Here is a 72,089-nt window from a genome sequence, read left to right as displayed (position 1 = left end):
GGGGGAAATCATCGCCGGAGGCATCTACATCACCATGCCTGCCTCCGAAGTGATGTGTGAGTAGTTCGTCCCTGGACTATGGGTCCATAGCAGTAGCTAGATGGTTGTTTTCTCCACTGTGTGCTTCATGTATCGATCTTGTGAGCTGCTGAAAGGATCGTATGCCGCACCTAGAGGGGGGGTGAATAGGTGCTAACCAATTTTTAGTTCTTTTCAATTTAGGCTTGACACAAAAGGTAAATTCTCTAGATATGCAACTAAGTGAATTTACCTATATGACAAGGTTATCAACTAAGCAAGATATAGCTACGCAATATATAGGAGATAGAATGGGATAGAGGTAACCGAGAGTGGAGCACGCGATGACACGGAGATGATTCCCGTAGTTCCCTTCCTTTGCAAGAAGGTACGTCTACGTTTGGAGGAGTGTGGTTGCTACGCAAGCCAAACCAACAGCCACGAAGGCTTCACTCAGATCTCCTGTGAGCAACGCCACGAAGGCCTAGCCCACTTCCACTAAGGGATTTCCTCGAGGCAGAAACCGGGCCTTTACAAGGTTCTTGGGGCACACATCCACAACCGAATTGGAGGCTCCCAAATCTGTAACAATACAACAATCAACAACAACACCTCAACACAAATCAACTAGGGAACCAAATATGAACACTAGCATGAGATCCCTCAAACAAATGAGGGGGAAATGAAAATCGCTTCGGTGAGGATGTAGATCGGTGGCTTCTCCTTCGAATCTCCAAAGATCAAAAGCTTTGGTTGGGGGAGGAAGGAGATCTTGCAAATCTTGTGTTTCTTGAGGTGGCTCTAATGGAGGTGAAGCTTGGCAGATTTCTTGTGCAATGATTGAGCAAAGGGGGAAGGAAGAAGAAGAGGGGTATAAATACCCCTCCCCAAAATCCAGCCGTTGTGCCTTCCGGGGGGCCGGATAATCCGGCCTAAGTTAGGGCCGGATAATCCGCCCCCCCCCCCCCCGGATAATCCGGCCTCCTAGTACAAAACCAGGACAATGTCCGGGCAAAAGTCCGGCCCCTATACTGAGCTGCTTTTCCTGAAGTCCTTAGCCGTTTTCGAGGGGGGGGCGGATATTCTTGAAATGTCCGGCCCGGATTATCCGGCCCTGGGACAAAACCGGGACAAAATCCGGGCAAATGTCCGGCCCCTATACTAAGCCTCATTTCCCCAAGTCCTTAGCCGAAATTCTGGGGGCCGGATATTTTGGAAATATCCGGCCCGGATTATCCGGCCTGATGAACATTTCTGCAAATGCTTTTTGATAGCACTGACCACATCCAACACACATACAAATGTATCTATGTAATCCCTGTACCACTTAAACAACCATTAGTGTATCACATATATTGACATCAAACACTCAAAACATAATACGAGAGATGTTCTTTCAATCTCCCCCTTTTTGGTGTTTGATGACAATATACGGATTTGCAAAAGAATAACTATAGAGGCAAACATGATGGCAAAAACATAGAGGCACTCCCCCTACATGTGTGCATATAAGTAATTTGCATTTGAATACAAATACACAACACATAGGATTGAGGTGCCTCAACACAAGAGGTATCCATCATGAGTTCTAACACGAGACATATACAAATATGAAGTTGAGATAGGATGCAAGAAATCATACCCATGTGTAGATATAAGATACGGAGATATAGCATCACACATAATATAGTATCCTTGATCTCAACATATAGAAATCCGAAAACCATAACAATGTCTCACACCACATAGCACATAGTTTTAAACGGGACACAACCAAAGCAAATAGTTCAAATAAGAGGGAACACAAGCAATAAAGGAATGATAAATGCATATGCTTGTGCCCAAACCATGCAAATCCCTGAGAGAGTTCCTAATAGAACGCTTCTCCCCCTTTGGCATCGAGACGCCAAAAAGGGGACAAGCGCGATGCTACTCGCCCCATGGGGATCACTCGGAGGCATCATCATCATCGGACTCTTGCGCCTCTTCTTCTTCTTCTTCTTCTTCTTCTTCTGCTTCTTCATCAGTGTCAGGTGCATCCGGAGAACGGCGAGTGAGACTGGACCTCTGAATGCAACTATCAAGATCACTCCACGGAACCTGTGCAGAATGCCACCCACTGTAACCTGGGTGAGCTGGAGGCTGAGGAGGGGGTCCTTGCTCACCACTGAGCTTGTGCAGAATAACCGCCTGAGTATGCTTAATCTCAGAACGCTCCCGGCTGGCCGCATAGTTCTCCTTATGGATCTCAATGTTCATGCAAAGGACGTAACGCTGAAACCAACTGAGCCTGTTCACTTGTTTCTTCATAGCAGGGAGGTCAGGATGGCGAGCAGAAGCAAATCCACTAGAACGAGCATCACCCATGAATGAGTCAGGTGGAGGTACAGCAGACGAGACAGGCTTAAGCTTGTAGGCCTTCTTGATAGAGTGATTCATCATAGGGTACCTGCTCAAGTCTTCACCACTCACGCCCGCAGTGTTGTTGATGAGGAGCTGGATGTAGGGCGCATAAGGTATAGTGGTGCGGGAGACCATGGCATCATGAATCTCATGGAAGATTGATAACCCACAAGTATAGGGGATCGCGATAGTCTTCGAGGGTAGTATAACCCAAATTTATTGATTCGACACAAGGGGAGGTAAAGAATACTTATAAGCCTTAACAACTGAGTTGTCAATTCAGCTGCACCTGGAAAAGCACTAGTAACAGGGGTGATGTGAAAGTAGCAGTAATATGAGAGCAAAGAGTAACAAGAATACAAAGCAGTAATAGCAATATGAGAGCAATGGCACCAGAAAATAGTTGATACTACTTCCAATGACATATAGAACGAGTATATAATGATGAGAGATGGACCGGGGTTCCCAGCGATCTACACTAGTGGTAACTCTCCAATAAGTGACAAGTGTTGGGTGAACAAATTACAGTTGGGCAATTGATAGGAATCAAAGCATTAAGACAGAACATCAGGCTTATTAATTATGTAGGCATGTTTTCCGTATATAGTCGTACGTGCTCGCAATGAGAAACTTGCACAACATCTTTTGTCCTACCAGCCGGTGGCAGCCGGGCCTCAAGGGAAACTACTGGATATTAAGGTACTCCTTTTAATAGAGTACCGGAGCAAAGCATTAACACACCATGAAAACATGTGATCCTCACATCACTACCATCCCCTCCGGTTGTCCCGATTCTTGTCACTTCGGGGCCTTTGGTTCCGGACAGTGACATGTGCATACAACTTGTAGATACAATCTAAGCAATAAGTATAGAGCTCAAATCTAAGATCATGCCACTCGGGCCCTAGTGACAAGCATTAAGAATAACAAGATTGCAGCAACAATAACTTCACAAACTTTATAGATAGACTAATCATAATGTATCATCCATCGGATCCCAACAAACACAACACCGATTACATCAGATGAATCTCAATCATGTAAGGCAGCTCATGAGACCATTGTATTGAAGTACATGGGGGAGAGTATACCGACATAGCTACTGCTAGAACCCGTAGTCCATGGGGGAACTACTCACGGAGCATGGCGGAGGCGGTGGCGTTGATGGAGATGGCTTCGGGGCACTTCCCCGTTCGGCAGGTGCCGGAACAGAGTTCTGTCCCCGAATTGGAGTTTCGCGACGGTGGCGGCGCCCGGAGTCTTTACGGAGTTTCGTCAATTGGTACGGTGTTTTTAGGTCGAAAGGGCTTTTATAGGCGAAGAGGCGGCGCAGGGGGGCACCTGGGGGCGCCACACCCTAGGCCGGCGCGGCCAAGGCCTGGCCCGCGCCGCCATGTGGTGTGGTGGCCCCCTGGCCCCTCTCCGACTCTTCTTCGGTGTTCTGGATGCTTCCGGGAAAAATAGGAGGTTTGGCGTTGATTTCGTCCAATTCCGAGAATATTGCCCGAACAGCCTTTCTGGAACCAAAAACAGCGGAAAACAGGAACTGGCACTGTGGCATCTTGTTAATAGGTTAGTTCCGGAAAACGCATAAAAACATCATAAAGTGCAAGCAAAACATGTAAGTATTGTCATAAAACAAGCATGGAACGACAGAAATTATGGATACGTCGGGGACGTATCAGCATCCCCAAGCTTAGTTCCTGCTCGTCCCGAGCAGGTAAACGATAAAAAGAATAATTTCTGCAGTGACATGCTACTTACATAACCTTGATCATACTATTACAAAGCATATGAAATGAATGAAGTGACTCAAGGCAATGATCTATAGTTGCTAACAAGTAGATAACATATAGCAAAACTTTTCATGAATAGTACTTTCAAGACAAGCATCAAAAGATTGCACAAGAGTTAACTCATAAAGCAATAGATTCAAAGTAAAGGCATCGAAGCAACATAAAGGAAGATATAAGTTTCAGCGGCTGCTTTCAACTTTCAACATGCATATCTCATGGATAATTGTCAACACAAAGTAATATGATGAATGCAAATATGCAAGTATGTAAGAATCAATGCACAGTTAACACAAGTGTTTGCTTCTAAGGTGGAAGGAAATGGGTAAACTGACTCAACATAAAAGTAGAAGAATGGCCCTTCTACGAGGGAAGCATTGATTGCTATATTTGTGCTAGAGCTTTGGTTTTGAAAACATAAAGAGAGCATAAAAGTAAAGTTTTGAGAGGTGTTTGTTGTTGTCAACGAATGGTAATGGGTACACTAACTACCTCGCCAACCGGACTTTCAAGAGCGGCTCCCATGAATTATTGCATATTTATTTTTGGGTGGCACTCCTTCCAACCTTTCTTTCACAAACCATGGCTAACCGAATCCTCGGGTGCCTGCCAACAATCTCATACCATGAAGGAGTGCCTTTTTATTTTAGTTTTATTATGATGATGACACTCCCCCCAACCTTTGCTTACACAAGCCATGGCTAACCGAATCCTTCGGGTGCCTTCCAACAATCACAAACCATGGAGGAGTGTCTATTTAGGTTAATTAATTTGGGACTGGGAATCCCGTTGCCAGCTCTTTTTGCAAAATTATTGGATAAGCGGATGTGCCACTAGTCCATATGAGAGTCCGTCAAAAGTAAATGACAAGGTTGAAAGCTAAACACCACATACTTCCTCATGAGCTATAAAACATTAACACAAATCAGAGGTGATAAATTTTGAATTGTTTAAAGGTAGCACTCAAGCAATTTACTTTGGAATGGCAGGAAATACCACATAGTAGGTAGGTATGGTGGACACAAATGGCATAGGTTTTGGCTCAAGGTTTTTGGATGCACGAGAAGTATTCCCTCTCAGTACAAGGTTTAGGCTAGCAAGGTTGTTTGAAGCAAACACAAGTATGAACCGGTACAGCAAAACTTACATAAAAACATATTGCAAACATTATAATACTCTACATTGTCTTCCTTGTTGCTCAAACACTTTTACCAGAAAATATTAGACCTTAAGAGAGATCAATTATGCAAACCAATTTTAACAAGCTTTACGGTAGTTCTCCACTAATAGGTTTAAACTACATGCAAAAACTTATGATCTACTTGAGAGCTCAAAACAATTGCCAAGTATCAAATTATCCAAGACATATGAGGCATTTTCTGCTTCCAACCAAATGAAGATAAGTATTGTAGCTTCCAACTTTTATCATTGAACATTAAAAGTAAAACGAAGAACAAGTGTTCATATGAAAAAGCGGAGCGTGTATCTCTCCCAATCAAGGATTGCTAGGATCCATCTTATTCAAACAAAAACAAAATGAAAATAAACACACAGACGCTCCAAGTAAAGCACATATGATGTGACTGAATAAAAATATAGTTTCAGGGGAGGAACCTGATAAGTTGATGAAGAAGGGGATGCCTTGGGCATCCCCAAGCTTAGACGCTTGAGTCTTCTTGAAATATGCAGGGATGAACCACGGGGGCATCCGCAAGCTTAGACTTTTCACTCTTCTTGATCGTATATCATCCTCCTCTCTTGACCCTTGAAAACTTCCTTCACACCAAACTTCTCATAAACTTCATTAGAGGGGTTAGTACTCAAAAAATTTGAATCCACCTCGGTCCTGTAGTGGCACATTGCAAGAACTCAATAAAACATTAGCTACAGCCCTCTACGTCTAGAAAGCCTTGCTTAAAGTCCACAAGAGACAATGCAAAAAACAGAGATAGAATCTACCAAAACAGAACAGCCAGTAAAGACGAATTTTAATAAAATACTTCCGTTGCTCAAATCAGAAAACTCAGAACTAATGAAAGTTGCGTACATATCTGAGGAACACGCACATAAATTGGCATATTTTTCTGATTTTTTCTACAGAGGAAACAGCCCAGATTCGTGACAGATAGAAATCTGTTTCTGCGCAGAAATCCAAATCTAGTATCAACCTTCGATTAGAGGCTTCACTTGGCACAACAAAACTCAAAACTAAGATAAGGAGAGGTTGCTACAGTAGTAAACAACTTCCAAGACACAAATATAAAACAAAGTACTGTAGCAAATTAACACATGGGTTATCTCCCAAGAAGTTGCTTTCTTTATAGCCATTAAGATGGGCTCAGCAGTTTTAATGATGCACTCGCAAGAAATAGTATTTGAAGCAAAAGAGAGCATCAAGAGGCAAATCCAAAACACATTTAAGTCTAACATGCTTCCTATGCAAAGGAATCTTGTAAATAAACAAGTTCATGAAAAGCAAAGTAACAAGCATAGGAAGATAGAACAAGTGTAACTTCGAAATTTTAAGCATATAGAGAGGTGTTTTAGTACCATGCAAATTTCTACAACCATATTTTCCTCTCTCATAATAATTTTCAGTAGCTTCATGAATAAACTCAACAATATAACTATCACATGAAGCATACTTTTCATGATTTCCAAACACATAATTTTTATCAAGTTCAAGAATAGTGGAATTAAAACTTTCAAGCTTACTTTTATTAATAATATAACAAGGTAGTTGATCAATCTCAAGAGATATGGGACTCATAGAATAAGTCAAGAACTCTCCAATCCCATTTTCATTAGTAGTACAATTAATAGTATTAAGTAACATAGGACCATCATCTAGAGCTTTATCATAAACATTTGCTAAGCAAAATTCTTTAGTACCATGCATTTCGACATCAGGCACAAACAAAGCATTATCATAAGATTTATCAAAGTAGCATGGATTATCATATATAACAGTAGCATAATTATTTTCACAAGTTTTACTCATAGGTAGTATTTCAAGAGAATCCACAGGAACATAGCATTCAACCTCTTTCGGTAAGCATGGATGACAATCAAATAATGTAAGAGATAAAGAGTTACTCTCATTAGAAGGTTGGCATGGGTAGCTAATCCATTCTTCCTCCTTTTGTTCGTCGCTCTCCTCTTCTTCTTCATCCAATGAGCTTTCAGGTTCATCAATTTCCTCCTCTTTTTCATCCAATGCGCTTTCAGGTTCATCAATTTCTTCTTCCACCGGTTCCTGCAAATCGTGAGTGCATTCTTGTGCATTAATGTGTCTCTCTTTATAATCAAGGATATAAGGATTCCTACTGTAGCATTCTATGCAAGAATTAAGGATAGTAGAGACATAATCTTTAAGGTCCTTACAAATAGCACAAGTTTCATAATTCTCAACCATGAAGGATTCTATCTCGGAGGCTCCCATAAATAAGACAAATTGTTCTACCTCTTCGAACCCATAATGAATATAGCAATTCCGATTATAGCTCTTAATTAAAAATTCCTCACTAAAGCCACATTGAAATTTAAAATGCTTATCCTGTTGAGAGCAACAGTTTATATCATGGCGTCTAAGCAAGATTCTAGCCATTGTATTCAATTTTTCTATCATAGCACTCATTATTTTACCAGTTCTTGATTCTCTATAATTATTATAACATTCTATAAGCTCCAAGTAGGTTGTAGGTTCTCCCATAACAGCAGTTTTTAATTTTTTTGGTTTTTCAAATTTTTATGGATTTTTGGGTATATGAGACAAATAAAACAAGACAAAAATAAACTAAGCAAAAGTAAACTACGCAAACTAATACTAGACAGAAATAAACTAAGCACAAATAAACTAGACAAAAGTAAACTAAGCAAAACAAAATAAAATAAAACAGAGAGAGAGGTAGAGTGTACTCCCCAGGTGAACTTATGAGTAGAGCTATGCCTCCCCGGCAATGGCGCCAGAAAACAGTCTTGATAACCCACAAGTATAGGGGATCGCGATAGTCTTCGAGGGTAGTATAACCCAAATTTATTGATTCGACACAAGGGGAGGTAAAGAATACTTATAAGCCTTAACAACTGAGTTGTCAATTCAGCTGCACCTGGAAAAGCACTAGTAACAGGGGTGATGTGAAAGTAGCAGTAATATGAGAGCAAAGAGTAACAAGAATACAAAGAAAGCAATAGCAATATGAGAGCAATGGCACCAGAAAATAGTTGATACTACTTCCAATGACATATAGAACGAGTATATAATGATGAGAGATGGACCGGGGTTCCCAGCGATCTACACTAGTGGTAACTCTCCAATAAGTGACAAGTGTTGGGTGAACAAATTACAGTTGGGCAATTGATAGGAATCAAAGCATTAAGACAGAACATCAGGCTTATTAATTATGTAGGCATGTTTTCCGTATATAGTCGTACGTGCTCGCAATGAGAAACTTGCACAACATCTTTTGTCCTACCAGCCGGTGGCAGCCGGGCCTCAAGGGAAACTACTGGATATTAAGGTACTCCTTTTAATAGAGTACCGGAGCAAAGCATTAACACACCGTGAAAACATGTGATCCTCACATCACTACCATCCCCTCCGGTTGTCCCGATTCTTGTCACTTCGGGGCCTTTGGTTCCGGACAGTGACATGTGCATACAACTTGTAGATACAATCTAAGCAATAAGTATAGAGCTCAAATCTAAGATCATGCCACTCGGGCCCTAGTGACAAGCATTAAGAATAACAAGATTGCAGCAACAATAACTTCACAAACTTTATAGATAGACTAATCATAATGTATCATCCATCGGATCCCAACAAACACAACACCGATTACATCAGATGAATCTCAATCATGTAAGGCAGCTCATGAGACCATTGTATTGAAGTACATGGGGGAGAGTATACCGACATAGCTACTGCTAGAACCCGTAGTCCATGGGGGAACTACTCACGGAGCATGGCGGAGGCGGTGGCGTTGATGGAGATGGCTTCCGGGGGCACTTCCTCGTTCCGGCAGGGTGCCGGAACAGAGTTCTGTCCCCCGAATTGGAGTTTCGCGACGGTGGCGGCGCCCCTGGAGTCTTTCTGGAGTTTCGTCAATTGGTACGGTGTTTTTAGGTCGAAAGGGCTTTTATAGGCGAAGAGGCGGCGCAGGGGGGCACCTGGGGGCGCCACACCCTAGGCCGGCGCGGCCAAGGCCTGGCCCGCGCCGCCATGTGGTGTGGTGGCCCCCTGGCCCCTCTCCGACTCTTCTTCGGTGTTCGGATGCTTAGGGAAAAATAGGAGGTTTGGCGTTGATTTCGTCCAATTCCGAGAATATTGCCCGAACAGCCTTTCTGGAACCAAAAACAGGGGAAAACAGGAACTGGCACTGTGGCATCTTGTTAATAGGTTAGTTCCGGAAAACGCATAAAAACATCATAAAGTGCAAGCAAAACATGTAAGTATTGTCATAAAACAAGCATGGAACGACAGAAATTATGGATACGTCGGGGATGTATCAAAGATGTAGTCCATGATATCAATAGTGTAGTTACGTTCCTCATTCTCATCACGAGCACACCGAAAGCTGAGGTACATGAGATCCACAAGAGTTCCCCGGAGAGCATCATTGTTACCACCACCAGGAGCGATGGTGGACCGAAAGAACCTGAGTAACTGACTATAAATGCTAAGCAGCCCCTTGGTCTCTCCCACTTTTCCAGCAGATGTATAGAGGTCAAACAGTGCATTCTTATCTGCCTTCTGAGGTCCATGGAGATGACGGCCTCCTTCTGCAGGAACTCCAAGAATAGCAGCAAAACGGCGCAAGGTGGCAGTACAGTGAGTGGAGCCAGACATCCATTCCATAGTACGGTCATCATCTTTCTGGATGGCCAATGTAGCAAAGAACTGCTTCACCAACTCTGGACTATAGGCACATCGAATCTTCATCAAATCCTTCAAGCCCATCCTACCAGCCACCCAGATGGCATCTGCAAAGTGATCGTTGACTGCCAGAACGTCCACATCGATAGCTTGCATGGGACGTACTTTCTTCATGTGCTCATAGATATCCTTATAGATGAACTCCTGTTCCATGCACCAGAATTTCCTGCCCTCTGTCTCTTCATCCCTTGGGAGGTCTTCATACCAGTTCTTCATGCGGATAGCAGAATAAGAAATAGGGTCCATGGTCTTGTAGTTTTCCCTTGATGCCTTGTTCTTGTGCCTAGATGAGGTTGACTTGCGAGGAGCGTTGGACACGAACTCATCACTTGACCGATCAGCCCTTGGGCGTCTCCGAGAAGTACCCCGAGAAGTACGACCTGTGAATAGAAAAGATGGATAGCAAAGAGAAGATAATGCTCATAAGTCATGTATGATACAGTAATGCACTCTAGAAACATACTATAAGCTGGTACAAGTCTAAAACAAGATAGATTGTAGCAGAACTGCAGTGGCGATGAAGCTCCAGGCCGGATAATCCGGTCCTCGCGGGGGCCGGATAATCCGGCCCTGCGAATCTAGCAGATTTTGCAAACAACAACTTGTCTTGGGACAGATCGGCCTTATAGCATGCAAGAGGAGTACACTACAAGCAATTTGGAACAACTAGACACCAAATCCACCAAGAAAATAGCACATACAAATCACAACACCTAGGGTTAGGGATTGTGAGTCATACCCGCATCCATTGCGAAAGCCGCTTGGAGGAGAAGGTAGCTAGGAGGGAGGGGCACCCGATCCACCCAAAAACTCCGGGAGGGAGTGGACGGGGCGACTCCGGCGAGGAGGAGAAGCTCCGGCGAACTTGAGAGGAGAGAGAGGAGAGAGAGGCGCGTGGGGGTGGAAAGAACCGTTTTCCCCCCGCGGCCTCGTCCTCAGCCCTTTCAAGATCAGCCCAGGCCGGATAATCCGGCCCTAGTTTAGGGCGGATAATCCGGCCGGGCCGGATTTTCCGGGTCGCCTGGGGGGCGGATTATCCGGTGTTCTGGAAATTTCGGAACACTGTTAATCCCGCCTATCTTTAGTCGGTTATTTGCGTGCCCATATGTGGTGCAATAAACTATCACCTCACATATAAGATGCATATTTACCAATAAGATGGGGCAACCTAGATCATCCGACCGAGAAACCTCAAACTCCAAGTTTTTACCAAACATGACAAATGAGCAAGATGGAAATGGCTTATAGATGAGTGTAGGATTAGGTTTAGAAAACTCAAACTGTTAATGGTACATGATCACTCAAGTTTGCAAGATATGAGCAAATAAGGCCAAACTAGAGTGATTTCCCATAAGAACATGGAGATGTCAAATAAGAGGCGATAAGTTCCAAATAACTCCAACTCTTCACAAGGAAGAGTGTGGTGGCCTAGGCCACCATATATGAGTGTTGTGACATGGCACCGCGAAGATATATCTTGGGTCCAAGCCACTACTCATCATTGAAGCTCACATATCAACATATGATATTAAGAGAATGATTTCTTAATGTTGGCATTATGGGGGGAGGGATAGCTCAATAATTTAAATCGCACTCCCCCTATTTCCATGCCCACATCTAAACCAAATAAAGCTTTGAGACAAAGGTGTGTTTGCAAGATGGTCAAGCTATACTCCTTGAATCAATGATATTTAGCTCATTCCTCAAATAAGTGAACCTTGCTTCATCAAGAGGCTTCGTGAATATATCGGCAAGTTGATCTTTGGTTGGAACGTAGATAAGCTCAATATCACCACGGGCAACATGATCCCTAATGAAATGATTCCGGATCTCAATATGCTTCGTTCTTGAATGTTGCACCGGATTATAGGCAATCTTGATGGCACTTTCATTGTCACATAATAGAGGCACTTTGTCACAAATGACACCGTATTCCTTTAAAGTTTGCCTCATCCATAACAATTGAGTGCATCCACTTGCGGCGGCAACATATTCGGCTTCGGCGGTGGAGAGAGATATACAATTTTGCTTCTTAGAAGACCAACACACCAAGGACCTACCAAGGAATTGGCAAGCCCCGGAAGTTGATTTCCTATCATCCTTGTCACCCGCCCAATCCGCATCGGTATATCCATTGAGAATAAAACTTGAGCCTTTGGGGTACCAAATACCATATCTTGGGGTATCAACCAAATATCGAAAGATTCTTTTGAGAGCCATCATGTGGCTCTCCTTAGGAGAAGCTTGATACCTTGCACACACACCAACACTCAACACTATGTCCGGTCTAGATGCACAAAGGTAAAGCAAGGATCCAATCATGGAGCGATATACCTTTTGATCCACCTCTTTACCATTGGGATCAAGAGCAAGATGACATTTGGTAACCATAGGAGTGGCCACACCTTTCATCTCGGTCATCTTGAACCTCTTGAGCATGTCTTGGAGATATTTTGCTTGATTGATGAAGGTTCCTTCCCTCAATTGCTTGATCTCAAAACCGAGGAAGAACTTCATCTCTCCCATCATAGACATCTCAAACCTATCGGTCATAAGCTTTGAGAATTCATCATTGAAAGCTTTGTTAGTAGAGCCAAATATAATATCATCAACATATAATTGGCAAACGAAAAGCTCCCCATTGACCCTCTTAGTAAAAAGAGTGGGATCGATTAGCCCAACATCAAACCCACGGTCTACCAACAATTCCTTAAGGTGCTCGTACCAAGCTCTAGGAGCTTGTTTGAGACCATAAAGTGCTTTATCAAGCTTGTAGACATGGTTAGGAAAGTTGAGATCCTCGAACCCCGGGGGTTGCTTAACATACACCTCTTCATGCAAAGGACCATTAAGAAAAGCACTTTTCACATCCATTTGTTGTAACTTAAAGTTATGATGCGATGCATAAGCAAGAAGGATACGGATGGACTCAAGGCGAGCCACGGGAGCATAGGTCTCTCCAAAGTCAATTCCTTCAACTTGAGAGAAACCTTGAGCCACCAATCTTGCCTTGTTCCTCACAATATTTCCAAACTCATCTTGCTTGTTCTTGAATATCCATTTAGTGCCTATAACATTGCGGCACTCCTTTGGCTTCTTTACTAAGGTCCACACTTTGTTGCGCTTGAAGTTGTTGAGTTCCTCGTGCATAGCTTCCACCCAATCCGAATCTTCAAGGGCTTCAAACACTTTCTTGGGTTCCACTACGGAGATATAAGCATGATGATTGCTAAAGTTAGCCAATTGCCTTCTTGTGGAGACTTTTGCTCGAACATCACCAAGGACCTTGTCATGAGTGTGTCCACGAATTTCAAGGGTCCTATCTCTTCTTGCTAAACGACGGGCCTCGATCTCCTCCTTGGTTCTTCTTGGCCTTGGAGGTGTCACTTGATCAACTTGATCATTTGGGTCCCCGTCTTGACCTTCAACTTGAGCTTCCTCAATTTCTTGAGGTTGCTCATCCTCATGTGCTTGATCTTGGACAATATTTGGTGAAGCGCAAATATCATCATAAATTCTTGGTTGATCTTGTCCTTGATCTTGTTCATGAGAGGGAGGGTTTTCTTCTTGTTCTTGGGTTGGTGCATCATTAGCTTCAAGAGAAGGGGTTTGTTGATGTTGAGAGGATGAGGGCTCCACCGTGGTAGAGCATAGTTCTTCCCGAGACGCCACACCGTGTCCCTCAATGGGGCGGAAAAATCCCACACCCATTCTTACTATGGCATCTTGAGGTATTTCATCACCTGCACATACATCAACTTGCCCCACTTGGGAGCCATCATTTTCTTCGAACTTCACACTACAAGATTCAATGATAATCCCGGAGGATACATCAAAGATTCTATAAGTGTGAGATTCGGCACCGTAACCAACAAATATACCCTCCAAAGCTTTAGGAGCAAATTTAGACAAACGAACTCCTTTGATTTTGTAGAAACACTTACAACCGAACACCTTGAAGTATGAGATATTGGGCTTGTTGCCGGTGAGTATTTCATATGGAGTCTTGTTCAATCCCTTGCGGAGATAGAGCCGGTTAGAAGAGTGGCAAGCGGTGGAGATGGCTTCGGCCCAAAAGTTATAGCGGGATTTATACTCCGCCATCATAGATCTTGCCATATCCATAAGAGTCCGGTTCTTCCTCTCCGCAACACCATTTTGTTGAGGGGTGTAAGCAGCGGAATATTGATGACGTATCCCTGATACGTCTCCGACGTATCGATAATTTCTTATGTTCCATGCCACATTATTGATGTTATCTACATGTTTTATGCACACTTTATGTCATATTCGTGCATTTTCTGGAATTAACCTATTAACAAGATGCCGAAGTGCCAGTTGCTGTTTTCTGCTGTTTTTGGTTTCAGAAATCCTAGTAACGAAATATTCTCAGAATTGGACGAAATCAACGCCCAGGGTCCTATTTTGCCACGAAGCTTCCAGAAGTCCGAAGACGAAACGAAGTGGGGCCACGGGGTGCCCAAACCCTAGGGCGGCGCGGCCCCCCCCTTGGTCGCGCCGGCCTATGGTGTGGGGCCCCCGTGCCCCCTCCTGACTTGCCCTTCCTCCTACTTAAAGCCTCCGTGACGAAACCCCCAGTACCGAGAGCCACGATACGGAAAACCTTCCAGAGACGCCGCCAACGCCGATCCCATCTCGGGGGATCCAGGAGATCGCCTCCGGCACCCTGCCGGAGAGGGGAATCATCTCCCGGAGGACTCTACGCCGCCATGGTCGCCTCCGGTGTGATGTGTGAGTAGTCTACCCCTGGACTATGGGTCCATAGCAGTAGCTAGATGGTTGTCTTCTCCCCATTGTGCTATCATTGTCGGATCTTGTGAACTGCCTAACATGATCAAGATCATCTATCTGTAATTCTATATGTTGCGTTTGTTGGGATCCGATGAATAGAGAATACTTGTTATGTTGATTATCAAAGCTATGTCTATGTGTTGTTTATGATCTTGCATGCTCTCCGTTATTAGTAGATGCTCTGGCCAAGTTGATGCTAGTAACTCCAAGAGGGAGTATTTATGCTCGATAGTGGGTTCATGTCTCCGTGAATCTGGAGGAGTGACAAGAACCACTAAGGTTACAGATGTGCTGTTGCCACTAGGGATAAAACATTGGTGCTATATTCAAGGATGTAGTCACTAGTTACATTACGCGCAATACTTAATGCAATTGTCTGTTGCTTTGCAACTTAATACTGGAGGGGGTTCGGATGATAACCTGAAGGTGGACTTTTTAGGCATAGATGCAGTTGGATGGCGGTCTATGTACTTTGTCGTAATGCCCAATTAAATCTCACTATACTCATCATAATATGTATGTGCATGGTCATGCCCTCTTTATTTGTCAATTGCCCAACTGTAATTTGTTCACCCAACATGATGTTTGTCTTATGGGAGAGACACCTCTAGTGAACTGTGGACCCCGGTCCAATTCTCTTTACTGAAATACAATCTACTGCAATACTATTCTACTGTTTTCTGCAAACAATCATCTTCCACACAATAAGGTTAATCCTTTGTTACAGCAAGCCGGTGAGATTGACAACCTCACTATTTCGTTGGGGCAAAGTACTTTGGTTGTGTTGTGCAGGTTCCACGTTGGCGCCGGAATCCCTGGTGTTGCGCCGCACTACATCCCGCTGCCATCAACCTTTAACATGCTTCTTGGCTCCTCCTGGTTCGATAAACCTTGGTTTCTTTCTGAGGGAAAACTTGCTGCTGTGCGCATCATACCTTCCTCTTGGGGTTCCCAACGAACGTGTGAGTTACACGCCATCAAGCTAAATTTCTGGCGCCGTTGCCGGGGAGATCAAGACACGCTGCAAGGGGAGTCTCCACTTCTCAATCTCTTTACTTTGTTTTTGTCTTGCTTAGTTTTATTTACTACTTTGTTTGCTGCACTAAATCAAAATACAAAAAAATTAGTTGCTAGTTTTACTTTATTTGCTATCTTGTTTGCTATATCAAAAACACAAAAAAATTAGTTACTCGCATTTACTTTATTATCATGTCTAGTCCCGTAGTTGTTACTCTATCACATGAGGAATCAATCTTCACCTTTAAACAAGGAGGTGAAGAGAATTTTAAAGAAGCATGGTCTAGAATTTTTGATGCTTATAGTAAAACTGAACCTAAAATGACCTTAAGTTTGCTTCTTAGTAATTTCTATTTCGGGCTTATTCTTCGCTATAGATATGCCTTAGATGCTTTAGTGGGAGGAGATTTCCTTCATTGTGATGGGGATCAAGCTTTTAATGCTATAAGGAAATTGATTACATCATTTAGCTCCGATAATAATTTTGATCCATCTCATGCTAGCATGCATAATAGATTAGACACTATTGAAACAAATATATCCTGTTTAAAAGAAGTGTATAATCGAATTCGCGAATATTATGATTATGTTCCATTAAGCTTTGAACCTTCAATGTGGGCGCCTACTGTTAAAGTTACTATTGGTGGTGAAACTTTTCCTGCTCGTTGTGATATTATGTCCGAGTTTTGCCTCATGCCTGAAAAAATTTATAAATCTTTGACACTTTGGGGACTTACTGAAGGGGGAGAAGAAATAACTCTTACGGATAACTCTGTTGTGATTCCTATGGGTATAGCTGAAGGTGTTTTCACAACCTTTCTTGGAAGGACGGTATCCACTGATTATCTCGTTATTGAATGTGTAGGGACAGGACAAATCACGCTTGGAAGATCCCTGATGAAACTCATGGGAGCAGTCATAGATGTTGGGAAAGGCACTCTAAATTTTACCTCTACACCCGGATGCGGTCATGTATTCCCTAGACCAAAGAGTAGGAATAAGAGTAAGAAAGGTAAGAGCAACACCCCTGGTAAGAATGCCGATGCACCACCCTCCGATAATACTTGATGCACACTTTCTGCGCCTAGCTGAAAGGCGTTAAAGAAAAGCGCTTATGGGAGACAACCCATGTTTTTACCTACAGTACTTTGTTTTTATTTTGTGTCTTGGAAGTTGTTTACTACTGTAGCAACCTCTCCTTATCTTAGTTTTGTGTTTTGTTGTGCCAAGTTAAGCCGTTGATAGAAAAGTTCATACTAGATTTGGATTACTGCGCAGAAACAGATTTCTTTGCTGTCACGAATCTGGCTGTTTTCCCCTGTAGGTAACTCAGAAAATTATGCCAATTTACGTGAGTGATCCTCAGATATGTACGCAACTTTCATTCAATTTGAGCATTTTCATTTGAGCAAGTCTGGTGCCATTTTAAAATTCGTCAATACGAACTGTTCTGTTTTGACAGATTCTGCCTTTTATTTCGCATTGCCTCTTTTGCTATGTTGGATGAATTTCTTTGATCCATTAATGTCCAGTAGCTTTATGCAATGTCCAGAAGTGTTAAGAATGATTGTGTCACCTTTGAATATGTTAATTTTTATTGAGCACTAACCCTCTAATGAGTTGTTCTAAGTTTGGTGTGGAGGAAGTTTTCAAGGATCAAGAGAGGAGTATGATGCAACATGATCAAGGAGAGTGAAAGCTCTAAGCTTGGGGATGCCCCGGTGGTTCACCCCTGCATATATCAAGAAGACTCAAGCGTCTAAGCTTGGGGATGCCCAAGGCATCCCCTTCTTCATCGACAACATTATCAGGTTCCTCCCCTGAAACTATATTTTTATTCCATCACATCTTATGTGTTTTTCTTGGAGCGTCGATTTGTTTTTGTTTTTGTTTTGTTTGAATAAAATGGATCCTAGCATTCACTTTATGGGAGAGAGACACGCTCCGCTGTAGCATATGGACAAGTATGTCCTTGGTTTCTACTCATAGTATTCATGGCGAAGTTTCTCCTTCGTTAAATTGTTATATGGTTGGAATTGGAAAATGATACATGTAGTAATTGCTATAAATGTCTTGGGTAATGTGATACTTGGCAATTGTTGTGCTCATGATTAAGCTCTTGCATCATATGCTTTGCACCCATTAATGAAGAAATACATAGAGCATGCTAAAATTTGGTTTGCATATTTGGTTTCTCTAAGGTCTAGATAATTTCTAGTATTGAGTTTGAACAACAAGGAAGACGGTGTAGAGTCTTATAATGTTTTCAATATGTCTTTTATGTGAGTTTTGCTGCACTGGTTCATCCTTGTGTTTGTTTCAAATAAGCCTTGCTAGCCTAAACCCTGTATTGAGAGGGAATACTTCTCATGCATCCAAAATACTTGAGCCAACCACTATGCCATTTGTGTCCACCATACCTACCTACTACATGGTATTTTCCGCCATTCCAAAGTAAATTGCTTGAGTTCTACCTTTAAAATTCCATCATTCACCTTTGCAATATATAGCTCATGGGACAAATAGCTTAAAAACTATTGTGGTATTGAATATGTAATTATGCACTTTATCTCTTATTAAGTTGCTTGTTGTGCGATAACCATGTTTACTGGGGACGCCATCAACTATTCATTGTTGAATTTCATGTGAGTTGCTATGCATGTTCGTCTTGTCTGAAGTAAGAGCGATCTACCACCTTATGGTTAAGCATGCATATTGTTAGAGAAGAACATTGGGCCGCTAACTAAAGCCATGATCCATGGTGGAAGTTTCAGTTTTGGACATATATCCTCAATCTCAAATGAGAAAATTATTAATTGTTGTTACATGCTTATGCATAAAAGAGGAGTCCATTATCTGTTGTCTATGTTGTCCCGGTATGGATGTCTAAGTTGAAGAATAATCAATAGCGAGAAATCCAATGCGAGCTTTCTCCTTAGACCTTTGTACAGGCGGCATAGAGGTACCCCTTTGTGACACTTGGTTAAAACATGTGCATTGTGATGATCCGGTAGTCCAAGCTAATTAGTGCAAGGTGCGGGCACTATTAGTACACTATGCATGAGGCTTGCAACTTGTAAGATATAATTTACATGATACATATGCTTTATTACTACCGTTGACAAAATTGTTTCATGTTTTCAAAATCAAAGCTCTAGCACAAATATAGCAATCGATGCTTTTCCTCTATGGAGGACAATTCTTTTACTTTCAATGTTGAGTCAGTTCACCTATTTCTCTCCACCTCAAGAAGCAAACACTTGTGTGAACTGTGCATTGATTCCTACATATTTGCTTATTGCACTTATTATATTACTCTATGTTGACAATATCCATGAGATATACATGTTACAAGTTGAAAGCAACCGCTGAAACTTAATCTTCTTTTGTGTTGCTTCAATGCCTTTACTTTGAATTATTGCTTTATGAGTTAACTCTTATGCAAGACTTATTGATGCTTGTCTTGAAGTGCTATTCATGAAAAGTCTTTGCTTTATGATTCACTTGTTTACTCATGTCATATACAGTGTTTTGATCGCTGCATTCACTACATATGCTTTACAAATAGTATGATCAAGATTATGATGGCATGTCACTCCGAAATTATCTCGTGTTATCGTTTTACCTCGCCGGACGAGCGTAACTAAGCTTGGGGATGCTGATACGTCTCCGAACATATCGATAATTTCTTATGTTCCATGCCACATTATTGATGTTATCTACATGTTTTATGCACACTTTATGTCATATTCGTGCATTTTCTGGAACTAACCTATTAACAAGATGCCGAAGTGCCGATTCTTTGTTTTCTGCTGTTTTTGGTTTCAGAAATCCTAGTAACGAAATATTCTCGGAATTGGACGAAATCAACGCCCAGGGTCCTATTTTGCCACGAAGCTTCCAGAAGTCCGAAGACGAAACGAAGTGGGGCCACGGGGTGCCCAAACCCTAGGGCGGCGCGGCCCCCCCCTTGGCCGCGCTGGCCTATGGTGTGGGGCCCCCGTGCCCCCTCCTGACTTGCCCTTCCGCCTACTTAAAGCCTCCGTGACAAAACCCCCAGTACCGAGAGCCACGATACGGAAAACCTTCCAGAGACGCCGCCAACGCCGATCCCATCTCGGGGGATCCAGAGATCGCCTCCGGCACCCTGCCGGAGAGGGGAATCATCTCCGGAGGACTCTACGCCGCCATGGTCGCCTCCGGTGTGATGTGTGAGTAGTCTACCCCTGGACTATGGGTCCATAGCAGTAGCTAGATGGTTGTCTTCTCCCCATTGTGCTATCATTGTCGGATCTTGTGAGCTGCCTAACATGATCAAGATCATCTATCTGTAATTCTATATGTTGCGTTTGTTGGGATCCGATGAATAGAGAATACTTGTTATGTTGATTATCAAAGCTATGTCTATGTGTTGTTTATGATCTTGCATGCTCTCCGTTATTAGTAGATGCTCTGGCCAAGTTGATGCTAGTAACTCCAAGAGGGAGTATTTATGCTCGATAGTGGGTTCATGTCTCCGTGAATCTGGAGGAGTGACAAGAACCACTAAGGTTACGGATGTGCTGTTGCCACTAGGGATAAAACATTGGTGCTATGTTCAAGGATGTAGTCACTAGTTACATTACGCGCAATACTTAATGCAATTGTCTGTTGCTTTGCAACTTAATACTGGAGGGGGTTCGGATGATAACCTGAAGGTGGACTTTTTAGGCATAGATGCAGTTGGATGGCGGTCTATGTACTTTGTCGTAATGCCCAATTAAATCTCACTATACTCATCATAATATGTATGTGCATGGTCATGCCCTCTTTATTTGTCAATTGCCCAACTGTAATTTGTTCACCCAACATGCTGTTTGTCTTATGGGAGAGACACCTCTAGTGAACTGTGGACCCCGGTCCAATTCTCTTTACTGAAATACAATCTACTGCAATCTTTGTTCTCTTGTTTTCGCAAACAATCATCTTCCACACAATACGGTTAATCCTTTGTTACAGCAAGCCGGTGAGATTGACAACCTCACTGTTTCGTTGGGGCAAAGTACTTTGGTTGTGTTGTGCAGGTTCCACGTTGGCGCCGGAATCCCTGGTGTTGCGCCGCACTACATCCCGCCGCCATCAACCTTCAACGTGCTTCTTGGCTCCTCCTAGTTCGATAAACCTTGGTTTCTTTCTGAGGGAAAACTTGCTGCTGTGCGCATCATACCTTCCTCTTGGGGTTCCCAACGAACGTGTGAGTTACACGCCATCAATCCCCTCATCACTAAGAAAATCATTGAGTGTATAGTTCTTGAACTCGGAGCCGTTGTCACTTCTTATTGCCATAATGAGGAGGTTGTGTTGGCGTTGCACCTCGGTAGCAAAGTCAATGAATATTTGTTGAGTCTCATCTTTCGTCTTGAGAAAGTAGACCCAAGTATATCTTGAGTAATCATCAACAATCACCAAGCAATGTTTCTTCGCACCAAGACTTGCATGAGTAACGGGACCAAAGAGATCCACATGAAGGAGCTCCAAGATCCTCTTGGAAGAGATGATAGTCTTGCTTGGATGCGGAGAGTCATGCATTTTGCCTTCAACACAAGCCCTACAAACACGATCTTTGGCAAAAGAAACATTTTCCATTAGTCCCACAATATGGTTCCCCTTGTGAAGACTTTGCAAAGTTCTCATGTTGACATGGGCTAAGCGGCGGTGCCACAACCAACCCACGTCCGCCTTTCCGAATAGGCACATCGCACTTGAAGTGGTGGTCCCCGAAAAGTCCACCACATACAAGTTATGTTCGCGATACCCAACGAAAGCGACTTTTAGAGTCTTGCTCCACAAGAGGACCACAATATCATTATCAATAAAGACGGCGAAACCCATCTTGCCAAGGGCGGAAACGGAAAGCAAATTGTAACCAAGGGTTTTGACAAGCATGACATCCACAAGAGTAATGTTGTGTGCAACCACAACCTTGCCAAAACCCATTACCTCGGATGTAGAATTATCGCCAAAGGAGACGGTGATATTATTTATATTGGGTCTCAACTCCTTGACGAGGTTCTTGCCGCCGGTCATATGACTTGTACATCCACTATCAAGTACCCATTTTGACCCTCCGGCGGCATAGTCCTACATGAGATCAATTCTTGGATTTAGGTACCCATTTCACAATGGGTCCTCTTTTGTTAGCAACAAGGGTCTTTGGGACCCAAATAGACCAAGCAACATAACCATCATATGGGCCAACATATTTAGCATAAACATCACCATAATAATCTTTAAATAAAACATAGTGAGGGTTAGCATTTCCCGCATCATCATCATTAATGGTTTTGCCCTTAGGGGCTTCACCATTAGTGATATCTTTCTCCTTCTCTTGTGCGGGCTTGGCCTTTTGCTTGTTTGCCTTCTTTGCCTTGGCCCCATAACCAAGGCCCTCCTTCCCATTGTTAGATCTTTGCTTACTCAAAAGATCATCCAACGAAAGTTTACTTTGGGGTGAGGAGGCCTTAGCAAGTTCATCCTTCAACCTAGCATTTTCCTCAATAACATTTGCATGATCACATGAAGGAGTAGAGGAACTAGGCACATCATATGAAGCAAGCCTAATTTGAAGTTGCTCATAAGACTTGGATAGGAGAGTGTATTCACTCTTCAAAGCTTTGTGAGCTTTGTCTAGTTCATCTAGATCTTTCACAAGTTTCTCATGATCAACCTCAAATTGGGCCTTTTCCTTTTTAAGCACTTTAGACTTAGCCCTAGCAAGATCTCTAGCTTTTGTGAGCTTGTTAATTTTATCTTGAGGCTCTTCAAGAGTTTCTAGCCTCTCCTCAAGAGAAGCTATAGTTTCTTGACTTTCCTCAAGAGCATTTTTAAGAGCATGGATTTCAAGAGAGTCTTCTCTCTCTATTTGACCCTTTTTCTCAAGAATATCACTTTGTTGAGCTATACGAACCATGAGATTTGAAACATGCTTTTTAGTGTTACCTTGTAGGTTGAGAATGAAATCATCAAACTCTAGCATTTCTTGTTTCACTTTTAGACTAGCATCATCAACCCCTAGATCACTAGATATGTTAGGCATAGAGGGGTTAGGGGATGATACCTCGGAGGATTTAGCCATGAGGCAACTTTGTTCCTCCACATGAATGACCTCATTGGGGGATTCACTTGGTGATGAAGAGTTAGAGGAGAGAGAGGCAAGAGCGACCAATCCATTAGAGGTTGCATCTTCTTCATCATGAACATCATCATCTCCGGAGGTATACTCTTCTTGAGTTGATAGCACAATAGATGTGTCCAAGGAGGACCTTGCCATGAAGCAATGTGCATTCTTGATATGAAGATTCTCATTGGGAGAGTCAAAGAGAGATGAAGAGGGAATGTTGGTGGTGACGATGGCGGCCAATTCCTTTGAGCTTTCTTCATCTTCCTCACTACTAGAGCTTCCCACTTCATCGGAAGAATATTCTTCCCTTGTTACTAGCACAACTCTTGAGGGCCTCTTGCCCTTCTTGGTCTTGTTGTTGTAGAATTTCTTGTTGGGGGCTTTTGAATATTTGCCCTTTGTGTCTTTGCTCTTGTCCTTGGGAATGAGCCTCCCATTATGAAGCTCTCTATTCTCATAGGGGCATTCGGCAATGAAGTGGCGCTTGTCATCACAATTGTAGCATGATCTTGTCTTTGGACCAAAGCTAGTGAACCCACTTTTGTTGTTTCTCTTGATGTTGTCTTCCTTGGCCTTGGAAGGATCAATCCAAAAGGACTTTGCATGGAAGGCCATGTGGTCATGGTAGTGGCATTGCAAATCTTCAGGATAGGACATGCTCCAAGATGCCCTATAAGATTCTTGAGGAATCACTTCTTCAACGGAGTTGACCGCCAAGGCAAGGTTGGAACCTTTAGCCATCCCAAGAGCTCGATTGCGAGAATCATGAGAGGTTTCCTCAAGTACTTTGAGAGCTTGCATCTCGTGCACGACTTGTTGAGAGGTGAGAGAGGAATAGCATTCCCTCCCCACAAGAGTCTTGACATCGATGGGTACAAATGGCATCATGCATTCAATGTACTTCTCCTTGATCCAAGTATCATTGATGTGGGTGGCACCAATAAGCCGGAAGGCATCGGCAACGGTGAGAAGTCTTCCATACATGACTTCATGATCTTCATCCGGTAGCCTCATGAACCCTTCGGCTTTATTCTTAAGAGCATTATACTTGTTCCTCCTTGTGCTCTCACTTCCAATGCAACTTGCGGCCAAACCATCCCAAGCTTCCTTGGCGGTGGTGTAGTTCCGAACACGATGCAAGTCCTTTGTCCCCACACTAGTTTGAATCATGTACAAGGCGGTGTTGTTGAGTTGACTATCAACCGCTTCTCTTCTAGTCAACTTGTCGGGGTTGTATGGCTTGAAGCCTTCCAAGATGATTCTCCAAAGTTCATTGGAGGCACTGCAAACATGAGAGCAAAACTCAAATTGCCAAGTATCGAAATTATCAATGGAAAAGTTAGGTGGGTCGCCCCGAATGTTCAAATGGGGATGGGGAACCGGTATATCGGGAGATAGAAAAGGTGGAGGTACTCGATTGTAGCTCTCACCCCCACTAGTTCCCCTAGGAGATGCAATGGGACTTTTTATAGTGTTTAAGTTATCACCTTCCACGGGTTTGGTAGAGGAGGGTAATTCCGAAGCTTCACCCTCTTCTAACGCACCCGTGTCCTTTACCTCTACACTAGGAGCCTTGGGAAGGGCCGGAGCCAAAAGCTCGGCAATCATCTTTTTCATGCTTTCCATTTGGGCTTCCATGGAGGACTTCAACGAATTGAAGTCTTCCATGGAGACCGTCTTGGCGGCCCCTTCCGAGGACTCCTCGTTCGGCATACTCTTAGGCGGTTAAGCCCGAAATAAGAGCCGAGGCTCTGATACCAATTGAAAGGATCGTATGCCGCACCTAGAGGGGGGGGGGGTGAATAGGTGCTAACCAATTTTTAGTTCTTTTCAATTTAGGCTTGACACAAAAGGTAAATTCTCTAGATATGCAACTAAGTGAATTTACCTATATGACAAGGTTATCAACTAAGCAAGATATAGCTACGCAATATATAGGAGATAGAATGGGATAGAGGTAACCGAGAGTGGAGCACGCGATGACACGGAGATGATTCCCGTAGTTCCCTTCCTTTGCAAGAAGGTACGTCTACGTTTGGAGGAGTGTGGTTGCTACGCAAGCCAAACCAACAGCCACGAAGGCTTCACTCAGATCTCCTGTGAGCAACGCCACGAAGGCCTAGCCCACTTCCACTAAGGGATTTCCTCGAGGCGGAAACCGGGCCTTTACAAGGTTCTTGGGGCACACATCCACAACCGAATTGGAGGATCCCAAATCTGTAACAATACAACAATCAACAACAACACATCAACACAAATCAACTAGGGAACCAAATAGGAACACTAGCATGAGATCCCTCAAACAAATGAGGGGGAAATGAAAATCGCTTCGGTGAGGATGTAGATCGGTGGCTTCTCCTTCGAATCTCCAAAGATCAAAAGCTTTGGTTGGGGGAGGAAGGAGATCTTGCAAATCTTGTGTTTCTTGAGGTGGCTCTAATGGAGGTGAAGCTTGGCAGATTTCTTGTGCAATGATTGAGCAAAGGGGGAAGGAAGAAGAAGAGGGGTATAAATACCCCTCCCCAAAATCCAGCCGTTGTGCCCTGGGACAAAACCGGGACAAAATCCGGGCAAATGTCCGGCCCCTATACTGAGCCTCATTTCCCCAAGTCCTTAGCCGAAATTCTGGGGGCCGGATATTTTGGAAATATCCGGCCCGGATTATCCGGCCTGATGAATATTTCTGCAAATGCTTTTTGACAGCACTGACCACATCCGACACACATACAAATGTATCTATGTAATCCCTGTACCACTTAAACAACCATTAGTGTATCACATATATTGACATCAAACACTCAAAACATAATATGAGAGATGTTCTTTCAGCTGCCCTACATGATAAAGATCATCTTTATGTAATCCTATATGTTTGGTTTGCTGGGATCCGATAAATATTGTATACTATGTTGAGATTTATTATATATTCATGTCATATGTTATTTGTGATCTTGCATGCTCTCCGTTGCTAGTAGAAACTCTGGCCAAGTGGACACTTGTGACTCCAAGAGGGGGTATTTATGCTCGATAGTAGGTTCATGCCTCTAGTTTTCTGGGAGAGTGACTTTATAACTTCTAAGATTGTAGATATGTTGTTGCTAGTAGGGAGAAAACAATAATGTTTTATCCGAGGGTAATTCTATTGTTTACTTTACACACATTGCTTAATGTGATAATTTGTTGCTTGCAACTTAATACTGAAAGGGTGCGGACGCTAACCTGAAGGTGGATTATTAGTCATGGACGCAGTTGGATTACGGTCTATGTATTATGTTGTAATGCCCATATCAAATCTCATAGTAATCATCTTGTCATGTGTTGATCGATATTCTATCAATTTCCCAGTTGTAATTTGTTCACCCAACATGCCATTTCTTTATGGAGTGACACCTCTAGTGAACTGTGGACCCCGGTCCTATTTCCTTTATCGATAAATTCTACTGCAATCCCGTTCTGTTTACTTTCTGCACACATCTCTTTCCATTCAATACGTCTAATCCTTTGTGTTCAGCAAACCAGTGAGATTGACAATCTCACTGCAAATTGGGGGAAAGTACTTTGGTTGTGTTGTGTGCAGGTTCCACGTTGTTTCTGACGCCGGTAGTGCGCCCTGCCACTAGTCAGCCAGCAACACCTTCAGAAGTCACGCCTTTCTCCTACTGGTCGATTAAACCTTGGTTTCGTACTGAGGGAAAACTTGTTGATGTGCTCATCACACCTTCCTCTTGGGGTTTCCCAACCGCTTCCACGACAACTACCAACAAGATTCTTTGGCGCCATCACCGGAGCACCATCAAGATCTCTGGCACGACCTAGCCTCGGGTCACCTTCCCCAGCGTTCGGGTCCTTTTGTTCAGAGAATCCGCGGGGAGGTTGTCCTTGGTGACCCAGAGTGGATCATCCACGCCCATCTAGGCGCAGATAGTACGCCGGTTATACCGTAGAGGCTGGATCCGGCGGGTGAACCAGCTCAGCGTGAGGTCGATTCCGTTCAACCCCTCGTGAACTAGCTTCGAGATCCTCCGAGCCATCTTCTCCAGCTACGGATGCTGGGCGAGGTTGGGGATATAACTGCAGGAGGCAAGCTCCACCGGAAGGTTGTTGATGAAGACGGGAGGGCCTTGTTGATGATCGGGAACGATTACGTTGTTGATGTAGAACCATCCGGCGTTCCAGTGCAGGACGGATTCGTGCGAGGAGAGTGGCGGATATATTCTCTTCGTGCGGAGCACAAAGGTCATACTGCCGTAGTTGACCATGTTCTTCTCCTTCTTCTCCTTCTTTACGCGATAGAAGAATTGGAGAAGCCAGATATCTGGGCGAACTCCGAGGTGACCTTCGCATAGCGTGACGAAGTTGGAGAGAAGGAGGTAGGCGTTGAGGCCGATGTTGTGCGGCTGCAGCCCGTAGGTGTTGAGGACCTCCAGGAAGAAGTCCGAAGGCGAAAGCGAGAGGCCTCGCTCCACCCAACCCAAGCTTTAGTGAGGACCCGCTCGTTGACCTCCGGAGTCGGATTCGAGGAGTCCTTGGTGAATCTGTAAGAACCTGGAGCTATGAAGCCTTCTTCTTGAAGGGCCTTCAGCTCGAAGTCGGTTACGATACAGGGCCACCACTGGCCCTTCTCTCCCTCCCCGTTCCTGGCCTTGGAAGCCTCTTTCATCTCCGCCCCCTTTACCTTCTCCGCCATACGAGCTTTCCCTTCAAACTCTTTTAGCAGCTTCGCTTTAGTCAGAATTTTTTCAGAGTGGATTGGTGGAAGATGCGGAGTAAGGTTGAGCTAAACGTACATCGGAAACATTGGGTGGCAGAAAATGCTAAGGGTGCAATGTGTAAAGGTTCCGGTTGAATGGGTGGAGGACAATTCGGAGTGTTATCAGTAGAGTTTGGGGTGTTTTCCAACATACCTCCGGCTGCAAGTGCAATGATTAAAGGCTTTAGGTTATCCGGATCTTACTATGCTCTTTCTATCTCAAGTCCGGTGCACTCACCTGCAATGGCGTGGCGGTTTCCCGTGGTCGCCGGCGGTGGTCGAAGGCTTGAGGAGGAGGTGCTGGCGTCTGACGCGACCAAGAATCGGCGGCGGAATCGATTTCACGATCATCGGCATTGAGTTCTGGTGTAGGGGAGCCTTGCAGTAGCGGGGCGCGAAGTTTCCGGGGACAAGCTCGCTGACGATCAGATCTGCTAGGCAGCGCTGGCGCGAGGAGGAAGAAGAAGTGCTGAGGGAAGTGAAAAAATGAAAGTGACCGCGCCGGTGGTCTATTTATAGACCCAACATGGAGATACGTGTGCCGGGTCCTACAGTGGGAACTGAGCGGTCGCCTCGTTGGGTTTCCGCCACGTGTCCAAGTCAAAAGCGGTGAAACTGAAGCGACGGTGACCTAACTACGTGGATCCAAATTACCCGGGAAAGATTCAGCTTGATGAAAATTTCGCGCGTGAAATGAGGAAGTTATGCGCAGATGGATTCAATGGGTTATTTCTGAAGAATTGCTGGGAAACTATCAAAGAAGATGTGTATCAGTTATGCTTTGACTTCTATGAGGGTAATCTAAACCTAGACAGTATTAATATGGGATACATTACTCTGATACCAAAAATACAAGCTCCCCGGGAAGTAGGTGATTACATGCCTATTACACTATTAAATTGTGTGTTGAAAATTCTCACAAAGCTTTTAGCAAATCGACTGCAGAAGAAGGTTTTGCAAATTGTTCATAAGAACCAATATGGTTTCCTTAAAGGGAGAAATATACAAGACTGTCTAGCATGGGCATTTGAATTTGTATCAATGTGAAGCCTCTAAGCAAGAAATTATTTTACTCAAATTAGACTTTGCTAAGGCATTTGACACAATCGATCACTCTGCTATGCTTAAAATTATGAAGCACATGGGATTTGATGACAAATGGATTAAGTGGATCACAGTCATATTCCAGTCTGGAATGTCATCTGTGCTGTTAAATGGTGTTGCTGGGAGACAATTTCATTGTAAGAGGGGGGTCAGGCAAAGTGATCCCCTTTCCCCACTGATTTTTGTGCTTGCTGCTGACTTACTTCAGTCAGCAATCAATAAAGCCTTCAGAGATGGATTACTCAGTGCACCTTTTTCTCCTGATTATGGTATGGACTTCCCAGAGATACAATATGCAGATGATACTCTCCTTATAATGCCAGCCAATACACAACAAATATTGGTGATGAAGGATATTCTGGAGAAATATGCTGCCTCAACTGGACTCAAGATCAATTTTCATAAATCTTCACTCATCCCTATAAATCTGTCTGACACAATGGCTACCAATATTGCTCACACACTGGGTTGCTCTATTGCTTCTATGTCCTTCACCTATTTGGAACTACCTCTAGGAACAACTAAACCTATAGTACAAGACTTAATGCCACTGGTGGATCGTATTTAAAGAAGGGTCTCTACTACCTTCCTCATGATGTCATATAGTGGCAGGGTCACAGTGGTTAATTCACTCCTTTCCTCTATTGCCACTTTTACTATGTGCTCCATACAACTGAATCCAAAAATCCTAGAGCATGTTGAGAAGATCAGGAGACATTGTTTATGGAATAAGAAGACCGGTGATGGAGAGAAATGTAATTCTTTGGCTGCATGGGATATGGTCTGCAGGCCAAAAAAGAAGGATGGTCTAGGTATTTTAAATCTGAAATTACAAAACCAGGGTTTACTTCTGAAGTATCTGCACAAATTTTATAACAAAACAGACACACCCTAGGTCTGCCTCATTTGGAATTCTTATTATATTGGTAAAGTGCCCCATGCCATGAGTCCCTGTGGTTCTTTCTGGTGGAGAGAGATTTTCAAATTGACTCCCATTTATAGAGGAATCACAACGGTCATAATTGGAGATGGTTCTACTACCCTATTCTGTAAAGATAATTGGGAGGATGGAATTCACTCAGATTTATATCCCAGAGCATTCTCTTTTGTTAAGAATGAAGATGTTTCAGTACATGACTTTTTAACTGCTAACAGATTGGCTGATAATTTTTATTTGCCACTGTCCCCTCAAGTAATTGAAGAAACAAGGACTCTAGAAAATGATGTGACACATATTGAAATGGAAACTGGTAATAATGATAAATGGTCTTATGCCTGGGGCTCTGATGTTTACTCTTCAAAGAGTTTTTACCAACACTGCTTCAGAGATTTACAGCCTCATATCACATTCTCCTGGCTATGGAAGACAAAATGTATACCTAAAATGAAGTTTTTGTGCTGGCTGATACTCACAGATAGACTCAATACTAGAAATATGCTGAGACGAAGACATTACACTCTGAATTCTGGATATGATTGCTTACTGTGTGCTTCTCCTCCTGAGGAAACAATTGAGCATTTGTTCTTTCATGTCAATTCTGTAATGAGTGCTGATCCATTCTTAACATTTCATGGCAACAATCTGGGGATAGATATCAAATTATTGAGCAAGGACGATCACAATGGGCAAGACCTATGTTCATGGAAATATTTATTATTGCAGCCTGGAACATCTGGAAGGAGAGAAACAACTTTCTGTTCAATAATTTTGCACCTCATGTGGATTCTTGGAAGAGAAGATTTAAGGCTGACCTCACTATGCTAGTTCATAGAACTAAGGAATCTATACATCCTTTTATTCATAGTTTTGTTAATAATTTGTAATCTATACCCCTTCCCCCTGTAAAATTCTCCTCATGTAAATTTCCATGTCTACGCCCTCAAAAGAGTGATTTAATACAAAAGCAGTAGGAGCCTTTCCTACTGTTAAAAGTTCAAAAAAAGGAAGTTATGCGCAGTATGGGGCGCAGATTCCGTATAGTTAATGTTATAGAAGAACATGATAAAATGATTTTTGGTTGGTATAAAGTCGGAAACGATGAAGTTTTGGAAGCTCTTTGAGATTTCTCTCCGGATCCAAATGAGGCAGAAGCTAGGCGGAGGAATGCTGAATCTTGAAGAACTTCGGGGGCTACTGTTGTGGGTATACTTCATGGGTATTCTTATGACGTGGTCTAGATCCGGCGACCCTAGGTGGCCCATAGATGCTGGTGGTGGCTTACGGCCCACCGGGCGGCCCAGTTGCTGTTGATAGAAGATGGAGGAAGTCCAGCCCAGGAACAGGAGTCGGATCCCAACCGACCTAAGCCAGGATTCGGGTCCACGGAGGCCCATGAAGTGTCCGGATCCATGACGACAAGCTAGATCTAGGTGATTCTTGATGTGCACGACAATGTATATTCCGTAGTTAGGCATCTTGTATTCTGGCTAGGATTTTCCGTAGAAACCCTAGATCCTGGCGCCTTTATAAGCCGAATCCCGGGAGCTCTAGAGGCACAACCACACCTCATTGTAACAACGTGAAAGCACCCAGATAATTCGAGACAAGCAGCAGTAGGCCCTGCCATCGTGCAGCGTGTTCCAAAGCTGGGTAACTCGCGTACCACCGTCCCGTTAGCACTCCGCCCAATGGCCCCTACTTCCCTCCTTCGTGAGGATCCCTCCTCCAGGGTACCGTCGAATAGGCAACGACATTTAGTGTTCAATAAACAAGTGTTTAATAAGGTAAAGTGAAGCCTTGGACAAATTAAAATATCAACTATACATCAGAGCCCGTTTGATTCATAGGAATTGTAAAGGAATAGTGTAGGATTTGAATCCTATAGGAAAATTTCGTACATAAGTAGTTTGATTCATAGGAACATATCCTATAGGAACTAATCCTATAATTTTTTTTGTAGTGCAAATCCTATAGGAAAAAAGCATTAGGTTATACCTCGTGGAAACATTCCTTTGCTACAATCAAATAAACTCCATCTTCCTATAGGATTCAAGTATGCATGACATCTTAATCCTATGTTTTTTCTATTTCTATGTTTTTCCTATCCTATGAATCAAAGGAGCCCTAAATAAACAACCTTTGACATTATGAAACTTAAATCAAAGTTTCTTTGTTAGATGTTCGAGTTTTTCATGATTTTGTTTACTCAACACGATGTCAATTGCACACGAGAATGCAACTAAAAGTAGCTTATACCATGTCCATATATAATAAGAAGCGGATAATCCATGAAACTTTAGAGTTAGAAGCTGAAATGGAGGATTCAATCAACTTCCTAACATAAACATGATATTTTGTTTTGAATTTCAACACCAAATCAAATCTATCATGAAGAGTTCGCTATTCACAATATGATCAAGTGAATCACTGATCAAAATACCATGGGTAACACCACAATGAAAGAAAATGTACGCATATATAACAGAATACCTGAGAAGTCGTGTTTACCATCCTTGGATACATGATTTGCCATCTTTGCATGACCAACCTTGTGTGATACTATTGTGCAACACGAACTATAAGTCGCTCTCTCAATGTGCACACTCAAAGAAAGGAAAGGCAACACATAAACATGCCAAAAAGGAGCATGTAAATATTTTATCCAGTTATCCTACATGTCACACACGTGCAACATTTACAAAGCTCCAAAAGGTATGTTATTTCACCTATTGCCGCCATATATCATGTTAAGTATGGCATGTTATGTTGCGCGCGTGTTTGGAAGTAATTTATTAGCCTCCCGCATTAATTATTTTATGGTGAATAAAATCTAAGTATTATATGTTTCGCTTGTTTTATGAAACCAATATATGAAAATGTACCTCATTTTTGGAACTTGTTTCGGAGACTCGCCTAGTCTTATCCTGTGAGGCCCGCCTGGTGGGTCATCTGGTAAACTAACACCCCACAAGGCTTGTCGGGTGCAGCTACTGAACGAGGTAGCAAACCGTGTACCTTCACGGGAGTTCCCGCGCTGTTCGCATGGAACACTCTGCATGCAAAGGGAGCACCTCTAAGGTGAGTTCCTCCAAGATGTCTTAGGTCTAGTGTAATAAACCCTTATGTGATAAAATTAAAATAAACATAGTATAGAGTGAGCGCTATATGATGTTCCACTTTTCTTCTTTTCAATAAAATAGGTTGTGACCTCAGGCCTCTGAATCGAAGGCATGCATGCGACCTTTATTTATATGTGATGTTTCTCAAATGTGCAATGTTTCATTTGGTACCTGATGTGCCGACATAATTCTGTTATTTAGTATTTCCCCTCTCTTTGATGTGTAGTGTTTGCATTGTTATAAGATAATCCTTTGTCTCGTAGTAACAGTATCACAATATACATATAGGCCAAAGAATGTTGTATTATTTATCATCTCCCCTCTCTAAGGATATGGTCTTTGCACCTTTATAAGATAATCGTTCTGCGTCGTAGAAATATAGTATCACAAAATATACACATACCCGAAAATGTCTACACTTCACCTTTAAATTCTAATGTAACACTTTATTAGGATTCATCACTACAGAAGTACAGATAGGTATTTTAGCAAAAGCTTTGGTACTAATTTAAATTTAAACCAAATAAGTAAAGAAAAAGTAAGGCATTGAGATGGGAAATTCACCAAGCCTAGCCACCTCCTGTGCACTCTTAGCAACACCAACAACAACCTGTTAGTACCAACATTCCATTTCTATACACGTTAGAGGAGCACGTGTGTGACAGGAGGATATCCGGTGCCACACCGTTGGCCATGGCGTGGCATGGAGCACACGCTCCCTTTTTGACTTCTTTTCACCTCAGCTCTCCCTCAGCACACTAATTATTAACCCTAATAAAATAAAACCAGACGCCCAAACAAAAAATCCCAACTTAATCATGTCCACCTTCCACCGCCTCCTCTTCCCTACCCTCTCACCGCCAACTGGGTCCGGTGAAGCACTGGCCCCACCCATCAGTGGGAAACTCACAATACCAAGGGTCGCGGCCGCCGGATCTTAATCAAATCGAATGGGAATTTTGACGTCCGCAAGGACAAAGTCTCAGCGTTTTCTCCTTCCCCTTCTCTTCCTTCTGTTTCCTTCCGCTTTCTCTCTCCCCTCTTCTCTTCGCTTCGCTTCCCTTCTCCACACAGAGAGAGGCCCAAGCCAAATCCCGTCGCTCCCACGCAGCCAACAGCAGAGCAAAAAAGATTGTTTTTTTTTACGGACTGAGCTCCTCATCGGCGCGGCGGGTGGCCTCTAACCTAGCCGGAGCGGCGGGGGACGGCAGTGTGCCAGTGGCGGCGCGCGGTTTGCCCCGGACGAGGGCCCCCTACTGGCGGCGCCGCGCGATTCAGCGCCGGTTTGAGCTCCGGATCGCCGGATCGCCGGCGGGCTGGAGCCGCGTGCTGGTGGCGGCTGGCGGGCTTCGTGGCGGTGAGTGCGCGCGTTTGAGTTTTTTCTTTTCTTTGCCTTCTCTTTTGGGCAGCAGGATGCCTGCGGCCTCCGGTCTCCATTGCTAGAAGCCGTAGGGTAACCCCACAATACAACGAGAGCGAAGTAGCAGGTATAATTAAGTAATCTAGGGGCGTGAACTTGCACTGCAGATTTATTTACAACTGAAAAAAGTGAAAAAGCAGAGCAGAGTCCAAAACTGGCTGAAAATGACCAAGTAGCAGCTTTCAGGGACTTTATTAGCTAAGCAGCAACATTTTGGGGACCTTATTTTCCGGTTAATCACTGAACTGGCCGCCATCCCCTCTACTCTCCAAGAGTACCTCAGTTGAGACTTGCTCCAACAGTTATGTAGCCCAAGATGATAACCAGGAAAAAATCAGAGACGTGACAATACTTGGATCAGATGGTAATCTTTGTGCAAGAAACAAGCATTCTTGTGTCTCCTTTAATACGCAGAACCACAGCTAGGCCTACCATTACTAGTTTTTCTTTCACTTTGTGAAAATTAATTAATTAATCCATCCACCAAAAATCATCTGAGCTAGGTTTGCGAGTATTTCGAGCATAGGGAGCTGCATTCTAGGAGGTTTTCTACCGTGCTCTGTGCTTTTTGGGTGTGTTTGGTACTGTTTGTTGCAGTAGATTTTAGGAGGACAAGTTTGCTTTGGATACTAGTCCTGGCTGGGTTCCAGTTTTTTTTCTTTCAGCTGTTGCTGGGTTGTGGGGAATGGTGTTAAGTAGATTTTTGCAGGAGATGCTGGTCTGGATCATACGCCTATGTACTAAAGTTGCAATCTTTCGTTGGTTTCAGGGGATGCTGGTCTGTTCCTGCTCAATTTTGGTGGATCATACGGGTGTGCCGGGCTGAAAGGACACGGAGTTAAGTGGTGAAGAACTCGATCTTGGAGTGTGGTTTCTGCATAAGGTCGTACCTCTCCCATTGCCTCCAAGGATGGTGCCCTCGGGGCCGCCAAACCCAATGGGGCCTGGGCAACCAGTCGGTGCTGCTTCGCTTCTCCGTACGAATTCCAGCTTGCTCAGTGGTGGTCAGCAGGGAATGGGTGGTGGAGGCATGCTTCAGTCACAGTCCCCATTCTCATCTCTTGTTTCCCCTCGCTCACAGTTTGGTGGAAATGGCCTGCTCGGAGGGGCCTCGAATGTCTCCTCCCTGCTAAACCGACAGTCTTTTGGAAATGGGGGGTCTGTGCCGGGTCCTGGGCAGATACCAAATGGTGGGTTTTCGATGAATACTCTTCAGCAAAGAGGGGGACTTGACGGTGCTGGCGATATGATTGGCGCTGGAGGGTCTGATCCTCTGTCATTCCCATCATCCTCCCATGTTAGTTTGGGCAATCACATAAGTTCAGATAGTTTGCAGCAACAGCAGCAGCAGATGGATATGCCGGATTTGCAGCAGCAGCAGCAACAACAACGTCAACTACCAATGTCTTACAACCAACAGCACTTGCCAATGCAAAGGCCGCAGCCACAGGCTACAGTGAAGTTGGAGAATGGTGGCAGTATGGGTGGAGTTAAATTAGAGCAGCAGACGGGGCATCCTGATCAGAATGGCCCAGCCCAGATGATGCACAATTCTGGCAATGTAAAATTTGAGCCACAACAGTTGCAGGCGTTGAGGGGTTTGGGCACGGTGAAGATGGAGCAACCGAATTCTGACCCGTCAGCATTCTTGCAGCAACAGCAGCAACAACACCATTTGATGCAGCTCACAAAGCAGAATCCTCAAGCTGCTGCGGCTGCCCAACTTAACCTCTTGCAACAGCAGCGGATCATGCATATGCAGCAGCAGCAACAACAACAGATTCTGAAAAACATGCCTTTACAGAGAAACCAATTACAACAGCAGCAGCAGCAGGTGCAGCAGGTGCAGCAGCAGCAGCAACAACAACTACAACAACAGCAGCATCAGCAGCTACTTCGTCAACAGAGTCTAAACATGAGAACTCCAGGAAAGTCGCCTCCCTATGAGCCAGGTACCTGTGCAAAGAGATTGACCCATTACATGTATCACCAGCAAAACAGGCCGCAGGTATGTTCTGTTGGTTTGTCTTGATGCGTGTAATTTTTTGGTCCAAGCAAAAGCCAGGTTCTTACATCTTAGGGCATTACTTGTTCTTTTTGATGCAGGATAACAATATCGAGTACTGGAGAAACTTTGTCAATGAGTATTTTGCTCCAACTGCTAAAAAGAGGTGGTGTGTCTCTCTCTATGGAAGTGGTCGTCAAACTACTGGAGTTTTCCCTCAGGTTTAGCATAACTGTTGCCATTGAATCCGCACCATTTCTTCCTTTTCTTTTCTTTTATTAGATTCCTGCAAGTACATTCTTTTCTATTAGTTAGTTGGAGGTGTTGGATTAGCATGTAGTATTTGTATTTCCACATACTTTTGCCTTTCAGAATCTTTTTTGTAAGTTTCCATGTGCTTGCACTTGCAGGATGTCTGGCACTGCGAAATATGCAATCGGAAGCCTGGCCGGGGCTTCGGTAAGCATCATTTTAATTCACACATCTTCCTCTCTTACTCATGTTCGTAGTTGAGTCTAATGTTGTTATCTTAACAGAGACAACAGTTGAGGTCTTACCGCGATTATGCCAAATCAAATATGCGAGTGGTACATTGGAAGAACTACTGTATATCGATATGCCACGTGAGTCCAAGAACGTATCTGGTCAGATTGTTCTGGACTATACAAAAGCAATTCAAGAAAGTGTCTTTGATCAATTGCGTGTCGTACGTGAGGGGCATCTGAGGATAATTTTTAATCCAGACCTCAAGGTATTCCTTTCTCATTTCTGTACTTTGTTCTTTCTGTCATTTACTCATTATTATGGTGTTCTCTTATATTATTCTTGGACAAGTGGTGCCTTTTGGACTAACATATGTTGCAATCCTGTACTTTCCCTTTTATTGAAGATTGCATCTTGGGAGTTCTGTGCTAGGCGTCATGAGGAACTTATTCCACGGAGGTCAATAATACCGCAGGTATTAAAACTTAGTACTGTGTAGTGTTCGACATGATACTGAATTTGGTAACAGAGGTTTGAATATTTTTGTACCTTGATGTTTACAGGTTAGTCAGCTTGGCGCGGTTGTACAGAAATACCAGGCTGCTGCTCAAAACCCAACCAGTTTATCAACTCAGGACCTGCAGAATAATTGCAACTCGTAAGGAGATTGTCCCTGATGTGCTTTCTATTTTTTTATCTTAATTTCGTCAATTTTGCAAATTCCTCAGCATTTGGTCTATCCAAGCTGATGCTGCTGCTATTTATTCTCGTATGTCGTATCATTAATGGTTTGTACACACATTATCTGACGTATACATGTCTGACGCTTGGAAATTTATGCACAGTCAGCTATTCTGTACTTCCACTATGTGTTGCTTTAGATGTATTGGCCACCATGGCAATTTAGGAGCCAATATGTGTACATACAGTGCCTTGCCCTAGCTATTCTGTATTAAATGGCTACCATAGTTGATTTTGTTTTAGCACATGGCCCTCTATGACCAAACCGTACCAACTAGATTTACCACTTTTAGGCAAAGCGAGGATGAACAATGCTAGTGTTTCGTGAAGCTAGTCTCTAGGACCCTAGGACTTACAAACGTTATTAGAAATTGCCCTTGCGGATGGTGGGCATGTCACACGTGGCTGTTAGGTATGCTTGACTGAGCTTGCCCATGCCCTGCCTTGTAAAAGTAAATGAGTTGGTAATTGGACTCACTCGTACTTACTTCCTTAGCTGAACCAGAGTGTTCATCAGGCAATTTTTTGAAAAGGGAGAGCAGCCACTGCTTGTCTACATGCTATAACGAGGTGGTACAGTCACCAGATGGTCCTCCAGTACACATACATCTAATCCTACCAAATGCCATCCAATAGTCTATGTCTCGAGTTTGTGTAGTACCATTAGCACTGGATGGGTTCACACAAGATGTGCCATGCACATATCTTAGAAACAATGACGTTGCTGACAGCAGTAATGGAAAATTTGAGGTGGGGGTAAATAAAGCAACTGCTTGGAGGCAGGCCTGCAATTATGAGGACCTGTAAATCTTCTGCCGTGCCCTGTGGTCCATTGGTATCTGCCAGGGGAGTCCAGGGTCCCATTGGCATAAACTTGATTTATAATTTTATAGGAACTTTTCATGGATGAGCTTGCGATTTGTGGACAGGGCTGAAGCAAGATGGGATTTGGCTCATCTTGTTATAAGATTGTTTGGCTGATTGCAGTTTTGTTTCATGCCAAGCGGCCACTGAACTGAACCTTAGGAGTTTAACTGCCATGTACACATGGGCTCATCTGGCTTCAAATCGGAATGTATGGCCATAGCAGGAAAAAAATGAGGGATCATTATGATTATTTTCGAGATTAGATTTTTTTTGTTTAATATCCATCTCTTAAGTTGCCTTCTAAATAGTTTTGCCTTGTAGTTAATCTCCAAATAAAATGGTCATTGTTCTCACTTCATTCATCATGAAAAGCTTCCTTATTCTGCAAAATGTGATTGAAGCATCATAGCGTAGTTTTGGTTGATGTGATATTACCTAGGGTTTAAGTCGTGAAAAGGAAAAGGGTAAACCAAAGTTCATATTCTGTATATCCCTTGTACTTGCAATACAGCTTGCCTTATTGGCATCATTGTGCTGCCAGGGACAGGGTCAACAAGCATGTTTAATATAAGCTAAAAAGCATGGACACGGGGATGGAAAGACGGGGATACACATACAGGGATACGGGATACGGCATTTTCCAAAAACAGCCAATCGGGGATACGGCGAGTATATATAAAATAAAAGAAATATATGCCATGTAATATAAAGTTATGACAGAAAATTAATGAGAAAGAGATCAGAAAAGAGAATACTGCCCCATTTGGTGTCTCTTTTATCAAGTGCTTGATTGATTCTCGTCCCCATTGTCAAATAGCCCAGCAAGAACATGATAAATAGTAGCTAACAAGGCTGAGATGGCCACAGAAATTGCAACGAAACTGTGCATTTCCTCCACGGCTACCAGCGGAAGCAGCAGCACCACCAAGCTTCTCCACATAATCCCATATGATACCTAGGATCTACAGCCCTAGGACGCCCTCTATTGTCACCCACGGATGATTGGCTACCGGCTCCACTGCTCCCAGATGCCATACTACCTAGGATCGATGTGGAGGAATGAGGAGAGGCTGAGGAAGTGAAGGACTGATATGTAGATGAGGATCTGCCGAGGCTGGTGGTTTACCTGCGGTGCTGGAGGAGGCGGTCGCCAGTCGAATCCCGGCGGCGTCGGCGTCGAGTACAGGTGGTGGCGGCTTTGATCCAGGAGGCAGCGTCGACAGGGGAGGCAGAGTGGCTCGTGCCCTAATAAGTGGTTTGGTGTCAGGCCGAGGCTGTGTTGTTGGGCCAGGCCGTATGCCAAACGTGTCCCGCTGTATCCCTTTATTTTTTTCAAATTTTTAATTCGAATTTCGGGGATACACCAAAATCCGCATATCCCGCCGTATCAGGATGGCAGATCGGCAGTTTCTGCCGTATCATTCTTAGAAGATGAGTGCATTGCTCAACTTCCCCATCAGCTTGAGCTTTTGGGCAAACTGGTTGGTGCATGCAATTCTACATGGTATCAGAGCCAAGAGGTCTTGAGTTCAATACCCAGCTGGCGCAGTTTAAATAAATAAATAATTGCAGTCCACTTTTGGTCCATGTTTAGGCCTGAGGGAGCCACACATGAGGAGTATTGAAGTGTAAGTGAACTGGTTGGTGAATGCTATTCTCCAAAGCCCACAAGCCTAAAGGTCTTGCTCCTTCCTATATATGATACTGGTCCAGCCATTGAGCACATTGTTAGTTAGGTATCTATTTGGTGTATGCTAGTATCTTGTATAAAATCCTGTACAGCCAAATATGCAGTTGAGTTTTCCATCCAGAGCAGTGAAAAAAAATACATAATCGCCAGCATCTTGAAACCTTGGTAGGAAATTAATCAGCAAGAAATTTGATACATGATCCTGTGCAGGGTGCAAAGACATAAGTAGATTAAGTATTTGATCAGCAATGTTTGTGTGGGAAGCTTTGCTTATTTGATGCCTACAGTGAACTCTTTGACTAGGTGTGGCCAATAAGGAAGTTACCAATTGAGCATTCTGAATGCAAAGCTTAGTCCGAGCCTCTGAGGTGATATATCATGTTAGAAGCACTAGGTCATTGTGCAGTGGATAGGTTATATCTAGGAGTAAGATGAAATATTTGAAATCAATATATTTCATGTCATATATTCGGCTCATTACACATGTCCTTTATAACTCATAAAATGAGATGCGTCTCTTTACAAAATATAACTGAAACTGCATCGGAATGAGCTGTGCAAAATAGCATGCAGCTTATTCTACATGTGACGATGCACACATTTCTGAAGTCTGAACTCAGGACTTCTTGCTCCAATGCACGTCTGTCATGCGTCAACTAACACAAGTGAAAGCTTATGCTGCCAGGCATGGTGAATAATTTGTTTAGACTTAACGGTTGTGTATATTTATTACCTAACAGGCTGGAACGGAACAATTCTTAGTATTTTCAGACTGTAGAACAGGTAGGTATATAGAAAATGCAGTTGCTATAGAAAAGATAGCATTTTAGCCGACATGAGAAGTTGAGAACATACTATGTGCAGGGTACTAGATATTATGCTGCGCTCTCGAAACCGGACCGGTTGCTTGACCAAAAAAACCTGGAGGCGGAGCTTTCCTCTATCTAACCAGTGTCAGCCAACCAATGGACACAAGGTTACAAAGCCATAGGAGTGGGAATCCAACAATAGACATTATAGCTAGGCGACGAAGACAAATAGTGCTAGCCTGTCAACTCTTTGGCCAGGTCTTGTGCCAAAAGGACATGTTAGGTTTATTTATGCGCGTTGAACTTTTCTTTGACTATAAGAGCATTATTTCCTTCTCTGCTGATAACTCTATCCCTGTATGAACTTCAACAGTGTATGCTTTTCAGGGTAGCACTTAAATCTGACTGTTCTTTGAGTAACTATTACCATTCAATAAGTCCATCACATTTTATGTGAGCAACTAGTACTTTCTTGAGTTCATACAATTTGTACTTATATATCAACCCTGTACCATTAGGTTTGTGGCATGTGCCCGTCAATTGGCTAAAGCTCTGGAGGTGCCTCTGGTAAATGATTTAGGATATACCAAACGATACGTCCGCTGTCTTCAGGTACACTCTGATATGATGTAGTTTCCATTCACCTGCTAAATTTTTTTTATTCCATTTATTTAAGTTATTGTTAGATTTCTTGCAAAAGTTTCCATTTGTAGGTAACATTTGTTGTTGCTTCTACTTATTTCATGCAAAACATTGATACGCCCAGATTGCGGAGGTGGTGAACTGTATGAAAGATTTGATTGACCGCAGCAGGCAGACTGGATCTGGACCAATTGGTATGCCATTTTAATCATTTTACTGGGTTGATCAAGCTCACCTCATATTTATCAGCATTAAGCAATTATGGCATACCATCTGCAGTTGTATGTTTACAACACCTAAACTAGTCCATTTGTATCATATATCCATTATTTCTTTGGTCAAGTTTCCTTTTATACACTTTGTACTTGTGTAGTTATGGCCCTCAAATACGATAGGGCAGTTATAAGACAGGGAAACATTCAATATTTTTCAGACAACACTGCTATTATGTTTTCATGCTGGTGACATTCTATCACCATTCTAAAGGATAATGGCTTGTTTGTATCCTGTTTATGTCTGGGAAAGGGTGGTGCCTGGCCTGGGCCTGAGATGTTGATAATTTTTGCTTGACCATACTAGCCTTGGGTACAAGTGTTTGTTTGGTGATCTGGGCCTTAAAGTGTACTAAGCGATAATAGATTTAGTGACCTGGGTCTGACCATAGAGGAAAAAGGGGGGGAAATGCAGGTCAGTAGAGATGGGTGGTGGCAGGCTGTCCATAGGTTTCCTCTTCTGCAGAAGAATGTGACCCTCTTCGAGCTGCGGCGGCGCTCCATAGAGCACCCTCTTCCCCGGTCCATCCCACATCCAGTGCCTGAGCTCTTGCAGCGGTCAGCTAGCTGCTTTGCTCATCTCTCATATCTCGTCTTGCCTTCTCTTGTTAAGTGGGGATTAGCACCCAAGCTGCACGCAAGGGTGAACAAGGTTAACAGTATGACAGTGGTGCCAGGTTCTTGAGGCCAGGCCACCATCTGATTATGCAGGGCACAACGTGACTGGTCGTTTCAAATATCCCAACCATGCCCAGGAAACAGAAACTATATCCTCCTTATTGCCTTTCCTTTCTCATCTTTTCTGGCAGTCGTTTTGTTTATTTTATCCCGCTGACAAGGCTTCCAGGGCGCGTTTGGTTGCCTGCATGAGTTGGCAAGCCAGGATCCGCTCAACCAGACCAACCAGGAACAGGCCTAATGGCACTTTCCGGCCTGGCATGTGGGTGCTTGCATCGCATGAGTGGGTGGCTGGACAATGCCCTGGCTTTTGGTTGCCTGTATCAGGCGTTTTGGGCTGGGCTCATGCAGATTGCTGGTGTTTGGTTGCCTGCATCTGGGTGATGTGGTAACCTTCTGTTAAGAGTGGTGAGCTTACCAGCAGTTCACCTCTCCACACAACTTAGTAATCATATCACATTCTAGGCAACAGAATCACACAATGATATAACTTGACATGTGTATCAACTAAAGTTCTAGGTTACCATAATATAACCTCCACACAACATGGAGCCCGTGCATAACAATACCATGTTCACCACCATTGCATCATTAAGAGAGGGCTAACTTTGGTTACACCAATCCCCATGAGTGCCGTTGTTGCCATGCTACGGCATTGCAGTAGTCATTGGCCTACAGATTGACCAAGCAAACATGAACGGTAGCCTCACAAGTCATCATCAGCCTACAGATCAACCAAGCAAACATGCATGGTGGTCTAAAAAATCATCATCAGCCCGTCAATCCCTGCCCAAATCCAACTTCCTACTATTCACAATGATGGGATCCAACTCCAAATCTTGCTTCCATGTAATCCTAGTCTACACAAACAAGAATTAGAACCCAAGATTAGAACTAAACTACGGCGCATCATCATCCTAACATAATGTGAGGGGATTACTTACTTCCATTGCTGCTATCGATGATGGGATGTGACGCGTCACAGAGGACGAAGGCGTCGCTGTAGAGGGAGTAGACGCCATCGCTGTTGCGTTGCCGTGGTGGTGGTCGTTGATGGAGGGAGACGAGAGGGTGAGAAGTGGATAGGAGAGTGAGCGGGTGACAGTGAGAGTGGCCGGTGAGGAAATAAATGATCTGTGTTTCTGAAGGGATGCTGCGTCTCTGGCCCGCCTCCGCATGCACAGCCTAGGCCTCCCTTATGCACCCTCGGGCCTGGCTCGCTGGAAACAGCCGAATTGAGCGTTCGCAGCAGGCCTGGCTGAAGGATGCTTTAAGCAGCAGGCCTGCCAGACCCAAGTCCTCGTGCAGGCATCCAAACACCTGAAAACCGCACCTGGCGAGTCTGGTTGGGGGTCACGCAGGCTACCAAAGGCACCCCTGCCCTTAAGTAAACAGTTGGTGACTACACCATGTCCTTATGGGTGATGGCTATGATTTTAGTTGGTTCCTGCCATATTTTTTCTAATTATCGGCCACATAGGAACAGCAGTTATTGGCATGCTGTTATCTGTTTTTTGTTATATTTTTATATCTATATTTGTTTGTAACACCCACTGTTTTTCTATTCAGAGAGCCTGCACAAGTTTCCTCGCAGGACTCCATCAGGGATCAACCCTCTTCAATCACAGCAGCAACCGCCTGAAGAGCAACAATCTGTTCCCCAGAGTTCAAACCAGAGTGGTCAAAATTCTGCTCCTATGGCTGGTGTGCAGGTTTCTGCCTCTGCTAATGCGGATGCCACATCAAATAATTCGCTCAACTGTGCACCCTCTACATCTGCACCCTCACCAACAGTTGTTGGGCTCCTCCAAGGTTCAATGGATTCTAGACAAGATCATCCAATGTGCAGCGCAAATGGCCAGTATAACAGTGGGAATAATGGTGCAATTCCCAGGGTGAACTCCGCAAGCTCGTTACAGTCAAATCCATCTAGTCCTTTCCCTTCGCAGGTGCCTACGTCACCCAATAACAACATGATGCCAACCCTTAACGCAAACCAACTCAGTTCTCCCCCAGCAGTATCACCGAACTTACCTCCAATGCAGCCTCCATCAACTCGGCCTCAGGAGTCTGAGCCAAGTGATGCCCAAAGCTCAGTTCAGAGAATCTTGCAAGAGATGATGTCATCACAAATGAATGGTGTTGGCCATGCAGGGAATGACATGAAGAGGCCAAATGGGCTTACCCCTGGTATTAATGGGGTTAACTGCTTAGTTGGTAACGCCGTCACAAATCACTCCGGAATGGGAGGAATGGGATTTGGGGCCATGGGCGGGTTCGGTTCGAATCCTGCAGCCAGTGGACTCAGAATGGCAATGACGAATAATGCAATGGCAATGAATGGTAGGATGGGAATGCACCACAGTGCACATGACCTATCACAGTTGGGCCAGCAGCAGCAGCAGCAGCACCAGCATGACATAGGAAATCAGCTGTTGGGTGGACTTAGAGCAACAAATAGCTTCAATAATATTCAGTATGATTGGAAACCCTCTCAATAGAGTGGCCGGAAACATTAGAAAGTCAGTATGATGAAGATGATATGCAGCTGTCCTGGCTGGGCTAATTCATTATGGAGAATCAAGGGCAGCGCCATAACAACGCCCCTTGGGTCAAAGCGTTTGGGCTTTTGCTCCAATGGTGCCATGGCAAGGAATCATAAGCGACGGCAAACACCTGAGCTGGTCACTGTATGTTTCAACGGTTAGTTTAGCTGGTTCGTTATGCAACTATGGCACTGAGCTACCGGCCTCAGTTATCTTACCGAAAGATGAGTTAAAGGATTATAACCTGCCTGCACCGGGCACCGTTGGTGTCTGTGTATGGCCTTATTTCTCACCCAGAAAAGAAGTTTTCCCTCCCTTTTTTTTTCTTTGACGGATGACATCCAATCTGTATTTAGCATCACCCCTTGCTGTAGCAATCATATGTGCTGATAAATTCCCTTTGCCTGAGAATTTTCACTTTGTAGCCGTACTGCATTGTGTATCATATTGACTAGTGTAGAAGTATCAGGAATGTTTTTTCTTAGGCTGGTCAGAAGGTCAAGGTCTCACTGACAAATTGTTCTACGGAAGCATCTCAATCAACTCGTAAACCCGCTCGATCTCAGTATTTTAGGCTCGAGAAAGCAAGGGCCTTAATAGAAAAGTTCACCCCATGTAACTCCACATATTGGTGTTGCGACGTGAATCAAGAATATAAACGGAAGCATCTCAATCAACTCGTAAACCCGCTCGATCTCAGTATTTTAGGCTCGAGAAAGCAAGGGCCTTAATAGAAAAGTTCACCCAACTTAAGAATGAGAAGATTAGACAAATAAAGGAAATCTGACTAGGTAGGCAACTCAACATATTATTTTGAGTTGTAACTCGACATATTGGTGTTGCGACGTGAATCAAGAATATATTCAGGGAATGACACGTTGCAAACGAGAACTAAATATATTTACGAAAAAGGTTAAAATTTATTCAACTTTAAAACTACATATAAACTGCCCTTCTGAACTTGGTTCCGAAGAATCAGTTTGGTGGTTTCGCTTATGATTTTACTGAGATATACAATACTAGCACAATACCCGTGCGTTGCTACGGGCGGCGATGCACGCAGCATTTCCGGAGAAAGCAGCTTGTTGGTCTCGCTGCTATGATCTTCCTCGTTGGACCTACCCAATCTTGGCAGTAAAATCGGCGCAGCAGGAGACGGAGGGGATCCGTCTGCTCAATCTCACGTGTATATGTAGGGAATCAAATGGTAAACGATACGTGGAATCCTTTTCTCGATTACTCAATTTACTCCATGATTTCCAAGTGAGCACCGATTTAGCAATGGTACATAGATCGTTTGTGATATGTCATACGTGTGAGGCAGTTCCGCTTGGACACTCTAACCTGGTTGAGTTGTACTCGGTTGTAGTCTGTTCGCAAAAGAAAAGTACTCGGTTATAGTCCAAATCAATTGCGTCAGCGTGGGACAAGTTGGAACCGATTTTATCAGATCCGGGGCTCTCGGTTCCGGTCAGTTGCCTGCCTGTTTTATTCGCTTGGTGCGGGGTGGCGCGTCCGGTTTTTATTTGTTTTTTTCACGTCAGCTGGTTTTTTCACGCGGGACCAAAGAAAGGTACGACGGGAGATGGGTTTTTTTTGACGTACCAAGGTTTTATTACGTACGGACACCACCGATCCCAATCTAATAGTTAAGATGATGTGAGTAAAAGATGTTGACCTTAACTTGGTCAACCTGGGGCTTTATTAGTTTTAGATACCTGCCGCTTATTAGTTGTCCAATTTCTATTCACGTGATCCGTGATCCGTGCCAGCATGCTTGAGAACTTATAATTTTTAATCGAAATCAATTCCTCAACCTAATCCATGCTAAATCGGGGTGGAGACTTGGAAGGATAAGCACCAAGCGGAGCACATATCGGCTTCCTTGTGCAATGACCAGAAACGCGAGAGCACCGAGGTGTTGCGGTTCAATATTAATCCGACGTGTGCGGAAGTGTTTTTTAGGGACCCGGCGGCTGTACTTGTCCAATACTCTCCTGCCAAACAGATTAAATGTATTTTATTAAATAAGATTTAGATAATAGTCACTGAACCATGTGAAAACACGTTTAAAGGCTCAAAGAATTTGTACTGCACTAGTATGTCTTAGTTCATTATCGTCCTGCTAGATGCATTAGTACTGAGTGTGCATATATAGAACATGGGGGCATGTGAATCCACTTTTTGAAAAGTTCTATTTGTGATGTCAAAACATGTTTTAAAAATCGAAACACAAAATGATTTTCCAGATGATCTCAAATATGTGCCCTGGACATGAGTTTGTGACGAAAAAAACTTTTTATTTTGTCTCGGCAAAAAAGTGAAAGTTTGCAGGGCTATATAGCAGTATATATGTGACGTATTTTGTCTTTTTTAGATTCTGAAATAAAAAGTGGTTTCTCCGCGAAAACTTTCTACGCACACATAAAACATGCGTACGTACCCGGATATTTTTATTTCAGAATTTTTTAACATTTGGAAAATGCATTTCTAACTAGGGTTCACATGCACCCATGTTCAAACCGGACTTTTCCCATTAGTACTCCCCTAGTTTGTCCTTCAAACTTTGCTGCAACTTTTTTCTCCTTTGAAATGGAGATCCAGCCTCTCCATCGATTGATGCATACGAAAAACTTTATTAGTTCTTGTTTCGTTCTTAGTTTGAAACTTTATTACTCCACACACATATTGCTATTACAATTGAAGTTTAAGTCTTGCATATTACTATTATTATTGAAGTTTAAGTCTTGCATACTACTATTATTAATACTATGAGTATTAAAGTTTAAGTCTTGCAAGCAGTACTATATTACTATTGAAGTTAAAGTCTTGCATTTTTGTCGTCGTCGTGAATCAACAGATGCCATGGGATGGCTTAAGTTGAGGCCAATGTGCAACGAGGGAACCGGAGGAGGGGAGGATGGAGATTGAACTCACTCAAACACACACCTGAACACGGGCGATATACCCAGGTTCAGGGCCCTCGTGAGGAGGTAAAGCCCCTTCTCCTGCATGCTTCTACTATGAGATCTCAACAAGGAGCTACAATGGTGGTTTCCTCAGCTCTTGGCCAGAGGTTGAAGATGAACTAGAGGTAGCAGAACCTATGAGGGATGAAGCTCCGTACGGCTAAAAACTAGAATTCTGCTCTCCCGTGCAAGGGAACTGCCCCTCTCCTTATATAGGGGAGAGGTGGCTTACAAGGGAAGGGACCAGCAAGGAATCTATGCCTACCTAAGCTAACTTTTATAAAGCTTCTCTGGCTCAGGTCAAGACGTTCCCTTATGTGCCCCTTGTCTGGTGACCCTCCTTGGTCGGCCTACGGATGCTTTCTTCGTCAGCATCCTGTTTTGGCTTCTGGGCTTCGTTTAAAGCTGATCTTGCTTACCTCCTCGATATCCTGTGGCACCAGGGGAATCTTTGACCAAGGTGCCGACATGTAGCCGTTGAGGCTATGCCGGATCCATGATGGCTTTACCTGGAATAAACCGGAACTCTATCTTTCTTTCCTTCGAGAATTTGGTCTCCTGAAGATGTTTCCGGCTTACCTACGCCGGTTCCTCTCGTTCCGGCATACCCCTTCCGGTATACCAGACCATACAAACCAGGTGACCTTTTAATCCGGTCACTCTCATTCAGATTATCTCATAAACCGGTCTATAACCATCTTACCTAGGCACATTTGCCGTAGTCTTGATCTACCGGGGGCCATCCCTCCGACATTAGTCCCCGAAGCTGGCGTGGTCCTGCGGTGCTAGCCGATGGGCCGCACCAGGTTCTCATCGATTCGTATCGGATTAGTATTCCGGTTTCCAATTAAGCCGGTAACTCGGTTGCTCGCCAACCTTCACATGCTACTGAAGCAAACCGGGAAGTTCCGAATCTTATCCGGTTTCTAACCGGCAGTTTCTTTGAATTAACTCCCCCTCGGAGAAGTCGGGAATATTTTGGAACTTGGGCCTGTCAGAGACATGCGCCACTGTTCCTGACGTAGCAGTGGTCAGCGAGGGTCAAATCCCTCATCTCCCACGCGCATTAACTGCTTCTCATTCGATCTGTGTGACCCATTGTGTGGCTAGCCAACCTCGCGTGTATTTGTGCGCCACGTGGCGTTGTGGGCGTCGTGGGCATTGTGGGCCGAGCGGTTCACGGCCCATGATGCGCTAGTGGCTATAAATGCCCCGACGGTTCCTCTCTTCTCTTCTTCTTCATATACTTCCTCGCGACGCTCTGCCGCCCCCAGTGTCACTAGTAACATATGGGCATCAATGACGATTTGATACTAACGGTTTGGAAATCCGTCAGTGAATGTCTTTTTAGTGACGGTACCACGTTTTCGCGTCACAGGTGGCATTTGGGCCACTCGGGCCCAAAAATTAGTGACGTCCGAGCTCAAAACGTCAACGATTGTCGAGAAATGAGCGTCGCAGGAGGTGGGCGGCCCGAACTGCGGAATCGGCAGGGGGGTGTCGTCACAAGAGCTGGGCTTCGGGTCGGTGGACACACTCTACACGCTTCCGTTCACGTACTTTTCTGTCTGCCCGCACAACAGTCCAAGGCCTACAACACTGGGACCCATATTTGTAAGGAGAGACAACCACTGTCTGCACACATGTACCTGTAGCACTCGGGTCCGCATATCAGGTACCGACACGACCCACCTGCGTGGGGCCGCCCATTCTGACAGCCTCCCAACATGCGAAGTGAACCAGAATTGTCAGTACCACCAACATGGGTTCCACATGTCAGTTTCCATGCCAAAGAAAATTGGGCACGTGCGAAGACAAGTGTCTGCCTACCTTCAATTCTGGACGCCTGGCCCCGCAGGTCAGAGCTTGGTGGGCCTACATAATATGTCGGGCCTACCTGGGTCCTAGGTGCCATTCTCGTCGGGCCCACATGGAGATGTGGTGTGGCCCCGCATGTCAAAGCATAGGTGGGCCCGCGTGTCAGAGATTGGTGGCCCCCGCTTATCATGTAGATTTGGCCTTCCTACAGAGCTTGGTGGGCCGCCCGTTCTGACAGCCTCCCAGCCAGCGAAGTGGACCAGTCTCGTCAGTGGGACCAACCAGGGCTCCACATGTCAGTTTCATTGCCATTTTTTTGCGCACGTGCGATCACAAGTTTGTTACGCATCCAGATGTCTTTAGGCCAAATTGGGTGAGTAAAGTCAAAGGCCTATTTAGTAGGTACGAAACAAGCCTTCAGAGGAGCCCAGCTTATATCCAAAGACAGGGGGCCTAGACCAATTCGTAGAAAATTATATTCCGGCCAAGATCGATTACCCATAGCTCCGCTGCTCCAGTTCGCCTCATGGGACCCTTTTTATGGGCGGGATTCTATAACTGCCGGCCTGCCATTGCCCGCACCCGACCAGGTCCATCACCGCCGTCCGCCATTGCTTGCATCCTCGCCAGCTTTTCTAGCCCGAATAACCACTTCTTCAGGTCGATAGGTTGCAGCCACTGTAAGACTCTAGCATGTTTTTTCGATAAAAGTCGCTGGCATATACTATTACTATCTCCGTCCTAAAATAATTGTCTCCGAATAAGTGGGGATGGGCCTATGAGATAGACCGCGACCCAAAGCTGATGTAGAGAATGCAAACACACGGTCAATAGATGCACATTATTTCTTTTTTTTTACATGAATATATCACAGTACAAGATTTACATAGATCATCAAAGAGGAAGAGCCAACAGTAATAGGTTGCACATAACAGAATGTACACGACCATGATATGCATAGAAGATACCGATGTTTTCAGCTCAAATTTTCATCAATGATAGATGCACCTTCGATGACTAGTAGGAGTCTAATTCACACTTTCCACTTAATTGTCTTTTCTCATATGTTCATTGATGCAAATAATGCAAAATATAATTAACCTGATGTTGCATTGCTAGTAAGATCAGTTCATGGGTCTAGTAAGTCTCACATACAATTTAAACAAGAACAGTTCACCACAAAAGGACTACCAATTACAATTACATCATTACATCAGAGGATACTTAAGGGCAGCTGGTGGCGAGCAGTACACACGCTTCAGCTTTTGGCATGGCAGTACCAGCTTCGGGATTGGGGTGTCCACCAGCTCCAAGATCAGGTAGCAACAGATCTAAATCTTTTGGCATGGCAGTACCAGCTTCAGGATTGAGGTGTCCACCAGTTGCAATATCAGGTAGCTGCCCATGGGATACCTTCCACCGCCGCACAAATTTGTTCCAATCTGCATTGCTAATTGAACTGACAGGACTTTCTTTTGGCATGGTAGTACCACCTTCAGGGTTGGAGGTTCCACGAGCGGCAAGGTCATGGAGAAGCAGACCATCCTTTGGGGTTAATTTCCAAGCCTTAACAAGTGCCTCCCAATCAGCATTACTTATCGATCTGATAGGACTTTTTGATGGCTTGGCGGCACAAAGAGGAAATTCCATTGGAAACGTATGAGCAATATCACACACATATCTTTTGTTGCTTGTTGCATGTCCAACACCTAATATTAATGCTTCTGCAGCCGTCTTGGGCGAGGATACTCCCGGAGGCATCAGGTTAGCTCCCTGGTTAGAATGACAACATGGCATTGGGCATGATGACAATTAACTATATATGAGTAAACAATAATGAAATCCATAACACAAACAAGACATGGTATAAGAGTCCCCTGAGTTTTTCCATGTTCGGACGGGCTAGGCAATGCATTATACATCTCAACATCCCTCCTCACATGTGAACGAAGAGAACAGGAGGTCAACACGTGGAAAAAATGGCACAAGTATGAATGCGCTTAATATGGAAGAGATGGGCGAACTAGCAACTAGCAACTAGTTTCTTCAAAGATCTATACAAGGTATATACAAATGTGCAGCCTGAGATCATTGCCAATATCATTGAGCCACAGATCAATCAACTAGGCTTTGCAGATATATGGATTAAATGGGTGATGGTTTGTGTTAAATCAGTGATTAAATGGATTTCGGACCTTCAAGACGTTTATGGCAGGGGACCCCTAATCCCCGTATCTTTTCCTTTTTATACCTGATGGTTTGTCTCGTTTGATACAGAAAGAGATTGATAACAATCAGATTCATGAGCTGAAAATCTGTAGGCAAAGCCCAGGAATTTTACACCTACTTTTTGCAGATGATAGTCTGCTTTTCTTTAGGGCTGACCAGGAGCAAGCGTTGAGAGTGAAAAATGTCCTGTGTAATTATGAACAGGCAACGAGAAAATTTTTAAGCCTAGAGAAATGTTCTATGCTCCTAGGGAACAAATGTACATAGGAGATGGGTCAACAAGTGATGGCGATCCTAGATGTTCACAAGGCAGCTTTGAAGAAAAATACCTAGGGCTACCAGCTCCTGAGGTAAGTATGAAAGATGGCAGATTCAACCAGTTAAAGAAAAGTAAAAGAAAAGAATGAATGACTAGTCTGAAAAGTATCTTGCAGGCGCTACAAAGGAAACACTCATTAAATCTGTTATGCAAGTAATCACGACATATCCTATCAGTGTTTTCAAATTTTCGGCGGATTTATGCGATGATCTTATAAAAATGATTAAGAAGTTCTGGTGGGATGACGACAATGAGAGGAGACATATTCACTGGACTAGCAGGAAAGGTGTAAGTAAGGTAGAAATCAATAGACACATTTAATAGGAAACGTCTCTTCAATACTCTATTGTGCCAAGAATGAAATACATAACACGGACAAGATATTGTGCCGTGACTTTTCTTAGTTTTGTGTGACTTTGCTTCTCACCATCAGAGGAGCCAGTTCCAACAATCACTCACCAGATCGAACTAAACTTGTATCCGAAGTACCGGGTCTAGGCCCAAATAAAAGTGCATCTCAACGTATTACAGAAATGCAGGGGCTCTACACTAACACCTCTACACTAGACAACTTTCTAACCGTACTAATGATCTAAACAGTTTATCTTACGGAGTAACTTATGGTTTCCAATTACTTACCGCCATTGATACTGCTGCCGAGGTGGTCGGAGCATGCCGACGATGTGTCTGCCGAACATGATGGTGAAGTAGCGGGAGGGAGGGCTTTGCTGGATGTGGCCGGAGGTCGATCTAGGGTTCCTCCAATTAGGCAAAACTGCAGGTGTCGCCCGACTGCTGGTCGGGTGTGGGTTTGGAGTTGGTGGCGAAAACTGGATGTGTCGCGCGGCTCGGTGCGAGTGTGGAGTGCTGGTTATGCGGGCATTGGAATTGGGACATAGTTTCCTAAATACCCTTCGCCCTCTCGCCGTGTTTATGCGTTATAGTTAAGAAGACTGACGGGTAGAAGGGATATTTCCCGGTGCATCTGAAGACATAAGTGGTGCCGGGTGTGTGTGGAGGCGGAAAATATTACGGTTGTTCAAATTTCGCTCGCAAGCCAATCTAGCTAGGCCGATTCTCAAATTTTAGGATAGTTCATACATGTGGGTCCGCTATCAGTGGGTTCTCCCATTCCTGCGCTGAACTTATCCACAGCTAAAAAGTAATCCACGAGCAGTCACAGCGTGTAGCCAAAAGTAGTTCTACATTTTCTTTGTAAAGTATCGAGTAGTTCATATTTGCTTTGTAGCTTTTGGAACGAGTTCCCATATTGTGGAGATAGTTCCAAAACCACAAAAACCAATTCATTGTCTCTACCAGAAAGAAAAAAGTATATACATCTAAATTTAGATGTATCTAGATACTACCTAATAGATAGATACATCTAATTTTTTTAAATTTGAAACACTTTTGGTGAGACATAGGGAGTATTTCAAGCTTGTAGAGGATTATGCTCCCAAACTTTAAATTATTCGAACGTTTTCGCTCCTATTCTTGCCTACACGATTCTTCTAGCTGTCTCTATTTACTTGTCCCGATGAGCAGCATAGAGGACTCCCGATCATCTGCGTTGTTTTCTCTAAAATATTCCTTTCTTGGTTTGTCGCATGACATTTGAGGAGCACAGAGTAGCAGACAGGCCCACAATGAATCCCTGCAAGACTGACCGTTTGATTATCAGATCTAATGATCCATATACTTCCACGTTGCTACAGAGTTGAGGGACCAAAATTAGACTTCCGTAAGACTTAAGGGACCAAAAGTGCAGTTAACCCTAATTTAAATGAAAAACAACTAAATGAATTCGAATACATTTGAAATATATATATGTTTACATCTTGGTGTGCTCCAAATTGAAGAAGAGAGAAGCTTTGGCTGGTTTTGGGGGCTTTATCGACCCTCGAGTGTGCATTAGAGAGAGATGAGAAGCTAAAGTGAAGAGAAAATGCACATGGGAGTGCAGCTGTGCAGGTCGTACGTGAAGGAAGCTCAGGAAAAGTCAAAAAGTCTGGTTATTTTACCAGTGGATCTTCTGTTAGCACAACTTCCATGTGTTCAACTTTATGGTAGTAGAATGAAGCTAGAGAGATTAACTTAAAGCTGGATTCAGAGTTCGTTCCCAAATAATCATAGGTGTTAAGTAAACGTCAGAATGTTAGGGGGGCCATGGCACCTGCTGGTCGTTCCCAAATATTTTGTCTAGAAACATTGTGAGAGATGAGAACATACATATATATGATTTATGGTGCCCAACAAACACAACTACTTAATTATGCATATATCTATCTATATCTATACCTATACCTCTATATAGTGTACCAATAAAGAAGCATATATATGAACCGTTCGGTCTTTCACATCCAACGGCTAGCATTCAGTGGGTAGAGATCAGTAGCAGCGTGGCAGTATATTGACCATTGGATCTGATAATCAAACGGTTAGTCTTGTAGGGATTCGTTGTGGGCCTATTTGCTGCTCTGTGCTCCTCAAATATCCTGCGACAGACCAAGAAAGGAATATTTTAGAGAAAACAACGCAGAGGATTGGGAGTCTTCTAAGCTGCTCATCGGGCCATGCAGTGATGGAGCAGGTAGAGCAAGAATGAGAAGTACCGTACTGCCCATGTAGACGCTAGAGAGAGCATGTTTTCTCTACAAGTAAATAGAGACAGCTAGAAGAATCGTGTAGGCAAGAATAGGAGCGAAAGCGTTCGAATAATTTAACAAGTTCGGGAGCATAATCCTCTACAGGCTTGAAGTACTCCCCATGGCTCACCAAAAGTGTTTCAAATTTATCAAAATTTAGATGTATCTATCTACTAGATAGTGTCTAGATACATCTAAATTTAGATGTATATTTTTTCTTTCTGATAGAGACAATGAATCTTTCAAGGAAGTAAACACTTGGTGCTCCTTTGTCTATGTGTAAGGCAAACAACAAAATATGAGTAGGGGTGATGTAAAATCCGTAAGAATAAATGCATGAGAAATTCAAAAAGAAATGCAAGAGATACATTAAGTAAATTCTGACCGAATTACAGATTTTGATAGGTATACACACAATTCATCAAACATCCCACTTGATAGTGATTTGAAAAGGATCTAAGGTTTTATTACTACCCTTAGTTTTCGCATCAATTATGATGGTATAACATAAATGATTATCTGCAGTGAAATTTTGAAAAGTATTCACAACATCAATTTACAGTGAAATTTTGAAAATTATTCACAACATCAGATTCTTATTCTCCTTTAGTTCGAAAACAAAAAAAAAGTGCTCAACTTTTTCTAGATACGGTATTTATACACTAAAAACATGTGTAGATAAAACCTTATCTTAATAAATTTAAGAAGTTTTTTTAAAACGAAGAAAGTAGTAATATTAACAATCTAAAATAGTTCAACACGCGAAGCATGTGCTGTTTGCTAGTATTGTCAGAGTGCATTACCCGGTTCCCAACATGATGAGGAAGAGTGAACTAAGTGGGGCATAAAGCCCGACGGACGATAGTGACATTGGGAGAAGATGATGTGTGGTAGTGGTCGGCGACTATATATGGAGGATGGCGAACCGTGGTGAGCGGAGAGGACACGGAAGTCCTCCGCCGCGATGACCTTGCGCTAGCGCCTGAAGCTGAATGTGGAGCGAACGAGATCCTGACGCGTGGTGAGGCGCAGGAACACCAGCCCGAGAAGTTCATCCGGGATGGCGTCACCATTGTCCTCCTGCGCTGACTTCCTTTGAGCATTCTTCCAGCGCGGTTGACAAGGGATTAACTTATTAATGCCTACAGGTTGTAGACTAGGGTTTAGTTGGAAGTAGAGGGCAAGTAGATCTCGAAGGTTTCAGCCGAAAAGTACTCGACGATTATGAAAACTAGGGTTTGGGAGACAATGATTCGATGATCTCTTTGTCCCTCGACCCCCCCTTATATAGGAGGTGGAGCCGAGGGATTCGTATTGTACAAGTTACAAAGTCCTGGAAGGTTTCCAACTCATCCCGTGAGATTACAAACATCATCTTCTAATACAACTTCTAACTTTCCTTAATATCAACTTGGGCTTCCGATTCTTCTTATTCTTCGAGTCGTGGGCCTTCAATAAACCTCGGGTACCATCTTCGGCAGGCCCATTGGGGATGCCTATGTCAGTAGCCCCCGAGATTTTGCTTGAATCGTAGAATCAGGGAAAATCTCCACTGTTTATATTTATTCTACAACTTTAAACTTCTCTATATTTCTTCATATGAATTTCTATATTGTACAGGGATAATGGTAATTGGGGCTAGTTCATCTGACGGATCAGGTACTAGTTAACTGCTCTAGTGGCAATCCGCAAAAACCTACTTCAAGATCACGTCCCCGGACATGATCTCAGGATACTGGTGTCAACTTCGACAGGTGCCGCTGAAGGTCTTACCATTCTGTCGAGTCCCAGTTATATTTATCGGGTACCTAACGCGTCCGTTAGGATTTTTCTTCGTATCTGTTGATACGGATAAAAGTAGCAAACCGACGTCAGAGACGGCGCCACGCCACACAGAACGGATCTGGGGTCTTACCTTCGCAAATTTGCGGCATTCAGAAATTGATCGCAACTTTGGCGTTCTGAGAATATATTGTTGAGTGCTTATTCGGCTGTTGGAATGGCATATTTTATTGAGTCAACGGATGACTTATATTGCTCTCCCGATGGGAGTATATGTAGAGTTCTTGTAACTCGAAATATACTCTCTTGTTCTGCTATCTTTCTCTCTTCTTTTTTTTTTATTTCATCGGGCACGCGAACAGCGTTCCCGATGGGAGTAGCCCCCGAGGCTACAGCCAAGGACTTGTGCTTGGGTGTAGGCTCCACGCCTTATGCCGCTATATTTTCTTTCTCTCCCGACATTTTCAAATCTCTCGGGTGCGCGAACAGCGCTCCCGATGGGAGTAGCCCCCGAGGCTATGAGCAAATATTTATATTTGATCATAGGCTCACACCATTTCTATTTTGTCTTTCTCAAACTTTTCATTTTTTCCAAAATAGCCTCCGAGCATTTGATCGAAGGTGCTCCAATATTTTTCCCTGTCGCCTTTTTATGAAGCTATTGAGTCGAATTTTTCTCCTGCTAAATGACGTTACTACTGACGATAGCCACGATTGCAAGTCCTTAAATTGCGAGAAATCCTCTCTCGCTGTCTTGTGGGCCCAAATTACCCATTATCTTGACACGTCGTGCAAGTGGGGGACACACGACCTCCGCTTTTCCTGGCGCACGCACTGGAACTTCTTCAGGACTAAATTACTTTTTTACCCCCATTCCACGTGGTTATCATCTGCCGCACACTTTTTTCATCCAACGGTACGCCGCTTGGCCGCACCTCTATATAAGATCTCCTTCTTCTTCCTCGAGCACCTCCGCTCGCGCCGTTCTCCTGCTCTCCTCTGCAAAAACTCCTCTTGCGCCCCACAACTCCGTGAGCTCATCTTCTCCCAAGCTGCATTCCTGCGCCATTGTTGATGCCACCGCGTAGGTTGACCAGACACAGCACGCCAGAATCGACGATGGCTTCCGTCGATCTGGGAAGCGTCGAGTGGGAGAGATCCAAAATCTCCACCCAAGACATCAACCTCCTGAAGAAACTGGGGATCAGCAAGAAGCCTAAAGCGCTGTGCTTCCCCAGCGAAGAAAGCTACCCAACGCCTCCAATGGAGTATCGGGTTAGTTTTGTCGACCACCTCATCCGCGGCCTTTCCGCCCCCATTCACCCTTTCCTTCGAGGATTGCTTTTTGTTTACGGTCTGCAACTTCACCATCTCACGCCCAATTCCATCCTCCACATTTCCATTTTCATCACCCTCTGTGAAGCCTTCCTTGGCGTCCATCCTAACTGGGCGCTATGGAAGCGCATTTTCTTTTGTCGCCGTAATGGCTCTCCCAATGTCGCCTATAATATAGGCGGCGTTGTTATCTGCGTTCGCCCCGATGTCGAGTATTTCGACGTCAAATTCCCTGACTCAGTTCAAGGGTGGCGCAAGAAGTGGCTGTACATCCATGAGGAAAACAATGGATGTGCTGAAGACAATATTCCCCCTTTTTGACGGTGCCGAGAAAATCCATCGCCGCCGCTCTTGGGATGCCGAGGCTACCGAGGAGGAAAAGACGGAGACAGAGGCATTGATGACTCGCATCCACGAGTTGCAAAACACTCGCGGCAAAGAGCTATCAGGTATCCAAATCACAGCCTATTTCTTGAGAATCAGAGTGCAGCCTCTTCAGGCTCGCAAATACCCTCTCTGGAAGTATGCTGGCGACAAGGATGCGGATCGACTGTCGGTGAATTTAGATGTCAAGGATTTAGAGAAACTTGTCCGAAAAATCTCCTCCCTCAGCGAAAAAGATCCTGTCCCTTCTTCTTGTCGCGTAAAACCATACAGCGCCACCAATGCGCTCCCCGAGGTAACCTTTGTCGACTTTACTCATTTTGATTTGCCATCCTTTGCATAACTCTTTTGTTGATATGCCCCCTTGTTTTTCTATAGAACCATCCAGATCTTATCTCGCTTCCTCCCCTTCCTGAAGGTGGAGAGGTTGAAGAACGAGCTGTTGTCGTTGAAGAAAACCAAGATGCTCCTGTCCCTGAGAATGAACCCGCAGGTTCTCGAAAATCTGCGGGATCTTCTGAAAAGGAAGCTGAATCCGAGAGTACTACCTTGGCACAGTCTACTCCTCCTGCTGTTTCTCCAAAGAACAAAAGGAAGAGGACTGAAATAGAAGATTCCGGCACCTCCAAAGCCGAAGAAGCTGCTCCTTCATGCCAGAAGGCAGTTTTTGACCCATACCTTGAGGCCCTCATCAGCTCGTAAGTTATCTCTTGTTTCTCCTTGTTTTGCTACTCGAAATTTTTTCTCTATCTTGCTTTTTATACTGTCGTCATTTTTATTGTAATAGTGATGAGGAAGAAATGCCAGCTACTGATGCGACTGCTCGAACGAGTACGTCGCATACTCTAGTTGTTTCTGAGTTGCACGTTGAAGGAGAAGAATCTTCGCCTCCTCAACAAAACATCGACGAACCTGCTGCTCCTTCAAGTCCCCTTGTCCCTTTGCCGAAAAGGACAAGGGTTGAAACAATCAAGGAGCCTACCCTTCAATTGGGTAGCTCCTCGAGTCCTCTTTTGGATGATGTAAGTCCTTAATTTCTTTTTGTCATTGCCTATATTTTCTCTGTTTGCTTCTTTGTGCCATCACGCTTTTTTCATACCAACACTTTTTTCCTTTATTCTCTTTTAACAGCCCATGATCAAAGAACTTCTTCGCATCGGTGCCCAATTCATTGGGTACCGCGAGTATGCCAGCAAGACCGAAGGTAATGACTCCGTGCTTGCCGTTGTTCATGATTTCTTGCTCCTGTTTTGTCGTAATTTTGACTATTTTTGACTATTTTGGCAGAAAAACTTACAGAGGCCAACACACTTGTCGACACGCTTGCTCAGAAATTAGAGCAAAGTGAAGCGGCTCGCAAGAAGGCCGAACTTGATGCTGGCAAGGCTAAAGCGGAGGCTGATAAAGCCAAGGCAGAAGCTGCTGGTGTCGAAGATCTGCATAAAAGGCTTCATGATGCCGAAACTTCTTTGAACGAGCATAAAACCGCGCAGGCTGCTCGTGAAAAAGCGATCATCAAGCGCTTGAACTCGCAGAATTGGCGCTTTGTCTGTAAGTTTTTCGATCTATTCTGTGTTCTTTAGACTTGTTTTTCTTTACTTGCTTGTTGACCAATATATATTTTCTTCGACAGGTAAAACAAACCAAGAATTTGAGCTTGAAGATCCCGACAACGATCCTCTTCTAGACGCACTCTCTGTCCTTGAGTTTCATGGAACAGAAGCTCGTGAAGGCATTGAACAGGCTGACGCAGGATTGTCACGGCTATTCCCTTACTTCTTCCCGAAGAAAACGGAGCCCAAGACTTTCCTTTCTCTTTCCAAGGACTTCAATCCACCAGAAGATCTTGGACTGAAAATGCGCCAAGAGAATATGAAGATTGCTGTCGAGAGCACTGTTGCCTTGGTTTCTGACAGCCAGCAAACTATTGACTGGACAAAAGTAGGCGACACAGAAGAGATGGAGACTACAAAGTGGCGAGCACTAATCAGGGCGGCAAAGCCCAACACGAAGAAAATCTTGGCCTATCTTGGAATGAAGCCAACTTCAACTCCTAGCTCATCGAAGCCGGAGGTCTAGTTGAATGCCCTGTCTTTTCTTTTATTTTCTGTTTCTTTTGATATTGTCGCCACAGTAGTTTTGGCGACAATAGTCGTAATAATCCTTTTGAAGAACTCCTCCTGTAATATCCTTGTAAATTCCCTGAAGATCAATGAAATTCTATTTTTTGCATGATCATTGATACTAAGACTTTCTTTTCCAGTTGATATTTGATAACTACTCCGCCAATCCTTGTCCTGCCGATACTTCGCCTGCTTCTTCTTTCTCGAAGAAAACCCTTGTCGATGATAACCTTATCGAAGGTTCTTCAAGTAAACACTTGTCGCAAGATTTGCAAGAACTTCGCCAACAACTTCAATCCATGAAGAAACAAACTCTGGCGATGATGGAGCAATCTCGAAAAGCATCCAAAAGAGAGAAAATTGCTCTCCAACAAGCAAAAGAAGCCACAGCTGCTAAGGACGCTGCTGTTTCGGAAACTGAGAAAGCAGCAACTCGAGAAAATTTTATGCTTGATTTGATGATTGAAGCCAGTGCAGATATGTCAGGTATGCTCTTGCAAACCGAAATTCCCGTTTTCTCGCTACTTCTTTGTTCAAGATTTGTATGTTGTCACCAATTCAGGCTCTTTTATCGACGCTGCTACTGAAGATGAAAGGGTGAACACGAGGACGAATCTTCTCGTCAACCTTTCCCTTGACCATGGCTCTTTATTCTGGGCCACTCGTGAGCGGACTCGTCAAATAGTTAGGTTTCAAGACCGCGCCTATCAAGTTCGCGAGTTCCTTGATTTCTGCACCAGGACACTGACTTTAGTTTACAAGACGATGTTTCCTCGGAACGAGGCACCCGACACTATTCTTGGATTGTTGGAAAAGTTTCAAGATGCTCCTCGTATCCATCACTTTGTGCGATCTCAACTATCTGCTAGTGCCAGGTTTGCTATGATGATGATCAAGATCTGCTATCCCAAGTTTGATATGAGCCAAATTGTTACTAAGTGCTTAGCCAAGATGGTGTTATCACCAGAATTTGACCAAGTCAGAGGTGGGCCGCGATCAAGATGGGCTTGAAGAATATACATGGAAGAATATACGTGAATCGGCCTTATATGCAAAGTTTGGGCTAGTTTGCCCGTGTATCTGTAATATAGTAGATTACGTGTCGGTTAGTTAGAGTTTGGCTCGTGCACGGTTGGGATTATTCCCACGTTAGAAAGTCTACGGACTATAAATATGTATCTAGGGTTTATGAAATAGACAACAATCACGTTCACCACAAACCAATCTAGGCGCATCGCCAACTCCCTTGTCTCGAGGGTTTCTTCCGGGTAAGCATCATGCTGCCTTGCGATCTAGGTAGTACAAGTTTATTCGTTGTTCATGCGTTGCTCGTACTGAAGCCTTTTTGATGGCGAGCAACGTAGTTATCTTAGATGTGTTAGGGTTAGCATGGTTCTTCGTATCATATGCTATCGTCGTGCAACCCTTAGACATCTAGCCGCCCTTACGCCCATCTTAGGCGTAGGGGCGGCACCCCGCTTGATCATTATTTAGTAGATCCGATCCGTTATGGTTGCTCCTTGTTCTTCAAGGATTAGTTTAATATCTGCATAGTTAGGCCTTACAAAGGGTTGAAGGATCCAGTGGCGCGCAGGGTGTAGTTTGCTAGCCCTAGACAGGATGTTCCGGAGATCAACTTCGTGTTGGTTTTTAGGCCTTGTCTAGGATCGGCTTACGATCACCGTGCGTGGCCGCGAGGCTCAATCACGAGTAGGATGTTCCGATTATGCGGTGAAAACCCTAAATCATCGTAGATCGTTTTAGCTTTATCTTGATCAAGCAGGACCACCATATATTCGTACACCTCGTGCGAATCATGGGTGGATCGGCTCTTTGAGCCGATTCACAGGACAACCTGAGAGCCGATCGAGGCTCGTATTTAATGTTTACGTGTATGCCATGCAGGAAACTAAGCGAGGCATCTCCATCACCTTCCTGACCAGGTATAGGTCAGGTGGCACGCCCTTGCACCAGCATCGGACGTGCGTGCCGGAGTCTTTGCGGGCCGTCGCTCGGAGGGACCAGGGCCAGCCGCAGCCCTAAGTTGTTCCCGGCTCTCCTGTGTTGCCCGTCGTTGCTCGCCGGTGGGTTTCTGACCGCAACACATTCTGGCACGCCCGGTGGGACAATCTTCGACATCAACCGCATCGCCATCTACATCTGAGATGGCGGACGGCACCCCAGTCACGTACGAGGATCTGACCGAGGAGCTCAAGAAGAAGTATGACGAGGTCAAAGCGATCCTCGAAGCCGACCTCATCGGCTCTTTTCATAGAACCCGCTCACATGGCATCAGATGGAAAGGGTTCTCACCTGAAGGCGCGCTCGATGGAGTGGACCTGTCCGCCCCGTCAGAAGAACGCACCAGGTCCCTGCGTCAGGAGATTAACTTCATGGTAGCTCATTCGCTACACCGCCACTCTGTGAACCTGGTGAACACTTTGGAGCGTGTTGCTCTTCGGGTGATCCAGGAAATCATGAGGCACCAGTACTCTCCGTCAGGACCAGCTCTCGGGACATACCAAGGAGAGATGCCACTCCAGTCCGTCCACCGCTGCCATTCGCGTTGGCACCACCAGAAGTGCCGAATTCACCGGCATACGTCGTCTACAAGATCGGTGGTGACCCTAGTGACTACCAGTTCTTGCACGAGGCGCCTAAGGAGATCCCTCACGGGTACACGTGCACATACGTGCCAGACTGCGGTAACTGGGCGCTCACAAACCAGGCCGCAACATCAGGGACTTCTGGAACAACAGGAGGAACTTCGGGAACGGATCTTGAGAAGCAGACGTGGCTAGCTAAGTATGCCACTCCGACAAACCTCCAGAGCTCAGCTCCTGCAGTTGGCTCAGAGCTGGAAAAGCAAGCATGGCTGGCTAAGTATGCCACCCCGGCGAATCTTCGTGAGTTCGACTCCTGCAGCCAGCACCGCGGATCAGATCAGTACCATCCTGAGAGACCAGTTCGGCATGGTGCCGAAAAGGAGGACAATCGGCTATTCCAAGCCGTACCCCAACGAGTACGAGTTGATCCCGCTACCACCCAAGTATCGGCTCCCTGATTTTTCCAAATTTAATGGATCAGATGGTTCCAGCTCCATCGAGCATGTGAGCCGATATTTGGCACAGCTAGGAACGGTCTCAGCATCGGATCCACTACGCGTGAGGTTCTTCGCACAGTCCCTCACAGGATCGGCTTTCGGGTGGTACACTTCGTTGCCACCGCACTCGATCCGGACTTGGAAGCGATTGGAAGAACAGTTCCACATGCGGTATCACTCGCAGGCTTCCGAGTCCGGCCTTGCCGATCTAGCACAAGTACGTCGTAAGCGTGGAGAAACGGTGGCGAGAATCACGTCCGGCGCTTCGTAAATCTTAGGAACCGATGTTATTCGGCTCGTGTGACCGAAAAGGAAGCGGTCGAGTTGGCGGTGGTGGGCCTTGCATCACCAATCAAGGATATGGCCTCCCAAGCGTACTACCCTTCATCTGGCGCACATGGTTCGAAACTGTCGTTATATGAACAGCGCCACCCGGACTTGTACCAGGACAAATTCAAGCGTGCGGTAGTCCTGGTTGAGGCAGATGAAGACGAAGGCTCTGCGGGAGATCAAGAGGTAGCAGTGGCTGAATGGACTCGGGGGGCAACCCCCGTGTCCTGCAAATGGGTTAAGCCACCAGGTCCGCCCAGAGGATTTGATTTTGACGTAACTAAAACTGAGCAAATTTTTGACCTCTTACTTAAGGAGAAGCAGTTGAAGTTACCCGAAGGCCTCAAAATCCCCACGGTACAGGAGCTGAACGGAAAGCCATACTGCAAATGGCATAACTCGTTCTCCCATACCACCAACAACTGCAGGGTGTGGCGTCAGCAGATCCAAATGGCGATAGAACAAGGACGTCTAATTTTCAGCCAGTACGCCATGAAGGTCGACACCCACCCCTTCCCCGCCGTGAACATGGTGGAGTGCACTTACCCTGGAGCGTGCCAGCCAAGTTTCTCGTTTAACATCAACATGGTAGGACTTGGACACCACTCTGGTAAGGACGGAGACGAGGGCAGCTGCTCTCGTAGCAAGGACACAGAGGAAGCCGTTCCACGCGATCGGCTCCGGCACGATGGCAAGCGCTACATCACAGAGGGAGAAGTGAGGAACGTAAGATATCAGCGACCTCTCTCTGATCACCTCCTCAACAAGTATGTGAGTCAATATGACCAACGCCGACGACCCAACGACGATGACGAAAGAGATCGTCTGGCTAGGGACGCCAGGAGACGTCGTCGTCATGATCGCGATGAGGAGAGATATGAGCGCCACGCCAAGGAAAAGTCAAGGGAGCAAGACGACGAGGATAGGCACTGGGACTGCCCCTTCTTCAGACACTGCTGGGATTCAGGAATGAGCCGATTGCCTACAATCGGCAACTGCCCAGAATGTAGACAGAAGAGGAAGGATGCAGCTAACGTGTCCGTGTTCAAACGTCTAGGGCCTCTCCCACCGCGGAACAAGCACGCTGAGTCCCCTCGGGTGGAAGATCTCGAGGATTTGGAAGACGATGATGAAGAAGAAGACAGGTACCACCGGCCAAGGTGGTGCCCTGATGGACTCAGCCGTTCCCAAAAGCGTAGGGTTCAGCGACTGCGTGGCTTGGAGGAAGCCGAAAGGTTATACCTGCACACGCGAAGGAAGGCGCGGCCTGATCTGGCCGCGAAAATTCAGCGAACCCTGGATGAAGAGGGTCGACCACAAAAAATGGAGTGGCGCCCCAAGCAAAGGAAAGCCGATGATGAAACATCGGCTGGCACAAACATGGTGTTCATCCTTCCGACGGAGTTTAGTGCTCCAGGATTGGACGAGGCACCCGTGGCACAACTTGACTGCGGCCCACGGCCAGTTATCTTTGAGAAGCCACGAGAAAGAAGCTACAGACATCTGAAGGCCCTGTACTTGCGAGGTTATATCAATGGGCAGCCTGTCAACAAGATGCTGGTGGACACCGGAGCGGCAGTCAACATTATGCCATACTCCATGCTACGTCGATTGGGACGCTCTAGCTCGGATCTGATCAAGACCAACGTGACACTGAGCGATTTCAACGGCCAAGCGTCTGACGCACAAGGTGTTCTGAACGTGGATCTGACCGTAGGAAGGAAAACCATCCCTACGACGTTCTTTATCGTCGACAGCAAGAGCACCTATGCTGTCCTGCTAGGAAGAGATTGGATCCACGCCAACTGTTGCATTCCATCCACGATGCACCAATGCGTAATACAGTGGGATGGAGATGAGGTAGAGGTCGTCCATGCAGATGACTCAGCCGAGATTTCAACGGCTGGCATGAACGCTTGGGAAACAGCAGGCCAAGAGCCACTCTCAGGCATCAATTTGGACGACTGCGAGCGCATCGACATGACAAAAGATGGGGTTAGGCTGGTCTTATCCACCGGCCTGACCGTGTAGCAAGAACGAACCGATGGGCAAACGTGGCGAGGCCGATCCTTGGGATCGGCCCCAAAGATCTATGGAGGAACATTGCAAAACCTTCATTGAGCGATTCGATCAACGTGGAGGCCGATTCTAGCAATCGGCCAAAATTATCCTCACCACGCATTCCGCCTGTGTTCAACATCGATCTAATAGGCAGCGGTTTTACGTCGGCTGAGGAGAGTCAATATTGGTCCTACCGGAGCCGACGTGCAAATACAGTGCCTTGGCTAACTACAGAGCCGATATCTGCAGTTACCTGACAGATTCGGCTCGGGGGGCACCTAATCGGATGAACATGTGCGATACATGTGCAGTAAAATATTGGGGGCCGATAGAAAATCTGCCAGTAAAAAAATTTACTATTTTTCATGGTCGGTATACAGCCGATGCAAGGACATCGACTTTAGAGCTAAAGAAACAAAGCCGATGCACAACCATCGACTCTAGTACAATTACACAAGATCTACCAGCTGCGTGTTCAAGACACGAATTTCGACCAGGTCGGTTTTCAGTTCAGCTGTGAGGCCTTCTGTTTCCTCGAGGGAGTGAACAATGAGCCGATTTTGGTGCCTGAACCTTCTCTTCGAGGACTTCCAACCCTTTGCGCCAGTTCAGCAGTACTGTCAGAAGCATCAGTTTTGGCATACAAGGCAGCCCTTTGCTCATTAAGCCGTTGGTACTTCATCTACAATATCGGCTTTCAAAGGAAGAAAGGTGACCGGCTCTGGTGCATCTACCGTCGGCTTGGCTAAGTTGGCCACTTTCTCAGCTACGCTCGTAGGAATGATTAGGACCTCTGCATGGTGGTTGTCTCAATTGCCTGAGTTCAAGGCCCTTTGTCCGATCTGTGCATCCTCACCGATATTCTCGCCTTGATTGAGGCTCGGGGGGCAGCTGGCCTGGTAGATGCTCTGTTTTAGAAGCCGATTGGGGTGCCATCGGCTGATCCTGCGTCGCAACCTTCTTCAAAAATTGTGAGTTCTTGCAGAAGAGGATCACTGGACCTGGTGGGAGGAATTTAAGGGCTCTCTTGAAGATTCCACATTATCCACCAGATCTCAAAGTCATCAGTTGAAGAATTGAAGGATGGATTGTAAAGGACCGATGCGTTGCTATCGGCTCATTAAGCATTGGCCAAGGGGACAAATCGGCAAAATCAGTATGAGGGGAAATCGGCTAAATTAGCTCAAGGGAAATCGGCAAAATCAAATTGGGGGAATTTCTTCATTGATAAGCAGGATTTCTTACATAAAGAGCTGATTGCTCTCAAAAGGAAGTACTAGGGATTACATTGCCCCATCTACCACTACTGATCCTATGCTAAGGGTCCTATCTATGGGCCGTCGCTGCCCTCGTCGTCGCCGCTGTCGGCGCTACACCCGACGGGCTCGTCGTCGCTGCTCCAGCGGCCGCCGGCCGGGCCTTCGTTGTCCTCGTCCTCCTCATCAGCGTCGTCGTCGTCGCTGTCGAAATCACTGAGGTTCCCCGGCCAGGGGCAGAAGCGCTTGGCCGGCGGTTCGTCAGAGGAGGTGTCATCCTCCTCCTCCTCCTTCTCCTCCTCCTCCTCCTCGGGGGAGGTGAAGTCGTCGCAGGAGAAGCGATCGTCATCGCTCTCCTCCTCCGTTTCCCCGTCGGCGAGGAAGCGGAGGTCACTTTCCCCGTCAGTCGAGGACTTGTCGTCCTCAGACCAGGCGAAGAAGTCGTGACTAGACTCCTCCCCGGCTTCGATGGCGCGGCGGATGTTGGCCGCGTGGGCCTCCTCCGGGTTCCACTCCGGCGTCGGCTCGCGGGAAGAGGAGGACTGGGTGGAAAGATCCGATGAAGCAGAGGAGGAGGAAGACATGGTGGCACAGGAGGGCTTTTGGAGTGCTAATGCGAAGGGGATGCGGAAGCGAACTGTTTGGAACGGTTAAATAAAAGGGGATATAGTGGATATTCAATGCCACAGCAGTTTCCGAGGAGGTGGTGCCCAGGAAAAAAAAAAAAAAACTGCCAGGTCACGCGGAGAAGTTGAGAAGGCAAGGCATCATGATGAAGGATACTGCGACGGTTTTGCTCTGCCACGACATGACCCGACGAAGAAAAGCAAAGTGATTTTGGAATTATCAATTCCAAAACCAGGGGGGCATGTGTTATCACCAGAATTTGACCAAGTCAGAGGTGGGCCGCGATCAAGATGGGCTTGAAGAATATACATGGAAGAATATACGTGAATCGGCCTTATATGCAAAGTTTGGGCTAGTTTGTCCGTGTATCTGTAATATAGTAGATTACGTGTCGGTTAGTTAGAGTTTGGCTCGTGCACGGTTGGGATTATTCCCACGTTAGAAAGTCTACGGACTATAAATATGTATCTAGGGTTTATGAAATAGACAACAATCACGTTCACCACAAACCAATCTAGGCGCATCGCCAACTCCCTTGTCTCGAGGGTTTCTTCCGGGTAAGCATCATGCTGCCTAGATCGCATCTTGCGATCTAGGCTGTACAAGTTTATTCGTTGTTCATGCGTTGCTCGTACTGAAGCCTTTTTGATGGCGAGCAACGTAGTTATCTTAGATGTGTTAGGGTTAGCATGGTTCTTCGTATCATATGCTATCGTCTTGCAACCCTTAGACATCTAGCCGCCCTTACGCCCATCTTAGGCGTAGGGGCGGCACCCCGCTTGATCATTATTTAGTAGATCCGATCCGTTATGGTTGCTCCTTGTTCTTCAAGGATTAGTTTAATATCTGCATAGTTAGGCCTTACAAAGAGTTGAAGGATCCAGCGGCGCGCAGGGTGTAGTTTGCTAGCCCTAGACAGGATGTTCCGGAGATCAACTTCGTGTTGGTTTTTAGGCCTTGTCTAGGATCGGCTTACGATCACCGTGCGTGGCCGCGAGGCTCAATCACGAGTAGGATGTTCCGATTATGCGGTGAAAACCCTAAATCGTCGTAGATCGTTTTAGCTTTATCTTGATCAAGCAGGACCACCATATATTCGTACACCTCGTGCGAATCATGGGTGGATCGGCTCTTTGAGCCGATTCACAGGACAACCTGAGAGCCGATCGAGGCTCGTATTTAATGTTTACGTGTATGCCATGCAGGAAACTAAGCGAGGCATCTCCATCACCTTCCTGACCAGGTATAGGTCAGGTGGCACGCCCTTGCACCAGCATCGGACGTGCGTGCCGGAGTCTTTGCGGGTCGTCGCTCGGAGGGACCAGGGCCAGCCGCAGCCCTAAGTTGTTCCCGGCTCTCCTGTGTTGCCCGTCGCTGCTCGCCGGTGGGTTTCTGACCGCAACAGATGGCGAAGAGGAAAAGGGATGTCAGCTAAATTGATGATCATGTGACCCCCGTGGCAGAAGATATGATGGATGAACTTCTTCGGATGGACTCTGAATTCTTCGAAAGGGGCAGCTATGCTGAACATAGTACTCGCACTGCAAATACTGGACGAATGACCATAGATAATATATTGAGCCGGAATTGATTTTCTTTTTCTCTTGACCTGTCAATTTTCTTCAAACATGGCGCCCTGTATTGTTGCAAACATATACTATATTGTGCAGCTTAAAAAATATTTCTATTTTTCTTCCTCAAGCCCCCGAGTGTTTCGGTGGTGAATCTCTTTATTGTGTATGCGAGGTTGTAAACCAGGGCAACCGAATTTTTATTGATAATACTGTATTTGCGGGTACAAGCCCCCGAGTATTTTGTTCCTTTGCTGATTGCTATTTTGTATTTTCTTTTTATTTGGCGAGGTAGTTGATACCAAGGCGAAATATTTCTTGCACATTGGATTTATCTATGTTGTGTATGTGCTGTAACTTTCGAGGCGTAAGCCCCCGAGTATGTCGACGAAAAGATGTGTATCTCCTCACTATATTTTATTATATTGCAGCACCGCGAGCCCGCCTCATTAAAAACCTTTCCAGCCCCACTCGGTGCCCTGAAAAGGAAAAGAGTGCGTCTGAAAACTCGCGGGCGTTTCAGTACATTGTATTTTTACAAAGGAGGACTATATTTCGACTCTAGGCGTAGAAACGCCTGAGCTGCGCCACGTTCCAGGGGTTTTTCTCGGGGACCCCTGTCTTCTTGTCCCTGATTCTGTACGCTCCTCCTTCAATTACTTCTGTGACGACGTAAGGGCCCAGCCATGGTGACTCGAGCTTTTCAGTACTTTGCTGATTGAGCCGTAAGACTAAATCTCCCACTTGGAAAGACCTTGGCCGCAACCGTCGACTGTGGTAGTTTTTCAGGTCCTGCTGGTACTTGGTGACTCGTGAGAGTACTTCATCCCGAGCTTCGTCGAGTGCATCCACATCGTTTTCCAAAGCTCTTCTTGAAGTTTCTTCATCATATTCTGTGACTCTTGGGGAGTCATGCTCTATTTCAATCGGTAGTACTGCCTCAGCTCCGTGGACTAAAAAGAACGGAGTTTCTTGTGTCGCCATATTTGGTGTTGTTCGAATACTCCACAAAACGCTTGGCAATTCTTCTGGCCAAGTGTGTCGAGCTTTTTCAAGCGGTCCTAGCAGGCGCTTTTTAATACCATTGCAGATAATACCGTTGGCTTTTTCGACTTGACCGTTGGTTTGCGGGTGCCCAACTGACGCGAAGTGCAATTTGATGCCTACTTCTGCGCAGTATGCCTTGAACTCCTTCGACATGAAGTTGCTACCATTGTCTGTGACGAAGCTGTGAGGTACTCCAAATCGAAAAATGATGCTCTTCATGAATTTTATTGCTGACGCTGCATCTGGTGAGTTTATCGGCTTTGCTTCTATCCACTTGGTGAATTTATCGACAGCGACCAACATGTACTCGTATCCTCCCGGCGAAGCTTTGTGTAACTTTCCCACCATATCGAGACCCCATTGAGCAAAGGGCCAAGATAAGGGTATTTGCATTAATTCTGCTGCCGGAGAGTGAGGTTTTGCGGCAAATCTCTGACATGCGTCGCAAGTTCGCACTATCTACTTCGCGTCCTCAATTGCTGTCAACCAGTAAAACCCAGCTCGAAAAACCTTGGCTGCAATAGCTCGACTGCTTGCGTGATGACCACATACTCCTTCGTGCACGTCCTTCAGAATTATCCTTCCTTCTTCGGGTGTAACGCACCTTTGTAACACAACCGAGATACTTCGCTTGATCAACTCCACTTTAACCACCGTGAAAGCTTTGGATCGCCTAATAACTCGCCTTGCTTCAACTGGATCGTCGGGTATTGTTTTTCTTGGGATATATGATATGTACGCCTGCATCCATGGGATTTGCACCATTAGTACTAGATCCTGTTCCTCTTCTTCTTCTTCCAATGCTTCTTTCGCAGCCCCCGAGGGTTTCTCGTTCTTCTCCTTCTTTGTTAATTTCCTCGGCTTCGTGGATCTTTCTGTTATCTCTTCCCAGAACACCCCTGGAGGAATTGCGAGGCACTGCGACCCGATGTTTGCAAGAACGTCGGCTTCGTCATTGCTCAACCTACTAATATGGTTTACTTCGCATCCATCAAACAGCTTCTCCAGCTCATTATACATATCTTTGTATGCTACCATGCTATCATTGACCGCATCACATTGGTTCATGACTTGCTGAGCTACCAATTGTGAGTCGCCAAATATTTTTAGTCGAGTTGCGCCTCAGGCTTTCGCCATCTTCATCCCATGTATAAGGGCTTCATATTCTGCCTCATTATTAGATGCGTTTGGGAACATCATCCGCAGGACGTATTTCAATTGTCGCCTTCAGGTGATATGAGTATCACCCCTGCTCCAGCTCCTTCTAACCTTTTGGACCCGCCGAAG

At 44.8% G+C, this 72,089-nt stretch overlaps 1 protein-coding gene across 1 annotated transcript; it reads left to right on the top strand.

The window, feature by feature from the left end:
- The first annotated feature begins 34,065 nt into the window (after positions 1-34,065).
- On the top strand, positions 34,066-45,687 carry LOC127294122 (transcriptional corepressor SEUSS). Its single transcript, XM_051323876.2, has 10 exons — positions 34,066-34,407; positions 35,240-36,478; positions 36,577-36,696; positions 36,886-36,934; positions 37,012-37,226; positions 37,365-37,433; positions 37,522-37,616; positions 41,584-41,677; positions 41,832-41,901; positions 44,227-45,687. Exons 2-10 carry the CDS (start codon positions 35,381-35,383, stop codon positions 45,156-45,158), a joined length of 2,742 nt encoding a protein of 913 aa, XP_051179836.1. The 5' UTR covers positions 34,066-34,407; positions 35,240-35,380; the 3' UTR covers positions 45,159-45,687.
- The last annotated feature ends 26,402 nt before the right edge of the window (positions 45,688-72,089 follow it).

This window comes from Lolium perenne, chromosome 4 (assembly GCF_019359855.2).
Source record: "Lolium perenne isolate Kyuss_39 chromosome 4, Kyuss_2.0, whole genome shotgun sequence".
NCBI classification, from domain to species: domain Eukaryota; kingdom Viridiplantae; phylum Streptophyta; class Magnoliopsida; order Poales; family Poaceae; genus Lolium; species Lolium perenne.
Note: the sequence above shows the minus strand (reverse complement) of the source record. Positions and strands in the feature narration are given on the sequence as shown.

What these genes read in the sequence shown, in the direction of transcription:
- LOC127294122 (XM_051323876.2), top strand. Translation starts at nt 35,381, where the DNA reads ATGGTGCCCTCGGGGCCGCCAAACCCAATGGGGCCTGGGCAACCAGTC. An exon ending in GAAGCCTGGCCGGGGCTTCG is followed by an intron (nt 36,935 to 37,011) that starts GTAAGCATCATT and finishes TTATCTTAACAG; the next exon opens with AGACAACAGTTGAGGTCTTA. An exon ending in CTGCAGAATAATTGCAACTC is followed by an intron (nt 37,617 to 41,583) that starts GTAAGGAGATTG and finishes CTGTACCATTAG; the next exon opens with GTTTGTGGCATGTGCCCGTC.